Below are 72089 nucleotides of genomic sequence, written 5' to 3'. Positions count from 1 at the left end.
AAGACCAACAAAAAAAGGGATAATATTCTCTGAGGTCATCATAGAGTACATTTAAGCCAAATATCCTGGCCTACATCATATCCTAAGTAGATGGTGCTGAGAGATAGGTGTCATGTTATGAATTTGCTTTCAACATCTTTGTTTTCAGATTAAAATATAACTCATCAATGAAAGGAGAAGAAAGATAAATTTAATATGAGATAAATATATCCAAAGGTAATTAGATATAAGACAATTCAAAACATAATTAGCCACTGTGAGCTTTTTAGGATACAATGCATATTTATTTACTCTAGAGAAGTGTCACGTGACTTATTTTTTTTTTAGATTTATTTATTTATTTTGAAAGGCAGAGTTACAGAGAGGCAGAGGCAGAGGGAAAGAGGGAGATATAGAGAGAGAGAGGTCTTCCATCCACTGGTTCACTCCCCAAATGGCCACATAGCCGGAGTAGGGTCCATCTGAAGCCAAGAGCCAGTAGCTTCTTCTGGTCTCCCATGTGGGTGCAGGGCCCCAAAGACTTGAGCCATCTTCTACTGCTTTCCCAGGCCATAGCAGAGCTCTGGATTGGAAGTGGAGCAGCCAGGACTCAAACCAGTGCCCATATGGGATGCCAGCACTGCAGGTGGCAGCTTTACCAGCTATGCCACAGCACCACCATGTCTTATTCTTTATTGTGATTTGATTTGATCTGAGTATCTACTAGACAGCATTAGACTTTTTAAAATCTTGGAGGAGCACAACCATGTATTATCAACTCAGTCAAAGGTTTGAGAAACTGATAATTAATGCAAAAATATTAGACAAAATCTCATCTCATGTAATAATCCAGAGAAAAACAATGTAACTTGGAGCTGCACCAGGAAGAAACACAAATCAATTTATAGAATGATATATATTCAAATAATTGAAATAAAATTAACTTCAGAGTCAGAGTTGAGAACTGATAGAAGCACATGCAATGTGGTAAATGCTCATAATATCTGCAAATTTAAGGAAAGATTTCTCCTAGGAGCTCCTCTCTGCAGCCCTCCTTATAGTATTCAACATGAATGTGTGAGTGAGCACCCAGGCCACATGTGTATTTCTCTGTGTACCCAAATTTGTAGAATATTGTTCAACTTCTAGGTGTCAAAAACAATTAAAATATAAGTAATTATTCTTTTTCATACAAATATTATTCCTCAGAAAATATCTAGAATAAAGACAGAAATGATAATGATAATAGAGTTGATAGTTGATGTTCAGTGCAAAAATGTTTCAAAGGAAGTGAGTCCTAATTTGAATCAACATCTAATTAGTTCACTTAATTACTCTGTGCCAAGAGTCATTGATTTTAGACCTAGAAACAGAAATACATCTACAATGGGGAAATAAAAGTAATTTGGCTCTTTAAATTGGAAGCTTTAGGAGTTGCTTTTAAAAGATAGCATAAAGGGTGGGTGCGTGGAACAGCAATTAAAATGCCACTTGGCCACCAGATCAGAATGCCTGGGTTCCAATCTGGGCTCTAATTCCAGCTTCCTAGTAATGTGACCCTGGGAGGCCGTGTGTTTTGGCTCAACTACTTGGGTCATTGTCACCCACATTGGAGGCCCAGATTAAGATCCATGCTCCTTCCTTTGGCCTGGGCCAACTCCAGGTGTTGTGGCATTTGGAAAGTCAACAAACAGATGGATTATCTCTCCTTGTCTGTTTCTGTTTCAAATAAATAAGAATATATACTTTTTTTTTTTTTTTGGACAGGCAGAGTTAGACAGTGAGAGAGAGAGAGAGACGGAGAGAAAGGTCTTCCTTTTCCGTTGGTTCACCCCCCAAATGGCTGCTACGGCCAGCGTGCAGTGGCCAGCACGCTGCGCTGATCTAAATCTAGGAGCCAGGTGCTTCTTCCTGGTCTCCCATGCAGGTGCAGGGCCCAAGCATTTGGGCCATCCTCCACTGCGTTCCCTGGCCACATCAGAGAGCTGGACTGGAAGAGGAGCAACCAGGACAGAATCCGGTGCCCTAACTGGGGCTAGAACCCCGGGATGCCAGTGCTGCAGGCAGAGGATTAGCCTAGTGAGCCACGGTGCTGGCCAAGAATATATAATTTTAAAAGGTAGCATTAATAGGGTTTATCTCTTATTAAACCATTATATCATTATCTCCAGCCATAATTATTGAGACATTGAACTTCAGTCTGTTATCATCCTTGATTAGAAATCTCATGTATCACTAACATAATATTTTACATAATCAGTACCAAAAATATCATGTGATTAAAATAATTATGGATTTAGGTCCTTTGTTGGAAATTTTTCCATGATGTCTAAGTGTAGGTATTATTTTTACAAAACACATGATGCAAAATTTTCCTTCCATATAGGCAAGAATTATTTTTATTATACTGCTTCAGCTTTGAATCTGCAATAAGGAGAAAAATCCTCCCTGAACCTGGTCTTAGTTGTCCACAGACAGCACTAAAGTGTCTGTTCAGCTGGAGAATTATTGTTCCCCAGGCTGCTCCTGCCCTTAGAGTGCCTGACATTAGAATGGCACTTCAAAAGCCATGAGAGAGTTTGTTGGGGCGATTTCCTCAGAAACTATCAGAACTGGAGGCTCACTCTGTTTTGTGAAGCTTTTTGACAGGGCAAAAATTAATCTAATCAGCCCGGTCATTAACCTCCCCTCTTCTAATGTATAGTCAAATGCTAACAGCTCAAAATGTGGAAGCAGGTTTTCTGTCACCAGAACCCATCGTGACACAAGTGTGTGTCTCTGGGCAGGGTACATGACATCTATGTATCTAAACCCCCTCATCTTTATAGCAGATGCATTTACTCCATGAGAGTGTTATGAACATTAGGTGAATTTATGCAGGTAAGTATACATGTGCAATTCAGTGTCAGGTTTGTAGTATGTTTAATAAAATCTTTACTACCATTTTCAATTTTGCTTTCCCTTCTGTTTCAGTCAGTTTTTTATTACTTAAATAAAATTGAGAGGAGTAATTTAGGAAGGGAGAAGGCTTATTCTGGCTTGCAGTTTTGGGGTTCTAGTCTAAGACTGGATGGCATCAGTTTGAAGTTGGCAACTCAGAGCTTGTGTAAGGGAGCAATAACACGGTGAGCCAGGAAGCAGAGACCCAGGAAGCAGTCTTTGCTTATATATTCACCCCTCTGGAGAGAGAACTACCTTCTCAGAGCTGGATCTCAATGACCAAAGACCTCCCACCAGGCTCACTTCCCAGATGACATAATTAGATAAATGTCCTATCTTAGTTCACTAACATTAATAAGACTTTGGAGTTTAGATATCTGCATGAGTTTGGGAAGTAAATTCTGTTTAAACCATAACACTAACCAAATCACTACACCAGTAATCATTCTCCATTGTCATTAATAGCATTTTGCTATAATGTAATCTCGATTTCAGGAATCCTACTCTCCTACAATCGCAAACTTCCTTTCACATGTATTGCCTCTACTATCAGCCCCTGGATTCTCTGATCTTGCTGTCATGTAGGAGGGCATTTTCTGAGACAAAAATGGAATTAAATGATAAGTGTACTTTGCACAGGAGAGGAGGTATTGTGGTTTCACAGATTAAGCCTCCTGGTGCATGGCTGGCATTTGATATTGCAGGGAATGGCCAAGTCCCTGCTACATGGTTTCTGATCCAGCTTTCTCTTAATGCTTTGGGGAAGAAAGCTCAAGTACGTGGGTCCCTGCCATCCACGTGTAAGACCAGGGTGGAGTTACTGGCTCTTGGCTTCAACCTGGCCTAGACCTGGCTTTTGCCACCATCTGGAGAGTGAACCAGCAGACAGAAGATCTCTCTCTCTCTCTCTTTCTCTCTCTCCCTCTCTCTGCCTCTTGCTCTGTTGCTCTGCTTTTCAAAAATGAATAAATGAATATATTTTTAAAGATAAATGTATTTACTGGAAAACATTGAAATTCATACATCTTTTCATGATATATTTTCATGAGCTTTTTGAAGACTGATCTTGTAAATCTTTAGTTCCACTGTATCACTTTGTGGTTCAGCCCTTCCTGTGACTTAATGTCTCAACCTACTTATTTTAATTCCCAGGGTCCAGCATTATAACCACTGTAGTATTTGTTCTCTGTACTTCTATACCTGTTTCAAGTCTTCATACTCACACAGTGGAATTTTAACTTTAAGAAATGAAACTCTCATTTAATTCTCACCTGTATGCAGGTGAATTCAAGAGAGAAAACGCACCACCATATGATTAATCTCATGCCAATTTTATGAGCACTAACCCAGTAATGTTCTTCCTTAATTTACAAAATCTCACCTAATTTCTTAATCCATTACTCTCCTGAAATTGGAGGTGACCCCCTAAAATTTATATAAAAATGTGGCCCCTTAAAGTTCCCCAGAAGCACTATCTGGTGTGCTACATATGCCACCGGAATTTGGGGTGCCATACGCTTATTACCATATGCTTATTACTAAATCCCCAATATTAATAAGCCCAGGAGGGTTTTTGCCTAATATTTAGAGAAAAATTCTAAATACCGGCACAGATAAACGAAGCAGCACGGTACGTTTTAAGCCTTTATTTAGTGCGAAAGATGCATAGGAGAGTGAGCGCTTTATTAAGAAAGAGAGGTAAATCTGGGTTCATACCAAGCACCAGAAACCAGCCACGTGGAGGAGCCAGGAAGCCTAGGGCAGGTGACCTGAAGGCGTCGTCTTCCAGCTCACAGACCTAATCACTGTTAACTTACATGCCTGCCTACTTTAATCCCCCCTCATATAGGATTAAGGGGATGGAGTCTGAGGGAGAAATGAAGTAGGCAGGCATATAGGTTAAAATCGATTAGGTTTGTGAGCTGGAAGACCACACCTTTGCCACGCCCCTGTGTGACCTCACACCCTACCTGATACCTTCACCACACCCCTGTGTGACCTCATCCCCCTACCTGGCCACACCTGGGTGACCACCAACCAATCAGGTTAATTAACCACTCCCCTTTGAGAGTGAATTAAAAGCCTGGGACATTGTGTGTCCCATCCTTCTCTTATTCCCTGGCCTCTTGCCAGGAGGGGGCTTGCTGTAGCCCTGCGCCTCCAGGGCCACCCGCACTAGGCTTCCTGGCCTAGATGCTCCTCCATGTGGCTGGTTCCTGGGCTCGGTATGAACCCATATTTACCTATGTCTCTTAAATAAAGCTCTCATTCTCCTATGCAACTTTCGCACTAAATAAAAGCCTAAAATATACCATGCTGCCTCATTTATCTGCGTTGGTATTTAGAATTCTTCTCCTTTCTCAAAAATAGATAAATCTTTAAAAAAGAAAATGAAAAACCAAGGTATAATAAAAACAGATAGCCAAGAAAGTATGAAATCAAAAGGTAGAGTGCTAATTAGTAAATATATTAATATATTAATATTAATAGTAAATATATTAATTAATCAGAAAGAAGAGCAGAATGCAAATTAAGTAGATCAGCAACAATTATTCCCAGAGTTGTACCATATTACAAATTAAATTAGTCTTTAACCTTAGGCAAATCATTTATTGCCCTGGGTTCTATTTTCTCATCTGCACAATATGAGTAATAAACTTAAATAACTAATCACATAGTACTATATGGAAATACAAGGGAGAGTAAAAGTTTTTCTTCAATTGAAAAATACAGCGATGGTTGATGGTACTATCCTTTGCATCAGGACTTTGGAAACAAAAATTGAGAGTAACAGCCACAGTGGTTCATGATTTTACAAAGTAATGATTTGATGAGCTTGGTTTTGTTAATAGGGTGAATTTGCATAGAATCATTCTTTTCCTTTTTTATTATCACTTGTACAACTTAGTAATAGCATACTTCATAATATCCCATTAAAATAATTCTCAGTTGAGATGCTTAATTTATATTATATCTATAGATGCACTCTTGCCAACTCTAAAACAAATTTCCCTTGAAAGTACCAAAAGTTGTGAAATAAAGGACTCTCGTAATTGGCCTTATTATACATTCATATAATCTCAACAGTACATAAGTAGCAATAAAATTTGCAATAGCCCTTAGGACACACACACGACAAGCAGCCTGTGGTAAGTAATAAAGATTCAAGGATAACAATATGAATCAGCTTTCTAAGTATATTGCTCACAGTGAGAAAGCAACAGAATATAACATATTTTTATTTGTACATGCAAAAATAGCTCCTGATAATAAAAATGTCACCATATGATATTACAAGGGATACTTCAACCTACTGGTCCTAGAGGAATTTGTAACCATCTAACTAGCAGTTTTCATTCTCTGTGGATTTAAAAATGCAAATTGATTTATTCATTTTCCTAGTTTAGAGAAACATAATATGTCCCTACTACCCCATGAGATTCTTCAGATTTCCATGACTGAAGGCAAAGTACTTATTAAAGCTTTTGAGTAAACACCCCCAGGGTCATGCTAACAGCATGAAAGCTCACTAGGATCCATTGAATAATTTTAAAAACGCTTAATATTTCAAATAATCAAGAATAAATACTTTAAGACATATTTTATATTTTAAAACAACGTATTTGTCATATTCTAAGACTATTTATCCACGGTTCATAAAATCCAACTAGAGTTGTATCATAAACCATTTATTTAAAAGTAATTGCACTAAAATTATTCCCTCTAGTGAATAGTATTAAAATATAGTACTTAAGATATAGGTAGAAATATTTTATAGGTGGAAGAATTTATTGAAAACTATTTTTCTCACAAGCAAGCAGCAGACCTCTCTACTGAAAAGATACTTCTTAACAAATATTTATTAGGCACAGACTACAGATCATACAACAGACAGGGCTGGTGTAAATAATGGGTTGTAACATACACTAATTCTCACATAGATTGGAGCTTTAGAAGGGGATATTACAATGAAATGAATGAAACATAGTAAGCTCTGCAAGGTTCATAAGCACAGTCTTGCTGAGGGAATGAATGCAATACCTGAAGATAGTTCAGGGAGATTTAGGTATGGGTAGATATTCAAAGTACTTCTGTGGGGAAACACTTTTTCTCCACTAGGCATTTTACAAGGAATTTTTCACGAGACATACATGAAGGAAAGTACGAGAGAGTGAATGCATGGTGCTGAGCAAACTACAGACAGGGAAGTGTGGCTTTTGTTTAAAGATTAATGATAAGAAAGTCAGGTGAAATCAGAGCATGACTCTTGTAACATAACAAGCAGTTAGAGATTTTTCTCTCTATACCTGATGCAATGCCATTGTAATAGTTAAGTGTAACTTTAAGACAGTTTCTTGGAGAAATTATCCTTTTAGCTGTGATACTGAAAGGACAGAAAAAGAAGTCAAAAGAGGAGGGAAAGCTGTTTGTAAAACATGGAGATGAGGGGACTCAGACAGAAATACTTCCAGTGCAAAATGGACACTTATGATTCATCTGACGTGACAATAAAAACATGGAGAAATCGATGTGAACACTGCAGTTTCAGACTGGTAGCTGAGTGGCTCCTTGTGAAAAATCACAAGTGTAGGAGCAAAGGAAAGATATGTCTTTTTGGAAATAGGTTCACTCAATGTCTTGAGATACATTGAAATTAAGGCATTGGCAGGAAATTAAAGAGTTTGATGTCCTTTCAAGTCCTTGAATAATCATAAATTGCAGTCATGGTGAAGATTTTCAGGATTATATCAGATCATGGGAACACAAGGCAGTTGAAGTAGTGATTGGTACATAGTAGAAATGATCACCAATGTTATCTAGTGTTGGTTAAATTACACAGCTCCAGTCGTGGAAATACAGGAGCTAGCAATTGCTATGAGGTCTGTGAAACTGTACTATCACACATTTGAAGACAAACCTAGTTACACATTTACTTGGCCAATAGAAGAAAAAAAAATACCGAGACAGCCAGATAGTTGACTCCTAAAAATATCTGATCATCTCCTCTATAATAATACATATTTTAGTTGACTGTTTGATCATGTAGAAAAACAAAATTTCCCAGGCTCCTACACAGATGGAATGTGAGCAAAAGTGATATACACACTTTCCAGGTCATGCCAGATATAAAATGGACTTGAAAGTTGGAGTCACTAAGTATAAACATAAGATGAAAACAAAACAATCAAATAAACAGAACACTAGGTCTCAACAATGTGTAGATATCAATCACAAATTGCTAATTACTTGTGTTTTACATATGAATATAAATAAAATGCACTTGTACTTTAATTAAAACATTTTTGTTTTGTTTGTTATTTCAACATTTACATAACAAAAATTCAGGTTCAATCTAAGTATTTTTAGATACTAAATCTACTTATTGTTATTATCCACTAAGAAACTGAAGAAAACTAAATATGAGAAAGTAGAGTCCCAGAAAGTTTAAACTGGGGCCACAGGTGTGGCTCAGTAGTTTGGGCCTCCACCGACATTGCAGGCATTCCATATGTGGGGCCACTTGGAGTCTTGGCTGCTCTGTTTCCAATATATCTCCTTGCTAATGTACTAAGGAAAATCCTTGGGACCCTGCACCCACATGGGAGATCCAGATGGAGTTCCAGGCTCATGGCTTCAAATGGTTCCAGCCCTGGCTATTACAACCACTTGGGAAGTGAACTAGTGTATGGAAGATGCCTCTCTCTCCTCTTCTCTTCTCTCTCTCTGTCTTTCTCTCTCTCTCTCTCACTCTGTGTGTGTATGTGTGTGTGTGTGAGTCCCTCTCTCTGTAACTCTGCCTTTCAAATAAATGAATCTTAAAAAAAAAAAAAAAAGAAAGAAAAGTTAGACTGCATGGTAAGTATCATCTAGGTTATTTAACTTCATTGTGTAATTCTGTTATTATTGGGTTGTTCTTTCTATTCACATTGTCTATTATATGTTCATCATTGATTACATATCAGAAACTGTGCTATTTTATGTATTTCAACTTATCTAATACCCTCCTTTTTGACAGAAGAAAAACTGATTTTCAGTGCATGATGAGGCTACTGTTTCAGGTGTAATAAAATCTTTATTTGAATCCAGGTCTGTCTAAAATGAAACATCATACCTTTTACCACTAATCTATATAATTTACATATTTGCTTATGAGCAAAAGTTTAATAAAATGATGCACTTAAGCTTAATCTCTGATCAACCATGTTATATAGTGTCATATCTACAGCAATTAGCTACTGAGTATTAATTAGTAAAATGATCAAGGGAAACCTCATTCATTAAGGAAAATCTAGGCTGGATAATTAAAGTGTGCTTTGGGATAGTCAATAATAAGAGAGTTGTCTGAATGCTCCACAAAGATTAGGTATTTATAGAAGTTGATAGGACTAAATTTATTCCCTCACCTTGGAAATAATCTCCCTCTGCAGCTCTAATGGCAAATAAAAGTGCAAATTTAATCTGTTGACATGAGATGATGGAAGTTCCCTCCTGTTATTGAAATATTCTCTGAAGAATATAATCCAATACAATAATTTTAGACATGGAAGAAAAGCTTTTCCCTAATTAATATGAGATATTTTTATTTGAATTTTCTTTATTTCCTAGAATAATCCTTACCATATGGACTGCAGTAATGAGTCATAGGTTGTGTGATGATGACAAGTGAGGTTCTTATAGATGGGCCTGTTGTCAATCATTTCCAAGGTGATGAGACAAAGGGAGAGACAGAAAGAGAGAGATGGGGTTGCCAACCACTGGGTCATTCCTCAAATTCCTGAAGCCAGGACTACATTTGGCCAGTGGTGGAAGCAAGGAATACAAACTAGTCTATTACATGTGTGGCAGGAGTCTGATTACTTGAGTCATCACCATTTTTTTTTTTTATCTGCACTAGTTGGATGCTTGAGGTAAGAGCCAGATCTAGTTATCAAACTTAGGTACTCAGACATGGGACATAGGCAGTTTAACCAGTGTCTTAATCATTTTGTGAATGCTCATCTAGTTCCATGATTTCTTAGAAAGTTTAAGTTTATGTGCCCCAGTTTCTTTGATGCATAAGCTACCCCAATGTATTCATTACGGATATGACTAGCTGAAATATTTTATTTTTACCAACATTAATCTCCACACACTTTTTTTTCTTTATGCTACACATAAGTTATTATGTATATCCTACATGATTATGTAAATTCCATGAACTTCACAAAAGAGGGGGAAATTAAGTATAACATGAATTTTCCTGATCTTTTAAAAAAAATGTATTTATTTATTTGAAAGGCAGAGTTGCAGAGAGGAGAGGCAGAGACAGAGGTCTTCCATTTGCTGGTTCACTCACCAAATGACCTGAATGACTCGAGCTGGGCCAATCCAAAGACAGGAGCCAGGAACTTCTTCTGGGTCTCCCACACAGGTGCAAGGGCCCAAGGACTTGAGTCATCTTCTACTGCTTTCCCAGGCCACATCAGAGAGCTGGATCAGAAGTGGAACCGCTACTGCTGCCCATATGTGATGCCAGCACTGCAGGTGGCAGCTTTCGCTGGTTCCTTCCTTGATCATTTAAAACTACATCATTTTTCAATTTTTAGGTAGTTTTTAATAGTCATTATAGTTTGTAGATACAATTCTAAGAATGTAATGATATACACTTCCTCCCTTCCCACTTCCTTACTTCTCTTTCTTGCTTCCTTCCTTCCTCTTTCTCTATCTTCTTTTATCTTCCTTCCTTCCTTCTTTCCCTCTCTCTCTCCTTCCTTCCTTCCTTCCTTCCTTCCTTCCTTCCTTCCTTCCTTCCTTCCTTCCTTCCTTCCTTCCTTCTCTCTCCCTCCCTCCTTCCTTCCTGCTTTCCTTCCTTCCTTTTGTTCTTCCTTTCTTTCTTTCTTTTCCTTAATTCCTTCTCTTTTTTCTCTCTCTCTCCCCCCCAACTCTCTTTCTTTCATTTTTGAGATAACATATTTTAAATTTACTTTACAGTAAAGGTCTTACGTTTCACTAAATATGTTCAACAGTTAAAAAAAAAAAAAAACAAAAGACCCCAGTTTCACAGTAGTATAAGCATGGGTTATAAATAATAATTAAATGGAAAATGAACATTTCATCCCATACAGTAAATTGTAAACACAGATCATTAAAATTATAGTAGTATAACATTTTTGAATACATATACATATATATGCATTTAAGCATATTCTTTTGACTAGAACCGCATGTTTGTTTAACATGTTAGAGCCATATTATACACACTCTTCTTGTGGTCATAGAAGTTAAAATCCATGGGCCAGCGCTGTGGCACACTGGGTTAAAGCGCATCCCATATGGGCGCCGGTTCTAGTCCAGATGTTCCACTTCTGATCAAGCCTCTGCTGTGGCCTGGGAAAGCAGTAGAAGGTGACCCAAGTCCTTGGGCCCCTGCACCTACATGGGAGACCCAGGAGAGGCTCCTGGCTCCTGGCTCCTGGCTCCTGGCTTCGGATCGGTGCAGCTCTGGCCATTGTGGCCATCTGCGGAGTGAACCAGCGGATGGAAGACCTCTCTCTCTCTCTCTGCCTGTCCTTCTCTCTGTGTGTAACTCTGACTTTCAAATAAATAAATAAATCTTTAAAAAAAGAAAGAAATTAAAGTTCATGAGCATTTTCTCACAAGAAATAATCATCTCAATATTGTTTCATTTGTGCCCAGTTTCTGTCGCTCTTGATTTCACCTGTGTGTCAGCAAAATTACAAGAGGCAATGACAAAAATGCATAGTCAATCCACTATGGTACGTTTTTTGGTTCAAAATATATAACAAATACATAACAGGTCAGAACATCTAAATGTCAATTTCAAGATAAATATTCTCATAAAGTTGTCAGAGTTTCAACTACATACTTTGTTCTACTCCTGCTAAGGGCTATGTCATATATTTAGTTACAAAAGTAGCCTGAGAACTGAAATAGCTGCAAATCATAGAATCTGTGTTTTCAAAAGTCTAGATTATATTTTCACTCATTCCCAAAGCCATTCCTTGGACTTGTAGTGCCTAGCTTTACTTATTATTAAAAATCCATTTGTTTTTTCTTGCAAATAACTACCTAGAGCCTTTAAGATTACTATTAAAACATTGTGAGATTCAAAGAGATAAAACTGCAAAATTATATTCTGTATGAAATTAATGTGATGCTTTTAATGTTAACTATGGAACAAGTGTAATATTAGGAGTCAAAGAGTGGAAAACTAACTAAAGCTCATTTTCTTGGCTCATTGATTTATCAGTGTAGTTGTACTTGGATTTTTCTTAAGATGCTTAAGAGCAACAGATACTCCTTCAAAACCACAGGGCAGGGATTGTGCATCTTTCATATGTTCTATCTAGAAAAGAGATGGTACAGTTATATTAAATATATTTCAAATAGCTTTCTCACCTTTACTAGACCTATGGAACTGAGAACAAAATAAAAGCTTTGATACATTTATATATATATATATATGTGTGTGTGTGTGTGTGTGTATGTGTGTTAGCATCAGTAGGTAAAGAGGAAATTTAAGATTATTAAGTTTCCAAATATGGATGTTATATGGTAACAATGAGGAGAATAAAGCATACTCTACTTAGGAATAGCCTAATGTGATATGGAAAATCTCAAAATACAAATGCATATAAGAATGAAAGTAATATGGACATATAAATGGACCCACATTCAGGACACATTGTAATGAAAATATGTACTTCAGATTAAGAAATCTAAGAAACTATATTTTATTCCTCCCATAGTTAAAATGTGCATTTAAACAACCGTATTATATTCTTTCATTGGGTCAATTATGATGGCAATCTTTGACAGTAAAAAAAGGCTGACACCATGTAAGAGAGAAAAAGAGATCTCACAACAGATCCAAGAAGGCAGAGATGTGTTTGGAGGCCTGATTCCTTTTGGTGACTTCCATCCTTGAAAGACTGGACATCACTGTTGAGTTGCATATCTTGGAGGCTTATCAGAGTGAGTCTGATTATGAAAAGTTCAAGCCAAGATTCATCCATAAAAATAGACACAAATGCAAATGAAATAGAGCCCTCATTCATTGAGCTATAGTATAAGCAGGTACAGTAGGTACAGCTTGGTAATTAAACCAAGAAGAAGACTACTAAGTTAGACAAAGTGAATGTTACCAAGAGCCCTCTCTCTGATCCTCTGAAATCCTAAAAGTTGTCTTCAACATTAAAGAAGTAGAATTAGAAGAATAAAGGAAAAGGAATTTTAAAATCTGTCAGTTAATGCCAGATCTCTCTCTTAATGTGGAAGAAGATCATATGCAACTTGTAAGCATATGGGTACAGAATTTAAATGTGAGCTAATGTACAGATTGATTATTATTACTGCAAGTGGGCATATAGGAATAGATGAAGACTTACATCACCTGTATCCATCTGCATTCTTTTTTGTAAAGATTTATTTATTTATTTGAAAGGCAGAGTTCCAGAGAAGCAGAAGGAGAGGGAGGGAGGGAGGGAGAGAGAGAGAAAATCTTTTTCCACTGGTTCACTCTAATCCAAAGCCAGGAGCCAGGAGCTTCTTCTGGGTCTCCCACATGGGTGCAGGGGCCCAAGGAATTGGGCAAACTTCTCTTGATTTCCCAGGCCATAGCAGAGAGCTGGGTCAGAAGTGGAGAAGCCAGGACTAGAACTGGCACCCATTTGGGTTGCCAGCACTGCAGGAAATGGCTTTACCTACTACATCTCATCACCAGCCCCCCATCAGCAGCCTTGAGTTTGAGACAGAGAAGAGCAGTGGGCATAGATTGGAGAGAAGCCCAAATTAAATTGAGCAAGCTGTGTTTCCTATCACACCTCCTTGAAATCACTTTAGTTATGCAGTAGGAATATCAAGCCTTTTCTGTTTGAAATTTACCTGGAAGACTTCTGGTCTTCCTTTATATCTTGTCATCTTGCTAGTTGTTTAACCAAGAGGCTCTGTATCATTGATAATTATTTGACCAAACTCTTTTGGTTGTTAAAGAATTTATCTGTGTCATTTGACACACCATAATTAATCTACTAATTAGTGTGTGTATATGTGAGGGTTCACTCACCTTTCACTTACCTTTGGCTTCATGGTTTATTTTAATGGTTCATTTGGCAGTCAGAATGTCTACTACCCTCTGTTACACTTTTCATTTAACACCACGTATCATCCTCAACTAGACTGCAAGCCCTTTTCAGAGTTTAGGAGGTCACCAAACTTCATTGTGAAGATACTGACTTATATTGTTCAGCTCAAATAGGAAATCTATAGACAAAATTTTGACTGACATAAATGTTGAGTTCAATTTCTCAGAAACCTTATACAACTATATTCAAGCTGTGATCTTTCTGGTCTTCCCAAAAATAAATAGAACTGATCATATAATATGACATCCATTTAGATTTATGTTACATTAGCTTATAAACTCCATTCCAATAACTGTTTTGAAAGTTATTCACTGCATAGTATCATTATCTAAATTTATAGTGTCATCCTCTTATCTGATTAGGATGGTATTTAATACACTTTTGAATATATAGTACTTCAACATATTATCAAAATCTGTTTTATGTAATGTATTTATAATGTACAATGATGTAATTCTAGAGTATTTCATTTATCCATTTCATGGTGCAGAGATCAAAACACATGCTCTACTTCAATAAGACAGCCTTGTGATATTAACCACACGACTTGATCAGAGATTTAAATGTGTAGTAACTCAAACTGGCAAGATTAATTCCAAAGGCATGTGGCTTTTCTAATTAGTCATAAGCTTCACTTAAATAAGCTAGTGAAGCATATTGTATAAGAAAGGAAGTAGTTAATGACAAGAAATAGAGCTTATTACTTTGATTTACTCAAAAAGTATGGTATGCAGTCATGAGAACAATATAAAATGAGAAAATACGTAGAAATGGTGTTTTATGAACCCTTGGCTGATACATGTTAGAAGAGATATATAAAACCAAAAAGTGTATATATTCTTGCAGATTATTTTAACCTATGCATCATTGTTTAGCCACAAATGGATTTCCAAAAGTATTTTTTTAATAATCATCAGGATCGTTAATCCAATAGCTCTTATCTAATAACACAGTGCCTGGAATGGAAGAAATATCTTTATGGAATTTATAATAAAATATTAAATATCATTTATCAAAGATTAGTAAATGAACACCACGAAGTACAAATCTAAAGTGGTCATCTAATGGTAATTCATATTCCAGTAAAAGCCATCATTCTTATAGGAAAAAAACTTGTTCAGCACATATGCGACCACAATGCCAATACATGCTAAGGATTATCTGGGATGATCCTAATTATTTCTGAGACTTTCACATCAGTCTGCATTTCAGGTTTCTGGACATAATGCGAGCGGACGGAGGAGTGAGTGAGTGAATGAATGCCCTGATGATCTAGAAATGGATCTCTTACCCTTCAGGCTGATTCAACATTAGCTTTTGCTTGTGCTGATAAATGTGCATGTGTGTGTGTCCGTGTGTATGTATTGTGTTTATTATTTGTGTTTTCCTGAGAATAAGTCCCTATCTGTGTGAAGACACGTGGACTTCTTAAGCTTGTGATTTCTCTTTATCCGCATTCCCAATACCATTATATTGCTTAATTCAACTGAAGGACAAAGTGGTTTGAGCAGATTTGGTTTGGTATAAATAATGAGCTTCACTTGTAGTCAAGAGCACTGAGCTGGTGGCAGCTGGACTTCACTACATTCTCTGCATTACCTCGGTGATTTAGGCCACATCATCAAGAGAGCAGCATCAGTCCTCAGACACTCTGCCAGCTTACACTCCGGATGCCTCTGAACATAAGATTTCCCTCTGATGCACTTCAGGCACGGATCACAGCTGGAGAGTTAGCTTTCTGTTTATTCCCAGGTGCTTTAAGAATTTACTATTCCAATATCCCACCATAATCTATTCTTATGAGTCACTTGTTCCCTGTACCAGAGGTCCTACATAATATTCCAAACATGCTACACTGATATTCGTCCATATTTTAACGTTTTTCTCATAGTCATCATCCACCTTCGAGATCATCTCAAGTATTGGGTTGTTTTCCTAGAATCTATACCTATGCACAGGGTTTCTGGAAGCAGCCTAGCTATTTATCTTTTTTTTTTTTTTTTTTTTTTGACAAGGCAGAGTGGACAGTGAGAGAGAGAGAGACAGAGAGAAAGGTCTTCCTTTTTGCCGTTGGTTCACCCTCCAATGGACACCGCGGCTGGCGCACTGCGCTGATCTGAAGCCAGAAGCCAGGTGCTTCTCCTGGTCTCCCATGCGGGTGCAGGGCCCAAGGACTTGGGCCATCCTCCACTGCACTCCCGGGCCGTAGCAGAGAGCTGGACTGAAAGTGGGACAACCGGGACAGAACCCGGCGCTGCGACCAGGACTAGAACCCGGGGTGCCAGCGCCACAGGTGGAGGATTAGCCTATTGAGCCGCTGTGCTGGCTGCTATTTATCTTGTATCTTTTCTTTTTTCATTTCCCATTTCTCTTCAACAGATGACTGTAGAATAGCACTCAAACATCCCAATGACTTGTTGCCTAATAACATCCCTTCATCTGACACACACAGAGCCTAAAGTGTGTGTGTGTGTGTGTGTGTGTGGTGTATATGTATAGAAATTTCTACAGCAAAGTCTCATTTCCCTTCTAATTGATTCCACTGTGAGGTACAGAATATGTTTTAGTACAACGGTAGTACACAATAAAGTATTTACTGAGATGATAAATGTACGATTTTTATCATGTAAATTGTGTGATTTGATTTGATTCTTGTGTTTGATTTCATTTCTTCTGTTTATTTCTTTCTTTATTAGCAGTATAAGTTGTTGGAGTGAAAACTCAGTAATCACTTAAAAATCACCATTTTATAAGGGAGAGGTGGCAAAAACAGAGCTTTTGAATGCAATGAAATCTCTCCTATGTGAAATCACTACATCTGCTTTGCTGTAATACTTCCTTAGTAATGTGAGTTTGTTGCACAACAACTGATACCTTAGGAAACAATGCTGGGCACATCTGAATTTCCAGTTTGCTTATATGCAGTTTTGTCTAGGAAACATCAGGTGAGCAGAGAAAATTACATCAACTTGAACAGAGCTGTGTAAAAACATAAACATAGTGCATTAATTCGAACAGCTCAAATTCACTGCATGTGTAATAAGCTTGCCTATAGATATCTGGTGTTACTAATTCCAGTCAAAATCATGTAATTCATTTTCCATAACTTCTCACTAACTCACAAGTAGCAATCCTTCTTATGCACATTACCATAGGCCAATTTCAAATCTTTCTCAAGTTTAAGCCACATTTATTGTAATATATGTATATCTTAACCATGTAATCATTTCCTATTTTATTTTGATCACTTATTTCATGTACCATCAAGGAATTTTTTGTGGTTATTTTCATAAACTCTGTTTTTATTGTAAAATGTGATAAAATTTTTAAAAATAATTATTATTTCTTGCTATGACAATAAGATGTATTGGGATTAACAATGGGAAATGAAACTGGGAAACGAAAGGAATAAGGGAAGATTAACTTGAACAAGAACCATGATTAAGTAATGGGAAAGGGATCTACTAGATATATACATGCATCAGGTACCCATGGATATCACAATGATTATCAGTAATTATAGAAAGAAAGGAAAAATATGTGAGCTCACAGAAAATTATGCGATGCAATATTACAAAAAATATTTTGGAAATTTTTCATTGCTTTGATATTCTGTGATAAAAGGAAAAGGAAACAAAATGAAAAGCAGTGAAGTAAAGGTTGGAAGGTTAAGAAAAAGAAGAGATTTGAATTAGTCATTTATAAAACTGGGAGAGTGGGGCTGGCACCCTGGCTCACTTGGTTAATCCTCCTCCTGCAGTGCTGGCATCCCATATGGGCGCTGGTTCTAGTCCCGGTTGCTCCTCTTCCAGTCCAGCTCTCTGCTGTGGCCTGCGAGGGCAATGGAGGATGGCCCAAGTGCTTGGGCCCTGTACCTGCATAGGAGACCAGGAGGAAGCACCTGGCTCCTGGCTTCAAATTGGTGCAGTTCTGGCCATAGCGGCCATTTGGTGGGTGAAACCAATGGAAGGAAGACCTTTCTCTCTGTCTCTGTCTCTGTCTCTGTCTCTGTCTCTCTCTCTCACTGTCTATAACTCTACCTGTCAAATGAATTAATAAAAAAAGGAAATAAAAGAAAAATGCAGAAGATCCACCTGCCCTTTTAAAAAAAACTGTGAGTGAAATCGGAGATGGCCCCCTAAAATTCATACAAAAATGTGGCCCTTTAATGTTCCCCAGAAGTGCTATCTGGGGTGCCACATATGCTACTGGAATTTGGGTGCCATACGATATCACCATATGATTATTAATAAATCCCCAATATTAATAAGCCCAAGAGGGTTCTTGCCTAATATTTAGAGAAAGAGGAGAGAGAGAGAGAGAGACTTTCTGTGTACCACCCCACCCCAATGGCCAGGCCTGGGTCAGACCGAAGCCAGGACCCAGAACCTTCATTTAAGTCTCATGGATGGCAGGAGCTCCAATTACTCAGGCCATCTTCTGCTGCTTTCCTGGTTGCATTAACAGGGAGCTGGTTCATAACTGGAGCAGCTGAGACTCAAGCCGGCAAGTATATGGGGTGTTGGCATTGCAGGCTTCAGTGTTACACACTGTGCCAAAATGCTGGCCCCTGACTTTTCCTTTTCAATTTGCTTATTTCTATTGAATGAACTCATGTTTAGTCACTCCTGTGGTGGAACTCTTTAAAACTTTACTTGCAACCTAAATGACCTAAAACATCCTTGTTACTTATGAACAATGTTTCCGTCTAACATCAACACTTGTTCATTTCTGTGTATTAAATAATTGAGTGCTCATCCAATGCCCTACATACATGTAATTATAGGTTAGTAAATTATTCTCTCTGATCAATATTAAAATTTCTCCCACCTTGACTACTGTGATTCCTTGATTCTTACTGCTTTGATAATGATTGTTCCTTCTATATGGATTTTATTTTTTACTTCTTTGTCCCATTCTTATATGTGATTACCAAGATACGTTTATCTCCTGTTTCCTTGCACAGATTATATTTTCTCTGTCATGCCAATTATAATAAAATCCAGGATTGATATAATTTATGAATGATCCAAATTTATAATTACATTGCAGAAAGATGTTCACTGTCATATTAGCACATTTAAGTCATTTAATTCAGACAGGAGCTAAAACTAGATAACAGATTTCTGTGCATTTTCTGCTGCTGTTCTTTCTTGGTGTAACCTCTCTCCTTTAATGTAGCATACGTTGCTTTATAGGCAGTCATGTAATAGTACAAATAGTTCCTAAGACTCCTTGTTCCCCAACCTCCAACATTCAGCTGCTAATGAATACTCACTGTTACTTTCTATACCTTCCCTTTCTTTACCATAAACTGCAATACTGAATTATTTAGCATAATCTAGTTGTGTCTTGCAACTTGAATTTCTGTTCCCTTCCTAATGTATGAGATATTTTATTTGTACATAAACCTTATATTTCCATATATAATTACTTACACTATCATTTTTGTGTACATATGTATTTAATATTTTTGTGTAACAATTTTTGATGTCATTGAAGAAGTCTAGTGGTGTTTTTGTCTGATTCCTCTTTAGAGAGCATCACCTGCAGAGTGTTAAATGGCTCTAGTCTACAGTTTAAAGTAAGTTCTCTTTTAAGGATATCGTCAAACAAATGAAAGTTATCCGTAAGGCCTTGAGGAAAGAACAATCAAGGTATACTATTATTCTTATTTGAGGACAAGTCTGTCTATTCAGTGGTGAAAAGATATTGGGATTCTGAGTGTAAGGTAGACAACAAAAAGACATCTTTCAGCCATTAGACTAGGAACCAAGTGGTACCTTATGATGTATGGACTAGATAGTGTAGAGATTTGTTAAAATAGGAAGAAGCGAGATGAAAGCCTCACTTATAGTCCTATGGTTCTGACCCACTCTATATCCCTCATTTAATTTTAAAACTGAGAGGAAAGGGGTATTGCAAGGGGAATGACATTGAATGAGGACTCTGTGGGTGAGAAACTTATCAAAGGTTAGAGTCCCCACTTGGCTACTGCTTTTAAGAGCTTTGGTGCTGGTAGGAAACATGGCTTTGTCCTTTAAGAGGACCATGATGGGGGCAGAATGTGCAGCCTTTCTGATTATGCCCCATTTTCAAACTTGAAGATATCCCCTATTTTGTATTTCAACAAGGACATCATCCCAATTGATCTTGACTCGATATTCATCAGCATTGTAATAAAATACCTAGATACAGGGATGATTAAGCGGACAGATGTACCCAGAGCTGATAATAAAATCCTCTCAAGCAAGTGAGTTGGACACTCTGGAATCAACAAAAACTAGCATGAGAGTGGACATCTACCTGGCAAATCAGAGGCAGAGTAAATTATTGGAAGTGGAGATCCCCACCAACTCCTGTGATAACATGATTCTGCATGGGAATTCAGAACAGAGTAAGTGACTCCTGTATTAATCAGAAAGTCAACATCTTTATCTATGACATCCAAAATCACCTGTGGCTCCAGGAGAATAGTAGTCATTTTGGTTGTGGGAGCCACCTAAGTTCCTGGGCCTCTCGAATCCTTGGATAAGGAAGCTGGAATTTCACTCTCTACAGACTCTGGGACTTTCCTTGAGGGACATGGAGTATAGGGTTGTTCATTGGTGCATGATGAGAGTAGGTATGTAAGTTGTGATGATTTAATTAAAGATCTTTTACTGAGCTGAAGGTCATTGTGGGGATGCATCTAGCAGCGATTTTGGTTAATTTTGGCAAGCACTGGTCCTGTGTGGTAGTAACATGGAAGCTGTAGTTTTCCACTGCACAGGAAGAGTTGGGGTTGAACAGTGCCAGGAAGGCTGCAGCACAGGTGGGGCTGCAGGAAGGGGCTGGTGACCTCAGTTCTTCTTGCCAGCAGCTCCTTGTCTACATCAAATATGGAGCCAATGAAAGAAACCTGAGTCACCCTTGTACTTTCTGGAAAATTTGAAATTGTTTGCAATATTAAATAGCAATAACTTATTCTGTGTATATATATTAATATTTCAATATTATCTTTATGGGTATTCTGTTAAATAATTATACACAGTTGTCAACTGATGCTACCATGACCATTGAATTTCTCATAATCTCAGTTCATCCACTCTATTGTCTATTTCATAAGAATTCTTTGAGTTCCACCATGAACTTCTTATTTTCTTTGGCTACTCTGTTTCATTGTTCTCTACAGAATAAAACTTGAATATGTTGTTTCTCTTTAGTCTTGTGTTCAGTCAGCATTGAGCCACACGAATAATCACTGTACTAAAAGTAACCTAAGAATATCTTCTTGTTCACTTATTTATAGGTACCACTTTGAATATTTATCTGTGGTAGACATTCAAGTAGTAGTACTTATTGAGTGAAGGATGAATATGAAATATTTCACCTTTTCTCCAATGGCTTTATTATACGTATCTTTTTTTTTTTCTCAAAACACTCTTACCAACCTACATTCTACATTTTTTTTGATTTTTTTTAACTTTTATTTAATGAATATAAATTTCCAAAGTACGATTTATGGATTACAATGGCTTCCCCCCCATACCGTCCCTCCCACCCACAACCCTCCCCTTTCCCACTCCCTCTCCCCTTCCATTCACATCAAGATTCATTTTCGATTATCTTAATATACAGAAGATCAGCTTAGTATACATTAAGTAAGGATTTCAACAGTTTGCTCCCACACAGAAACATAAAGTGAAAAATAATAGATGATTTTTTTAAATGATGATGAAATCAGATCAGACCTATTGTCATGTTTAATCCCAGTGAGAGTCAAGTTGGGAGTTGATAATTTCTTTCTTTCTTTTTTTTTTTTTTTTTTTTTTTTTTTTTTTTTTTTTTTTTTTTTTACAGAGGATCAGTTTAGTATACATTAAGTAAAGATTTCAACAGTTTGCACCCCCATAGAAACACAAAGTGAAATATATTGTTTGAGTACTCGTTATAGCATTAAATCTCAATGCACAGCACATTAAGGACAGAGATCCTACATGAGGAGTAAGTGCACAGTGACTCCTGTTGTTGACTTTACCAATTGACACTCCTGTCTATGGCATCAGTAATCTCCCCATGCTCCAGTCATAAGTTTCCAAGGCTATGGAAGCCCTCTGAGTTCTCCGACTCTTATCTTGTTTAGACAAGGTCATAGTCAAAGTGGAGGTTCTCTCCTCCCTTCAGAGAAAGGTACCTCCTTCTTTGAAGACCTGTTCTTTCCACTGGGATCTCACTCACAGAGATCTTTTGCCAGAGTGTCTTGGCTTTCCATGCCTGAAATACTCTCATGGGCTTTTCAGCCAGATCCGAATGTCTTTAGGGCTGATTCTGAGGCCAGAGTGCTATTTAGGACATCTGCCATTCTATGAGTCTGCTGAGTATCTCACTTCCCATGTTGGATCACTCTCCCCTTTATTTATTCTATCGGTTAGTGTTAGCAGGTACTAGACTTGTTTATGTGCTCCCTTTGACTCGTAGTCCTTTCATTATGATCAATTGTGAACTGAAATTGATCACTTGGAATAGTGAGATGGCATTGGTACATGCCACCTTGATGGGATTAAATTGGAGTCCCCTGGTATGTTTCTAACTCTACCATTTGGGGCAAGTCAGCTTGACCATGTCCCAAATTATACATCTCTTCCCTCTCTTATTCCCACTCTTATGTTTAACAGGGATCACATTTCAGTTAGTTTTCAATACTTAAGAATAACTGTGTATTAATTACAGAATTAAACCAGTCATATTAAGTAGAACAGACAAAAAAAACTACTAAGAGGGATAATGTATTAAGTTGTTCATTAACAGTCAGGGCCATGCTGATCAAGTCACCGTTTCCCATAGTGTCCATTTCACTTCAGGAGGTTTCCTTTTTGGTGTTCAGTCAGTTGTCACCGATCAGGGAGAACATATGGTATTTGTCCCTTTGGGACTGGCTTATTTCACTCAGCATGATGTGTTCCAGGTTCCTCCATTTTGTTGCAAATGACTGGATTTCGTTGTTTCTTACTGCGGTATTGTATTCTAAAGAGTACATATCCCATAATTTCTTTATCCAGTCTACTCTTGATGGGCATTTGGGTTGGTTCCAGGTCTTAGCTATTGTGAATTGAGCTGCAATAAACATTAGGTTGCAGACCGCTTTTTTGTTTGCCAATTTAAATTCCTTTGGGTAAATTCCAAGGAGTGGGATGGCTGGGTTGAATGGTAGGGTTATATTCAGGTTTCTGAGGAATCTCCAGACTGACTTCCATAGTGGCTTGACCAGTTTGCATTCCCACCAACAGTGGGTTAGTGTCCCTTTTTCCCCACATCCTCGCCAGCATCTGTTGTTGGTAGATTTCTGCATGTGAGCCATTCTAACCGGGGTGAGGTGAAACCTCATTGTGGTTTTGATTTGCATTTCCCTGATTGCTAATGACCTTGAACATTTTTTCATGTGCCTGTTGGCCATTTGGATTTCCTCTTTTGAAAAATGTCTATTGAGGTCCTTGGCCCATCTCTTAAGTGGGTTGTTGGTTTTGTTTTTGTGGAGTTTCTTGATCTCTTTGTAGATTCTGGTTATTAACCCTTTATCTGTTGCATAGTTTGCAAATATTTTTTCCCATTCTGTCGGTTGTCTCTTCACTCTCCTGACTGTTTCTTTTGCAGTACAGAAACTTCTCAATTTGATGTAATCCCAATAGTTGATTTTGGCTTTGACTGCCTGTGCCTCCCAGGTCTTTTCCAGAAATTCTTTGCCTGTGCCAATATCTTGAAGGGTTTCTCCAATGTTCTCTAATAACTTGATGGTGTCAGGTCATTCTACATTTTTTTAAATGACATCTGCTACCTAAACTTAACTCTCTGGCACAGTGAAACCTAAGTGGACTTAATCATCATCATCAAGATAGTAGAAGAAAGCTAATTTGAAAATTTAATAGGCTAATATTTATGTATAATTTTGTATGTGTACATGTTTATGTTTATATAGTGAATGTAACATAACTGCATTATTCTTGGCAACATGCAGGACTGTCTGTGTTTTACAATGAGAAACAGGACAGTGACACTAGATTTAAATTGCATTTTCTTCTCTGTAATAGAAATAGATACATAGAATATTGTGCTTCTATTTTTATAGAAAATAATATAGTCAGTAAGTTTTGTCATTCGATGCTAATTGAGGAGAAAAGGTTTTCTTTCAAAGTATGTTCCTTTTTAGAATTCTCTTTGCTGTGTATGTAATTTATCATTTTCCATCTGGTATATAACACTGTGTTGTCATTCATACTGTCGTCTAAATTGTTTATGTGAAGAAACAGTAGGAAAATATCCTTGTTTGATCATGTAGAGTTTTGTTAAAATAAAGCAAATAAACCTTCACAGGTAACTCATCAAGGTGAAAATTAAACTGTCTTTCTGTACTACAAGTTGAAGAATGATAAAACAAAATGAAAATAAGAAAATGATCACATCTGTGTATAAAAGAGAAACATGAGTCAATCAGGAATATGCTAACTATAGTATATAAGTGTAATAAATGAATATTTGAAATACTAAGATGAGCACTTGTCTCTTATTCATCATAAAGCTTCCTTCCATCTATATCAAAACATGCTATGAAAGATTTGCCAGAGACTTAGAACATAAATGAAATCCATACTCTGCAACATACAAATAAGATTTTTTTAAAAGATGAAAAATTATCCCACTTGTGATGAGCTAAATAATTTTAAAATAAAAAAAAGATTTCATAAGTATTCTTACCCTCATAAATGATCTTTTTATTCAATGTTCCAGAGTAGAAACGTATGCTTAGCATTAATATATGAACACAAGTCCATTTATATGTTTTAAAAATCATGTATACTGGTTAGGATCAAAATAATTATCTGATGAGGAACACAGGCAGCCTAACCTGTATCTTATCCAGCTGGTGAAACATGCACCCTAAATAAGCATGGTTTGTTTTTAAAAATTTATGTTTGTATTTATTTGAAAGGCAGGGAAGAGAGACATCTTCAGTCCACTGATCACTCCCCAAATGGCCATAGCAATCAGGGCTGGACCAGGCTAAAGCCAGCATCCAGAAACACCATCCAGGTCTTCTACGTGGGTAGTAGATTCTCAAGTACTTGGGCCATCTTCTACTTTCTCAAGCACATTAGCAGAAAGCTGGATAGGAAGCAGAGTATATGGGACTTGAATTGGCTCCTGAATATGGGATGTTGATATTACAAATGAATTAACCTGCTGGTCTAAAAAACCCAATGAGAAATTTTTAAAGGATTTATTATTTATTTATTTGATAGTCGGAGTCACACAGAGAGAGAAGGAGAGGCAGAGAGAGAGGACTTCCATCTGCTGGTTCACTCCCCAAATGGCCTCAATGGCCGGAGCTGTGCTGATCCAAAGACAGGAGCCAGGAGCTTCCTCCAGGTCTCCCACATGGGTGCAGGAGCCCAAGGACTTGGGCCATCTTCTACTGCTTTCTCAGGCAATAACACAGAGCTAGATTGGAAGTTGATCAGCTGGAATGCGAACCGGCGCCCATATGGGATGCTTTCACTGCGGGCGGTGGCTTTACAGGCTATGCCACAAAGCCAGGCCCCAACTAAGCAATTTTTAAAGAATACCAAAAAATTAATTTTAAACATTAATGCATGATAAACTCTATTTTTGTTTGTAATTTATCTTAAATTGTCAATATTTTTCTAATTTTCAGTTGTCATTATCATATTTTTATTCTGAAATATATTGAATCTACGCTTCTTAATAAGTGGTAAGTAAACACATTCTCTTACTTTACAAATGATTATTTATGACATTCTGTATGATTGCTATTAGTAAGTACTTAGAATATATGATAAGAGTAGCAGATGGAGCCATATATTTTAGTAGTTTACAGTCTCATGGAAAAGCTTAGAAAAATATAGTGAAGGACAACAGGCATGGTTGCATTTTAAAGATTTAAGTAAGGGAAGGGTCATATTGAGTAGAACTGGGGGGGTGCTTTTCTGAGTGTGTTTAGATATTTATTAAAGACCCATCTGCATTTAGTGGAAAGATATTGGAAGTTTAGATGTGAAGTTCAGAGAAGGGAATTAGTTTAAAGACAGAACCTTGGAAGTCATCAGGATATTGATATTAAAAGCTGTGGAACTGCAAAAAAGAAATCACATATTGAGTTTTCATCCAGACTTAAAAACAAAAAAGAGTTCAAGCTATGTGACATTTACAGCCATGTCCAAAGATTAACCAAGCCAAAAACAGCAAAAGGAATTGACTCAAGAGACAGGTGGAAAACAAAGCAAGTGGCTGTCATGGAAACTAAGTGAAGAGAATTTGTCTGACAGAAGGATGTGTGGTCATCTTTTTTAAACACTGCTGTTGATGGGTACGTTGAAACCCAGGAAATGGCTAGTAGAGTTAGCATAGCAGGAGTACGGGTGGACATTGCTAGACTAGTTGCCAGGAAATGAAAGGACACTGCCTGATTGAAATGGGTTCAGGAGGGCATAGAATAAAGCACTCAACTCTTTCAAAGTGTTTCACAGTTGAGAAGATTTATGTAACGAGCTGTACCTAACAAATATATCAAGGTTTGTTTCAATCTTGCTTAAGAATAGAAAAGTAAGGAGACCTGTCATGGTGATGATAATGACTAAAAAAACCTGGAAAAATGCTACAATAAGAAAGAGGGCAAGTACTCAGCAAATTACCATGTTCTAGCCAGCGGGAAAAAGGCACATTGTAAAAGAGGAAGAAATGGCTTTCATTTGAATCTTTGTGACTGACAGTTGATATGTTATGACACAGATACTGGGATTAGATGGAAAGAATTGCCAAATATGACACACTATTGGTTTGTATATCAGAATAAAACCATACCCTTCAGAGAAGTGTGAAAATCTGGAAGTGGATACGTCTTGTTATGAATGGAATAAGTGTGATCTGTCTTGGAGAGCTGAAATGGCTATTTCTCAGTTACTTGGATGGAGTGGATCTGAGAAGCAAATGTGTTGCTTATCTGTAAATGGTCATTAAAGATAGTACATCAGCTGTCTCCCCTTAAGAAAAGTATGAAATAATTGATAAGAGGGCTTAACTATAAACCTGTCTGCATTCAGGCATTATACATATCCTGCTTTGGAAATTTGTCTAACACATGTCACAATGAATTATAGTATTTTTTATCAGACAGTGCAATATTTAGGTTTATTTCATGATCACTGTTTTATATTAATTTTAAAATTTCCATAGCAATCTTCCTAGGCTGACAGTATAGTTTTTTAGGGAACATATTTTCTCAAAATAATGTTAATTAATGTCTCAATATTTACCTATAACTTGCCTGAAACAGATTTTTTAACTAAACTATTACAAAAATAAGGTTTCAATGTATATTGTTAGTTATTAATTCACTCTGCAGATTCTTTCCTCTCCTTTCAAACTCATCTTATATTTTTGCCAAATCTGTTATATGAAACATGTCCTTTGGTTGCCCTCCATGTATAGAACAGTTTAGTCTTGGCCACTTTCTTCTCCCTCTAATTGCCATCCGTAGCTACACTACATCACTGCAGTTGTTGCTATTGTAAAAGATTAACCTTTTTATGTTGGTTTTAGAAGATGTAATTTTCCAATACAAAGGTATATGCTGCCTTAATTTAGAGAAGACAAATATTATCTAAAACGGAGGAGAAAAAGTTTTCTGTAAGAACATATCCTTTAATATTATCCCATGTGGAATTTCCCCCAAATTTCATTGCCTTTCAAAACTTATAAGATAATTTTACTGAATAAAATAAAGCATGGAGGAATTTCTAAAGGATGTGTCCTTTGGCTGTAATATATAGTAATGCATTAGATCTTAGCTGTAAGTCTTTTAAGAACATATTAGTTTGAAATTCTATTCCCTCTTTGAGAAATGCAAGATATTAAAAATGTATTCTGAAATTGTTCTTTCATACACGGCCTTCTATCCAGAGGAAACAATCCTTCCGGGAAGTTTCTACCTCACATTGGCATGCGTTGAAAAAGAGCACTTTCAGAAAATGTTACAAGGTAAATAGGGAAAACTTTGTATATGCTGCTAAGCAAAAGTATATTCAGGTCAGGGATGCTCACTGGCCCAAGTGTGCTATTGTTTTTACTCACTTTGTTCTCAATATAACATGCTTAAGTCTAATTAAAATGTTTAGATTTATGTAAAATATATGTGCATATATGTGATTAATTTTATTGGGCAATTAATTTTAAGTGCATTTCATATCTTAATAAATACATGGAGAGAGAAAAAGAGAAATCTTACATTGAACTCTTTCATCCTAATTTTCAAAATTATCTTTGAAGACACATAGATTGTGAAGGTGAGTACAGTAACTGCTATTGAGACTCCATATTTTACAGACCAATATCCTAAGACACTGATTATTTCAAAATATTAGTTCAAGTTCACTGGCCATGAAACTTATTTTCACAAATGTAATATTATTGTATAGACCAGGTTGAGGCTTTACGATCTGTGACAGAGACTCTGCAGTTTAAACCACTGGTTGGGATGCCCACATTCCATATTCCAGTGCTGGTTTGAGAGTGAGCTATTTAGCTTCCGACTCAGCTCCCTGCTAATATGCCTGGGAAGCACTAGATGAAGGCCCAAGTACTTGTGGCACTGTCATCCATATGAGACACCGGAACAATTCCTGGTTCCTGGTTTTGGTCTGATGCAGTCCCAGCTGTTGCTGCTATTTGAGAAGTAGATACATAGAAGGAAGATCTCTTTCTGTGTCTCTTTGTCTCTCTCTCCCTTTATACTTCTCAAGTAAATATGTAAAAAAAAAAAAAAAAACCTTAAAAAAAAACAAAGGCTATGGAAACTTTTTTTCAGAACTCTGTGTTAGCCTTGAGAAGATTATGCTCCACGCAGCCATGTTCCTTTAGCCTGGGAACGAGAATGAATCCATGTGGAGTAGACATGGATGTAACCATCCCCAGCATTCAGCCTACCTAGAAGAACCTGATCATGATCAGATAAAATCAAGATAGAACAAGGTTACCTGAAAACCTGAGTACAAATAAATCTGGACACCTAGAATTTGAGATTTTTATCAAGCAGCACTTTCAGGAGGCATACACACATAAACACAGGACCTGACTAACTTCAAGGATTATTTCACAGTCTCTTGGGAATGTGGTGAAAGAGTGGGTGGTAGGTCTACATCAGAGCTGCACAAAGCAATTGATGATAGCCATCGGTTTGGCAATCATCTAACTGTTTAAGAATAAACTTCAGGCTGGCGCTGTGGCCCAGCGGGTTAACGCCCTGGCCTGAAGCGCCAGCATCCACATGGGCACCGGTTCTAGTCCCAGCTGTTCCTCTTCTGATCCAGCTCTCTGCTGTGCCCTGGGAAGGCAGTGGAAGATGGCCCAGGTTCTTAGGCCCCTGCACCCTTGTGGGAGACCAGGAGTAAGTTCCTGGCTCCTGGCTCCTGGCTCCTGGATTCGGATACACGCAGCTCTGGCCATTGTGGCCATCAGGGGAGTGAGCCAGCGAATAGAAGACCTCTCTCTCTCTACCTCTCTATGTAACTCTTTAAAATAAATAATAAAATAAAAAAAGAATAAACTTAATCATAGATCAGGACTGCATATTCCTACTAAAATTAATACTCATTTCAATAAATGAATTTTATTCTATAATCTCATTTCTTCCTGAGTGTGCAACAGTAACTTATCTGCCATTTTATGAATAAATCTGGTGGAACATTTGTTTTATTGGTTTAGAATTAGTCATTGTTTAGGAATTAAGTTTTGTAGCTTGGTGGGCAGAATTTGGTTATGAGCATATTCTTTTACAGCTTCAGTCACCAGCATCTTGGAGGAGACTCACAATTTCTTTGTACTGAAAAGTTTGGACCTATTTTTTGGACAAATCATGATTAAAGTTTCTCAATATTCCAAGTGTTGTGATTATATTTCTGCAAGTTATGACCTTTTTATTAACTTTCTGATACTAGATGGATTGTATTTCCTCAGTATTTTGTATATTTTCATATATTATTTTTTAAACTGAAGGACTCGGAATACTGTTAATTAAAAAAAGTAACAGTGCTGATTTCATTTAAGAGACTAATTGTGTGGTGAATTCTATAACCAGTGCTTCTATTTCACTGCAGGTTGAATCCCTGCGTAAAAAGGATACAAAGTGTTTTCAGTGTAGGTTGACCATAAATCTGAATACTGGAAAGCAGATAATACTTCTATTTTTCATATCCAGGAAACACTTTTAAGCTCTCAAAATGTTTCTATTCACAAAGGCAGATCTCTCTTTCTCTAGCTAAACTCCACAGAACTACACAATTTACAGTGAAATTAGAAAGTGTTTGCCAATTACTTTAAAGTTAGAGAAATATTAAATGCATTTTGTATTTGGTATTTTTATTGTGATAAATATCTGTAATAATTGTGATAAGTATCTGTAATTCACTGAACCTCAATAAATGGCTATGCTTAAATAGAATTATAAAATTCTGTTACTTTTTTGATTTTAATTATGGTAGACAAACATTAAGACAACTGATTTTGCATGTTTTTACACATTTGAGATGTTACCTCTCTCAATATTACAGACTTATTATAATTCAAATAAAATGTTTGAAAGCAGATGAATAAAATATTTGACATTCTAATACTACCTATATATAACAACCTTAATGACAGTGAAATTGCATGAATTTTACCATGTTTTCTTTAAATTATTCAAATAATAAAATGCATTACTTATATAACAGGCATTCTGGGGACATGAAAATAAAATTATTTCTTATTACCTGAGAAGAATAATTCTAGAAGTCCAGTCTAGCTTCTATTTAATCACATTGGATTGTGGTTGGAGGAGACTGACTCCTGTTTACCTGTATTGCAGGAGAAGGGATTCAGATTCCTTAAGCACATTGCTGCAGACTTTATCCCAGAAATTCAAGCTCTGCTACTAACGAAAAAAAATGGAACACAGCCATTGATTTGTGAGCAATTAACAATGTCTGAAGCATTACTTGATAGGCATAAACGTATTTTAAACATGTAAACTTAATTGAAAGATTAAATTGTACTCCTATTACTAGAATTATGCTGTTTCTTAATGAGTATTCTACTAAGGTTGATTTAACAATATCTGTGGTGTTTACTCCCTTAAAGAATATATTATACATCTATAAATTTTTAATAGATTAAAACTCTATAATGCTTATAAACTTGTCATTATCAATGACAAAGTACAGGTATTTCTCTTCTAAAAAATCATTTGTAGTGTCTAGTCAATTGTAGAGAATAAAATGGAATGTTATAAAAGCATGTGCAGTTCAATTGATAACTGAAACTATGAAGACTTTTATCAACAATTATTCTTAATGTAATTATATAGGGAATAATAATTTGGCTTCAGAGTGAAAAGTTCAGTGTGACCGCATTAAAAGACAATCATACAAATTGTTTTCAAATTATCTACTTTATACTCTGAAACTAATCATCTACCGTCAACCTTGACACTGTCTGTAAGGACACAGGGTTAGTACACTGAAATTTACTCTTCCTGGGTAAAAATCAGCAATTCCCTTAAAAGCATAAAGCAGGTAAGTTAAGTGGAAAACAAAACAAAACATATAAATGCTAAATGGAAATTTGGAATCACATTTGGAAGATAACTAAGTACTACTAATTTTGAATTATGTAGGTGTGATTTTTAAAAAAAGATTTATTTATTTATTTGAAAAGGAAAGAGAGAGGGAGTGAGAGGGAGAAGGAGAGGGAGAGAGAGAGAGAGAGAGAGAGAGCTAGAGCGAGAGCGAGAGCCAGAAAGAGAGAGAAGCACTTCCACCCTGTGGTTTCTGCTACCATTTGACTGCAATAACCATTTCTGGGCCAGGCTGAAGCCCGGATCCATGAATGCCATCTGGGTCCTCAAGTTCTTGAGCCATCATTTGCTGCCTTCCATGCACACAAGTAGGAAGCTGAACAGGAAGTGGAGCAGCTGGAATAGCAGTCACTACTCTGATTTGAGATGCCGGCATCCCAAGAGAGGCTCAACCAACCGCACCACAACAGTAGCTCCTGCAGGTATTATTTTATAAATCTGTCTTAGTGATTACTCTGATTTTTTTTCTTTACTTTGTGATCATTGGCTGCTGTATAATATTGTCAGTAAATAAAATAATGATTATCTTTTACAACTTGCAACACAGCAAAAGAGATTTTCTTTTGCTCATTAACTTGTAGACTGGAATTGATTTGTTTACTTTCAGTGTGTAATTAAATTATATATACATAGGTACACACATAATTGACATACATTCATTCTGTAGTATTGATTATTTTAAAATTCATTTCCTTAGTGATATTTACTTTTATAAGTAATATGTTTTGACTCTGTAAAGTGCATCAGGCTAGAGATTATGTTGTGTTCATAAGTAAAGTGTATATACAGGACACTGACTGATGATAGATTAAAGAGAAAAGGGAGACATAAATAAGTAGCCAGACAATTATAGGATGCCATTTAGAATATTGTATATGGGTAATACAGGGTCCCACTCGAGTGCACAATGTTTAGAAGGCTTTCCCGATGAATCTGAGGTTAGGATAATAAGAGAGTGGCAGCGATTTGTGGTAGTGCAAAGGGGATAAAAGAGAATAATATATGAATGAAAGAGTATGTGCAAAAACCACTTGGCAGTACTGAACCTGTTGCGCTTCAACGTAAGAGATGTTCTTTATAGGTTGAATATGTGACATAAGTGAGAATGTGGCCAGATATGTGTGCATAGATGTTAAAAAATTCAAGTATTTTAATAATTCTTTCATGAAGCGCACACTAAATTTAAGAGGATGGAGGCATTATAAATGAATCTTATAAAAACCACTCTTACTGCAGGAAAACATTTATGGATGGACACAAAGGAAAGGAAAACTCTTCAAGAGTATATATGAATTATGCAAATAATTATGGCTTGAAATGTGGCAGTGGCAATGAGGTTGTGGTAATATACTCAGCAGAGATGTGGGGGTAAATTATTACAACTCAGAATCAATTGAATATTTAGTGTACGAGGTCATGGAGGAAGGAAGAATATACTTAAAGTTTCTGACGAGGCATCTACATGAATGGAAAATAATACTATGAGATAAGAAACATAGTAGCACATGCATGCTTGTGGCAGAAAGAATATGGATTCAGTTTTGTGTTTGCTGATTTCAGTAGAACTGACTTCAGGCAGGCAAAAATTATACCAAGTGTTTAATCTATTTATAGACACTGAGAAGTGATATTGTGCATAAAATTTATAAAGATGATACAGAACTGTAACTTTTAGATAAAAAGAGTACAGTCAAAAATTGTGGAGCTTGATGAATACACACACCATGCAGGCTCATGAATGTGTTTGTATCCAAGAGGATGTAACTAACTTTACAAAATTCAGAATGAAGAAAATGAGCGGCTCTAAAGAACTTTTTGTGCAGGATCTGGGACTTAGCCACAGATGATGTGTATATAATGCTACACATATAAAGAATGAAAAGAAAGAAGGGCCTGGAAATTGCCATTATGAAGATATCCCAGTTAATACCTCCATATCTTTTACTTATAGTACTACCTGTTAATTTTCTTTTTACAAATGATTCTGTGCCAACACAATCTAATGCATTTTTCATCATCTCTTTTTTTGTGAATTCAGAATAAAACAAGTATGTGAGTTATGTAACATGAGGATGAGATGTAAGTTTATTGTTGGGAGCTATATTTAATCATTTTATCTTTAATAGTCTAGTTCAGATTCTTAAATAGTGATTGTAATTGTTTATATTCCTATTGCCTTCCTTCAGTTTCACTAATTTTTTATTTATCTTATTATTAAATAATCATTCTAATATGTTAAATGTTGAAAATCTTAGCTATTTTGCTCCAATCTACAAAAGTCTAGGTAGAAATTACAACCTTTACTTTTTTGAGATCCTGAAATAGATCTTTCCTGGCACAGGAAGTTAAAATCGTTATTGTAGCATTCATAGGCTTAGTACAACAAAGTAAATTATGATAAACATTTTATTTGAATAGATTGTGCTTTGGCATTTTACTGGTAGTATTACCAGTAAATATTAAAAATTAATAGTAGTATTACATGAGTAAAGTTGTTTTATTCATGATATCAAAATCAAATGACTGGAAAAACAACAAATGAAATCACCTTGGCAGGGCTGGCTTTGAAGTGTAACAGGTAAAGCCTTGGCTTGAGATGCCAATGTCACATATGGGCACCAGTTTATGTCCTAGGTGCTCCACTTCCAATCAAGCACAGTGCTAATGGCCTGGGAAAAGCAGCAGAAGATGACCAAACTATTTGGGATCCTGTCACCAATGTGGGAGACCTGGATGAAACTCCTGGTTCCTGAATTTGGATGGCCTTGTCTAGCCCTAGCCATGGTGGTCATTTGGGAAGTGAACTAGAGGATGGAAGATCTCTCTCTCTCTCTCTCTTCTCACCCTCTCTATTTCTTTTTCTTTCTGTAACTATGACTTTCAAATAAATAAATAAATAAATAATCACTGGTGGTCAAGTTCATTCTAATGAAAAATTTGTTTTAAAATTAACAAGATGAATTTAGAAGTTATATAGAGAGTATATATTTATTAATAGTAATTCTAATGAAATATAAACCAATAAATATTAAGAGTATATTCAAATGTAATTCAATGCTATCCAATAATGTTAATTTCATCATAATAACTAAATAACTACTTTCTGTGTAACAAAAGATTTTTCTCACCACTTTAAAAAGTTTCCCAGGTAATTAACAATTATACATGATAAATAAATTCACTTTATTTTAAAATATTTATTTTTGTTAAAACTCAGCGTTGCATTTTATTTTGTAAATATCCATCTACATACATGTTTGTGAAAATCACATTAAATATAGAAATTCTATTTGCTTTTTACAGCATTTTCTACTTAATAGATGAAATTGAAAAAATCACTTTCCAAATGTTTTGCAATTATCCACAAGAAAATACCCATGTGAAGACCGACTTGTCTCAAGTTAACAAATATATTAAATAGCATTCTATCTTTTCCCTCCTTCTCATCATTAAGCTAAACCAAGCAAATAAATAAATAATATGTAATTTATTACAAAATTAATTAGAGTAAAAGAAAGCTGGTATATAAGTGGACATATGGAATAATTGAATACTCTAAAATTCCATTCAAATTTAAATGCTTATGGTTTGCATTACTTATTGTGTTCTCAGTTTTCACTATGGAATCATCAAATATAAAAAAAAACTGAACCCACAAATATATTAGACTGTGGTTTTATCTTAAAATCTCTTTCCTCCCAATTTGAGTACTACATTATATATGATTCAATGCCTTGCATGTGCTGAAATTTACCTATATTTCACTTGCATTAAGTCAAAAATATCTGAACTTATAGAGCCAATTTTCTGCTAAAATACAAAGAACAATTTTTTAAGAATAGAATTTAAAAGGATAATATTTGGGGCCGGTCCTGTGGCTCACTTGGTTAATCCTCTACCTGAGGCGCCGGCATCCCATATGGGCGCTGGTTCTAGTCCCAGCTGCTCCTCTTCCAGTCCAGCTCTCTGCTGCGGCCTGGGAGGGCAGTGGAGGATGGCACTTGGCCCCTGCATCCACATGGGAGACCAGGAAGAAGTACCTGGCTCCTGGCTTCAGATGGGTGCAGCGCTGGCCATGGCAGTCATTTGGTGGGTGAAACCAACGGAAGGAAGACCTTTCTCTCTGTCTCTCTCTCTCTCACTGTCTGACTCTATCTGTCAAAAAAAGGATAATATTTAACATGAAAAGGAAATATTTATAATTTATAGAAGCACAAGTTACTTTGGATAGTATTAAATACACAATCAGGATGATTCTTCAAGAGTCAGCAGCATGATACAAAGTTCTGAGGCAGCATGGTACAAAGATCCCATATGTCCTGGCTACATTTGATCTATCTCCCTGCTAATGCACCTGGGAAAGCAGCAGATGATGACCCAAGTGCTTGGGCTCCTGTATCCACATGGGAAACCTGGAAGAAGCTTCTGCTCCTGGCTTTGGCTTGGCCCAGACCGGGCAGTTGCAACATGTTGGGGAGTGGACCAGCAGAAGGAAGATCTCTCTGTCTCTTGCTGTTTGTCTCCCTCTCCTTCTCTCTCTCTCTGTAAATCTGCCTTCCAAATAAATGAATAAAATCTTTTAAATACAATAAATATTATTTATATATCAAGGTAAAAGAAAAAATAAAGTTACTATATTATATATTCAATAAATCAGGTACCTGGAAACACCTTGTAAAATATTTTGTAAAATTCAAAGTGTCTAAATAATTGAAAGATGAATTCATAGCATCTTAGAGAAATTTGCTAAATTATGAAGTAATTTCAGACACTGTGGCATTAGACAACAAACTAGAGAGTCTAGCCATTTATGACTTTACAGGTTTAGAAAATGAACCCATTGATGAACATACTATTGATTTCTGTAAAAATATAAATAAATACTTATAATAAATATGATATTCACATTGCAAATGTATTTTGCCTATTATAAGTACCTTCCACAAGGAGTGAGATTTGTCCCTTGAATATTACAGTACTTTTATTTTAAACTATAACTTTATTATGAGCACTACAATTTTTTTCATACTCTACAGAAGCTTTCTAAAGATTGAAGAATAAAAGCAAGTTAGACAGAAGCAACAAGATTCAGCTATTTCAACACAAACAGCTGGAAGTAAAGAAAGCAGTACTAAAGGCAGGGAAAAGGGGTGATTGATAGCCTTGTTGGAAAGATAGATGAGATCCATCTGACAGTTTCTGTTTAAATTTCTTGCTGTTCAAACAACTTAATTTGTGTTGTGTTTTTGTTTCTTAACATGTTTCTACTTTCCATATTCCAAATGGTGACTTGATGCATCTAAGTTTGTAATTAAAATACACAAGTTCAGGCCAGCGCCGCGGTTTAATAGGCTAATCCTCTGCCTTGCGGCACCGGCACACCGGGTTCTAGTCTCATTTGGGGCGCTGGATTCTGTCCTGGTTGCCCCTCTTCCAGGCCAGCTCTCTGCTGTGGCCAGGGAGTGCAGTGGAGGATGGCCCAAGTGCTTGGGCCCTGCACCCCATGGGAGACCAGGAGAAGTACCTGGCTCCTGCCTTCGGATCAGCACGGTGCACCAGACGCAGCGCGCCAGCCACGGCGGCCATTGGAGGGTGAACCAACGGAAAAAGGAAGACCTTTCTCTCTGTCTCTCTCTCTCACTGTCCACTCTGCCTGTCAAAAAAAAATACACAAGTTCAATGAAATTTCTCTTTTCATTTTTGTGTGCTTCTTTGTGCTCCTGGTTGGAAGTTGGTATGCTTTATAGTCTTCTCTTGGTGTCAATATGTCTAGTACAGCTCTAGGTTTAAAAATACACACATATGTGTGTGTCTCAGGAGTTGTCATTTGTCTTTCTTGCTGATGCTTGTAAACAGGTTATCTCCTGAGAACAGTAAGTGATGTAATAATAGATCAGCAGGGAATGGAAGCTCCATGTTCTATGCATTAATGCATCAAATATGCCAACATTAAAATGAAGTATAATTTCCTGGTATGACGATTACAATGTATTTTCAAACAGGAGCTGTTTTTGAGTGAATTAAGTTTCTTCCTTAGAGACTAAATGCAAACATTAAATTGTATTGTTAAAGTACTTTCCATAGGGACATAAATATATTCTGTTTTCATAGCATAGTACTATAGATTGCTAATGAGGTCTTCTATGTTTAGCTTTTCCTATCCAGAGGGATATCTTAAGTTGAAAATTACATGCTGATCACTAAAGAAACCAAAGGTAAGAGTTAAAGAATGCTCATAGGACCTAAATAATTAAATGATCACAGAACAAGAGTTAAAAATTAGAATAAATATTGATGCCATTTTGTTGTGATGCAAAACTTGGCATAATGAAGGTAAAGGCAATATGACACATTTAATTTCTGTGGACACTGAATATTGGTCATATAAATAGAATATATTGAGCATCACCATAAAATATTTGTGTATTTTTGAGAGGTTTCCAAAATTATATTTGTTAATTAAGCAAAGGTTAATTGAATGCCAAACATGCTGGGCTCTCATTATAATCAGATATACAAATAGTCAAGATCAGTACCTGCAAGAGACATTGAAAACTGTGGGGTAGGGAAGGTTAGAGACAATAAAAATTTTAGAAAAACATAATCATAATCAAGCAAGATTTGTTGACATGCTAAATATGGGGATTGAAATGAGAAAGCATTATTCCTAGTTATGCTTCCTGTATATCTACCAGGGCAGTACACTGTTTTCTGAGATTAGGAACATTAGGGAAAAATAGCTATGGAGAATTGGAATAAAATTTCTGTTCATAGAAGGCTAAGTTCCCCATGTCTGTAAGATCCCAAAGGTGAACCTCTGGCCCCTAAAGGAAATTGGCCATGGTTAACACTATAATGTTTCAGAGACACAACATTCTAAATGAGCCAGTGTGTCCAGAATTGGGACTATTTAATAGGATCCCTTCCCTTAGGGGTGCGCACATCCCTTGTCTGTCATAAATGTTGAGTAACAAGGTCTTCATATTTGCTCCTTCTTTGGAAAATTCCCTTCACTAGTTCCCATCTTTAGGAAAGAATGACTCTATGCTGCAGAAATTCAAGGCTGCTGATCGGCAGGGGCATGAGGTATATACCAAATCCCTGGTTTATGTTTGAACAACCTTCATGGTAGAAATCATGCTCCAAAGAAACCTGTAACACAAAGCTAGATACAGACTGTAGCACAGAAAACATATTTGCTTCATCTTTTATCCTGTTCATTCCAACTTTTCTTAATCCCCCTATTTTGAGGCACTTCTGTAAGACTCTCACAGAAATTGCTAGCTCAGGAACTTCTAAGAAAACTCATTTAAAACATTAGTGAAACACTCAACTGCTGGTAAAGAACCAAGCTCTTGGGCTCCCAAGGCTGACTTGTATCTGCAGTTGTAACTCAGCTTACAAATAATACTCTAGTTTTCCAGAGACCTTCTTGAGAAGGTCGTTATTTTTCCAAGAGGTTTGGCTGCATAGACAATCTTGTTTCCTTTAATTTCCTGCCCTTCAATAATTATTTGTTATCTATGATTCTCTGAACATATCAATGTCACTTGCACCAAAAAAGAGGATAAGGAATAGAGTATGCAATTAAAAAAGACACAGAATTGTCATTTCCTATTCATGTAAATAGTACCATAAAAATAAGTTAAACTGCTATTTTTGGAATTTTTAGAATAAAATTTAATTGTATCTTTGTTCTATAATTTGTATTTGGAGAGATAAATATAAAACCCAAGAGAAAAAATTGATGGCTGTTGAAAATTGAGTTTTTGAATTTTATACATTTCCTGGCCCTGAATTTTATAGTAATTATAGGGTTGTCATCATTTGGAATATTTGTCATAGTTTTTTTATAAAATGTGACAGAAGATTAAATATTTGGTTTTCCAGCATTCTTTCCCCAGCTTCTATATTAGCTCCCATAGTCATTGGAGGGAGGATGAGAAATGTAACCCCTTCTATAACCACAACTTCACACTATGGCACTGTGCCTTTTTGCCTTTTTTTTAAAGTTCTCAATTAAATTGAGAAATTATAAAGCAGCAAAATGTTGTAGCTAATCCACTAGGAAAAAATTATATGCATATAAAGTAAAATATACTGCCTCTTTCATGAACAGTGTGTGAGCTATTTGAAAATTTTATGCCATTAGCACTTTCAATATGTCATTAACCTAGAAAATAAGAGGGAGTAATGAAAGTCATTAAAAGCAGTTGAGTGTTCTGCTGTAGCCTGGCCAATAAGGGCATAAAGAATGAGAAACAGAGCAAGACATCCTATTACATTACAATCTGGCATGGTTATATCTTCAAGGGAGATGTGTGTGTGTGTGTGTGTGTGTGTGTCTCTATTCTCTGAATTTTGTATATATAGGACAAAAGGTGTTACATTTTAGATAGCGTTACCGTGTGCTAGACATAAAAACATCAACTATGTCTAATTTTCAAACACTGAGAACATCACAAGTGCTGTACATCCTCCTGAAACTTGATCCTATATAACCTTCTAGACTGCTGTGTTCAGGTAAAATTTAACATCAAAACATCAGGCTTTTGAATATATACTTTTTCAAAAGTCATGAACAAAGTTGCTGAGAGGGAAAAGTACCATATTATTATGTTTGTTCTGCTATAAAGTTTAGGCACTGCTTATTGTATTAGTAACCACAATACATTGTTTCTTTCCTATACCACCCATTTCTTACAGAGAGCATGTGTGTGTGTGTGTGTGTGTGTGTGTCCTCAGCATACATAGTACAGAAAATAAAAGAATTATTTTAAACTGGCTTTAATATAACCAGTTGTGATTTTGTGCTGTGCCCAAGAATGTATCAGTATTATTATTTCTATTACTCTAAGTTGCTAAATTAACCAGGATGAATTAATAGAAGCTAATGCTCTCTGTGGTAATACAGGAATGGCTAAACATGGGACACTTTTTACCATATTGTAAACTAAATTACACTACATGCTATGATTAAAAGAGAAAAGCTATGATAACAAATGATGGCTCTAAATCAGGGAATAAGAATATATAAAGAAAATTGATTCCTATGTGATTCTGTGTAAGATAGCCGTAAGAAATAATAAGGAAAATTGATAAGTAGATCTGCTAGTTCTCCTACTAAAAAGGGAAAAATACTACAATGCTTATAGAATATTGGTCTAAAAAAGTACAAAATATCAAAAATCACCTTCAGTTTACTGTGCAAAATAATAAAAGAGAATGAAGACTTCAGAAAGTCATAACACAGAAATGGAAAATGGCAGAATCAATGAATTTGTTAAGTCCAGCCACCATTTTTGTATAATAAAAACATTAAGGGAAAAACTCTGTGTTTTTTGTGTGTTTCAGTGTAATAAGCAAATGATATAATGATAAGTGTATTATATTCACAACCCAAGCCCTTTCAGACAAGTTTTCCTCACCACTGAATAAAAGGCTAAAATGAACAAGTTTCTTCTGCACCAGTACACTAGACTTTCTCTACTTCACAAGTAATTACAAAGATAACTCCACTTGCTATACAGAGAAGATTTTCTATTTAAATTGGCTGAATGTTTCAAAGAAGCAAACTAGCATAAAAGTTCTTAGACAAGGAGGAAAGATGAGAAACTGAAATATATATTATCATTTTGTGCTTTCCATGATAGCTAAATGAAGCATAATTATTAGACACATTAAAACTGTTGACTGGTCATTCAAAACTTCAGGTTACAAACCTAGATATTCAACCAAACTTGGATGTAAAATATTAAGAAAATATTACAGCTGTACTGAATGTATATAGATTTATTCTTGTCATTATTCCCTAAGCAATAATTATAGCAACATTTGCATATCTTTATGTCACACTAGGTATCATAAGTAATCTAGAGGTGATTTAAATTATATGGGAGGACATGAACAAGTTGTATACAGATTGCTTGCTATTTTAAATAAGAAATTTGAATATCCATGGATTTGTGTATTTTAAGGGGATCCTTGGTCCAATACACTGTGGATTTGAAGAGACAATTATATACATACATCCATCAATTTACACATATTAAAAACATACACAAATAGTTTTCAAACATGAACTTAAGGTACATAATTTATTGACAAATATATTACTTCACTCACACATAAATTTATACATATTTATTCAATATGATGGGATTTTTAATGAATACAGAGTACATGTGGTATATGCATGTTTAGGTTTGATTATGGGTTTCAGTGTATGAATTAAGAATCAATAAAGGAATATATACATTATTTGTAACACATTCTAGTTATAGTGATAGTGTTTCTGGATATAACTTCTGCAATAATAGAATAGAGCTGTTCCACAGAAAAGGAAGTAAATTCTTTGGGCTTATTTCCAGCAATCTTCAGGTTATATGGAACAAATTTTAGAGGTTAAATACAAACTACATATTGATTAATGCATGCAACTAAATGTGTGAGGTTGTTTGCCAGGGAATCTGAATTTTTGTGAAATCCTCTTTGGTTTCTATATCAATTTATATATAAATCAATAATATACTGTTTAAAACAAAATATCAGTAACAGCACAATTCTACAAATTTACTGTATCTTTTAGGAACTGGGAGAATTTGTTTCATGGATCAGTTTCCATAAGACATAACACTTAGTTTTTGTTTAAATACTAGTTTAAGTGTTGCCATAAAGGTTTCAATTAATTTAACCAATAGACATTGAGTCAAACAGATTATTCCCCTTCTCAATAATGTCAGTTGGCCTTAACTGTTCTCCTGAAGACTTTAGTAGAAAAGATCATGGTCCCTTGAAAAGAAAATAATTAGTTCTCCATAAGATCTTTGTAGTTAAGATTTCAACATCAAATTTTGTCATAGCTTTCAGTTTGCCAGAATTTTCACTGCAAATTTCAGATTTGCCAACCCTCATAATAGTGTGACTGAATTCCTTAACATCTTTCTCTTTCTGTTTCTCTCTTTATTTCTATCTCTCTATCAGTCTTTCTCTCTCTCCATATATATGAATGTACTATAAGAGATTTGTGGGAAATGTAATTAAGAAATAAGTACAGAGACATGCCTTTGGTCTGGTAGTTAATATTCACTTAGGGATACTGCAACCCACATTCAAGTGATTGGGTGTGCATCCCAGTTACAGCCCCTGAGTCCAGTTTCCTGCCAATAGGAACCTCAGAAAACAGTGGTGATCTATCAATAAACTTGTTTCCTGGGGTCAATGCCATGGCATTGTGGGCAAAGTCACAACCTGCGTTGCCAGTATCCCGTATGGGTATCAGTTCATGCCCTGGCTGCTCCGCTTCCAAAGCAGCTCCCTGCTAATGGCCTGGGAAAAGTAACAGAAGATGGTCTAGATTTTTGGACCCCTGCTACTCATGTGACTGGCCTAGGTGAAACTCCTGGCTACTGGCTTTCACCTGGCTCATTGCTGGCCATTCTGGCCTTCTAGGGAGTAAATCAATGAATTGAAGAGTCTCTCTCTCTCTCTCTCTCTCTCTTTCTCTCTCTCTCTCTGTCTCTTTATCTCGAGGTAACCCTGACTTTCAAAATAAATAAATAAAGCTATATATAACAAAAAGTTAGTGAGTTCTTGCCACCCATATGGAAGACCTACTTTGAGTGTCCAGCTCCTTCTTTGGCACTGGCCCAAGCACAGACCATGTGGGAATTTTTGGAGTGAATCAGCAGGTGAAATATTGGCAAGGCTAGCACCTTCTTTTTTTTCTTATTTTATTTAGTAAATATAAATTTCCAAAGTACACTTTATGGATTACATTGGCTTCCCACCCCCATAATTTCCCTCCCACTTGCACCCCTCCCATCTCCTGCTCTCTTTCCCATTCCATTCAGATAGAGATTCATTTTCAATTATCTTTATATACAGAAGATAGATTCAGTATATATTAAGTACAGATTTCATCAGTTTGCACCTACACAGAAACACAAAGTGTAAAAATACTGTTTCAGTACCAGTTATAGAATTACTTCCCCTTGAACAACACATTAAGGACAGATCCTACATGAAAAGTAAGTGCACAGTGACTCCTGTTGTTGACTTAACAATTTGGCACTCTTGTTTATGGCGTCAGTAATCTCCCTAGGCTCTAGTCAGGAGTTGCCAAGGCTATGGAAGCCTTTTGGGTTCACCGACTTCAATCTTATTCCAACAGGGTCATAGTCAAAGTGGAAGTTCTCTCCTCCCTTGAGAAAGGTACCTCCTTTTTTGATGGCCCCATTCTTTCCACTGGGATCTCCCTCACAGAGTTCTTTCATTCTTTCATTTAGTTTTTTTTTTTTTTTCCCCCAGAGTGTCTTGGCTTTCCATGTCTAAAATACTCTCATGGGCTCTTCAGCCAGATCTGAGTGCCTTAAGGGCTGATTCTGAGGCCAGAGTGCTATTTAGGACATCTGCCATTCTATAAGTCTGCTGTGTATCCCACTTCCCATGTTGGATCGGTCTCTCCCTTTTTGATTCTATCAGATGGTATTAGCAGACACTAGTCTTGTTTGTGTGATCCCTTTGACTCTTAGACCTATCAGTGTGATCAATTGTGAACTGAAGTTGATCACTTGGACTAGTGAGATGGCATTGGTACATGCCACTTTGATGGGATTTTATTGGAATGCCCTGGCACATTTCTAACTCCACCATTTGGGGCAAGTCCGATTGAGCATATCCCAAGTTGTACATCTCCTCCCTCTCTTATTCCCACTCTTATATTTAACAGGGATCACTTTTCAGTTAAAATTTAAACACCTAAGAATAGTTGTGTGTTAATTACAGAGTTCAACCAGTAGTACTAGAACAAAGAAAATACTAAAAGGGCTAAAGTATTACATTGTACATCAACAGTCAGGACAAGAGCTGATCAAGTCACTGTTTCTCATAGTGTCCATTTCACTTCAACAGGTTTCCCCTTTGGTGCTCAGTTAGTTGTCGCTGGCACCTTCTTATCCTAAGATGCCACCCTGCTCCACCCTACAAGATATGTTTAGATATCTCCAAGGTAAGTTTCAATTTCTCAGAGTCAGTTCTGGTTTTACCAGAAATCAGATTTCCAGGTGTCTCAACTGCAAGCGTCAACTCCACTGCCTACCCTAACAGGATTCACTGCTCCACTCCATTATCTCTGCAAGGCTATAATAAACCCTGTTTTTGCCAGCACAAGCTTCTGCTCTCTCTGGCACGGAAGCCTGTCAGCTCTCAACAATAAAATATTTCCTTTAATCCAGTGTTTGGTGTGTTTTTTGGCGGTCTTTCATGAAAGCACACACTCTCTTTCTCTTTCTGTCTCTTCGCTTCTCCATTTCTCAGGTAAATATGTAAATAATTTAACAGACTAAGTTTATTTTTGTGTAAAAATATTTTTCATATGCATTTATTTTTATAATATAAGTTTTCTATAAACTTTTAAAAGACCCCTCGTATGTACAATGTTTTGTTTCTATTTCTCTGGAGAAGGCCAAGTCAAGAGTTAAAGTGTTTTGATGGATCTACTTATAAGACAAAGGAAACAAAGGTAAGCAAGAGAAAGACATTTAAATGCTGAAGATTCAAGAACAGACGTGAGCTTAATGTCAGAGAAATGCATCACAGACTGTAAGAAATAGCAACCTGGTGGAAAAGGCCATGGAAAAAATACTGCTGGGCCTGAGACCCAGGGTGACTACACAAAATTTCCTTCTTTTTAGTTTCCTATATTATAATTTGCCACTATATTAGGTACTGTTTTTTCTTGATGAGAAACTTCAGATTTATATGGAGAAATTTATCCATATAAAAAGATGGTTTTGCATATTGGTTGCTTATTCAATAATTTTATGAAGCAATGGTACTTGTAAGCTTTCTAGAGAACTTGTTTTATGGTTTTGCTCTAAAAAAGTTTTCCTTGAAACAGAAATTGGATTATTATGCTTTCAGAAGTGACAATGCCTTGTTAATATTAGACAAAACACTTACCAACTCAGTCAATATGACAGTTTCTAGTTGGACAATATCCTGTGAAAAATATTTGAATGATAAGCTAGAAATTTGAAAAACTCCAAAAATATGGTTATCTTTCTCTTTTTTGTGTGTGTATGTGAATACATAAAATGCTAAAAATATAGCATCTCTACATCTACTCATTCTGTGACTTAGGCAAGCATCTTCAATGTATTTTCAAACAATATTTTTTAGCTCAGATTGCAACCTTTCTAAGTATATATCAAAGCTTCCAACAGAGGTCAAACATTTGGGGTAGTGGTTAAGTAGTTGCTTGGGATGTCCATGTCCTGTTTGTAAGTGTCTGAATTTGAGTTCTTACTTTGCCTCCAATTCCAGCTTTTGATAATGCACATGGTGGGAGGTGTCAAGTGATGGCTCAAGTACTTGGGTCCCTGCCACTCAAGTGGGAAACCCAGATTGAGTTCCTGGTACATGGCTTTGCCTGGGCCACTCCCAGTTCTTATAGACATTTGGGGGTGAACTGGAAGAGAGGAGACCTTTCTGTCTGTAACTCTCTTTTTCAAATAAATAAAGATAAATAAGCATAATTTATTTTTATTTAAAAAGCCCTAGTTAGAGGATTATACTCATCACGGCCTCAGGGAGAAAAAATTTATCATGAGGGATTCTTGATTTTTCATTCAAACATCTGACATCACTACTTTTCAAATGAAGATCACTTCATATACATTTTCACCACCCAATCCCTCCTCCAAGTATCAACTCATTTTCTCTTCCTTTGACAAGTCAGTACACATTTGCTAAATGGATTTTATTAGCCAATTACACTGACTTTCTGTTTCATGTTTATTGCTTAGTGTCAATTATTGTTTAATTGATATATTTTACTATTTTGAATATCCCTTGAGGATCTAATGTTGTCATTGAACATGGTTTTTTTGTTAATATATTTATGTCTTTTGAATTAGTTTGTAGAATTCATGTGAATTAATATATATCTTTTTTGGGGTTATAGAAAATAGTTTTTTTCATCATTTAGTTGTCTCTTTTCTTTATTTGAAAGTCAGAATCACAGAGAGAGAGGGAAAGGGACATCTTCCGTTTGATGGTTAACTCCCCAAATGGCTGCAACAGCCAGGGCTGGACCAGGCGAAAGCCAGGATCCAGAAGCTTCATCTGCATCTTCCATGTGTGTACAGGGGCCCAAAACTTGAACCATTTTCTGCTGCTTTCCCAAGCATTTTAGCAAGGATCCGGATTAGCAATGGAGGAGCCAGGACCCGAACTTGTGCCTATATGGGATGCCAGCACTGCAGAAAACTGATTTACTTGATGCTCCATAGCTCAGGCCCTTATCATTTAATTTTTCTCACAGCAATAAGATAAACATGTTTTACTGCAGGTGTTATTCAGGATTCTACAGAAAAACAGAACCAATAGGATATGTCTGGGTATATACACATTTAAAGATGTACACAAACAGATGTTATTGGATAAAGGGATGTATCATGTTAGTTATTGGAGTCATAAAGCTTGACCAGTCCGAAGATGTGGAGGATCAGAAAAGCTGATGGCATAGCCCCTACCTGAGTTTGATGAGGGAAAGTGATTGCACAGATATAGTCCAAGGTCTAGCAGCTCCTGAACCCAGAAGAGTGTTTCATTCCAACTCCAAGGGCAGTGGAAAAGAAATTAGACATCAGCCTAAAGACTGTCAGACTTGGGGCCAGCACCATGGCATAATGGGTAAAGCTACCGCCTGTAATGCCAGCATCCCTTATGAGCACAGGTTTGAGTCCTAGCTGCTGTACTTCTGATCCAAATCTCTGCTGTGTTCTGAGAAAGCAGTAGAAGATGGCCCAGGTCCCTGGACCCCTGCAGCTGTGGGGAGACCTAGAAGAAGGTCCAGGATCCTGGCTTTGGATTGGCTCTGCTCCGGGCATTGTGGCCATCTGGGAGTGAACCAACAGATGAAAGATTTTTCCCCCTCTCTCTCTTTCTGCCTCTACCTCTCTGTAACTTTGCCTTTCAAATAAATAAAATAAATCTTTAAAAAACAAAGGCTGTCAGACTGGAAGAATTAAACTTCATAATAGACTGAGGAAAATCAAACTTTGTTTTATTCAGGCCTTCAAGTAATTTTATGACTTCCATTGATACTAGGTAGGATAATCTACGTTATTAATTCTCCAGGTTTAACTGCTAATTTAATCCAAATATTACCTTACAGAAACCCAGAATAATATATGACCAAATGTCTGGGCAGCCTACGGCCCAGTCAGATTGACACATAAAATTGACCATCATAATTCCACTCCATTACAACTTGATACACATATGTATCTATTTAAATCACACTAAATCTTCAAATAAAGAAAAAAAACAAGGTTATTATTATTTATAACATGACACAGTCAATCTGTATACAACTGAAAAGGCACGAATACTTTCCCAGGAATATAGGTTAAAGTTGTTAAATTATTTTTCTTAGAATTCCCATAATTTAAATATTATGATGCAGGGCAGATGTTGGGTTACAGTGATTAACTTTTTGCTTTGGACACCAGATCCCATTATGAACAAAGTGACAACTGAGTTCTATCTCTCCTCCTTCTGATCTAGCTTCCTGATAACACATCCTGCAAGTTAGCAGATAATGACCCAAGAACTTCTGCCCCCTGTCAAGCACATGGGAAACCCAGGTGCGGTTCAAGGATCCTGGCTTCAACCTGGCTCATCCCTGGCTATAACCTGGATGATGTGGACATTTTACAGAGTAAACCAGTAGGCATTTTGGAGGGTAAACTCTCTTACTGTCTCTCTCTATCTTTCAAGTAGAATAAAACAAATAACTATTAAAAATAAATAAATATTGTGGTGTAAAGTTATCAATACTTAAATAGTATGATAAAATCCAATACAACTTGTGATGGGCATTTGGCATAGCTCTACCATCACAGCTGGGATTTATTTTAAAAAATGCTTTAATCTGACCATGCATGGAAAACTATCACTTCTTGTATTCAACATTTTGCTCTCTTGAATGAAGAAAAATCACTTAGAAATACAGTAATGGGCATTTATTGCAGCAATTAAGGTGTAACTTGGGAGGCCAGATTCCATATTGGAGGGTTTGGGTTTGAGTCAAAGCTCTACTTCCAATTCATCTTCCCTGCTAATACACAATGAGATGATGTTTGAGTACTTGGGTTGCAGCTACTTAAGTGAATGACCTGGATAGTAGTTCCAGGTTGCGGGTTTCAGCCTGACCCAACACCATTTGTTGTGAGCATTTCTGGAATGAACCAGTAGATGAAATATATTTCTGTTTTCTCTCTCTTGAATAAGATGAAAATAAATTATTTTTAAAGAAATTGAATACCAATGATTTCATATCATAAGGGCATAACATAGGGAAGACAACAAAGATATTTGCTATTTACCCCCCACACACACACACACGCACACAAACACACACTCATATATCCCCCACAAAAAATTCATGACAATGTAACAATTAGGTACAGATTAAAATATAGTTTTTATTATTTCAACTAGACATGTGGTCACACCTGGTCTTTATAACTACTTTCTTTCAATATCTAATCTGTATCCCCATTGCCTTCAGGAAACACCTCAGCTGGTTGTAATTCTTTACCTTGATGAGGTAATCCAAACCTCATTTCACAAAGTCTGCATCATTCATAGCCTTGCATGAATTATCATTTTCCTCTGACTGTAGTCAAACAGCCTGATAGTACCAAGAGAAGCCAAGAATCCCCTGTTTTAGAAATATTCCTGTTATCTCCAATGTGGATTGGTAGTATAGGATCCCTTTGGGAGTTGATATCAACCAACTTTCCCATATCTGTTGATTCAGAGATAGGAAGAGCCCAAAAAGCGAAAGGGTGGTGGGGTTAGCTGACGGTTCAATTGAATCATAGCTGTACCTCCAGGTGAAGCATTCTTTCCTATGAAATTAAGACCTTTCAGTCAAGAGGACATAATAAATTGGAAACAAGAAGCAAATTTAGCTAGCAAGTCACAAGCGGTGCCACACTGATTCCTGCCCCATGATTCCATGATTCTAGCCATGAATGCTGGCTTTGGGAAAAACAATACCATATATTGGGTAATGGTTTATAGCAAATGCAGCTGTGTGGAGAACCTTGCTTATGCCCTGCATAGTATTTCCACTAGGTAATGCTGTACCTGCTTTCAGAAAAGGTGATTCTGCCATTCTGTCATGATAGCTACTTCTATAAAGTGAGGAACATTGTAAGATCAATTCATTCCATAATAATAGACATACCGCTTCCCTTCTTTTGTTGTGTAGTGAGTTCCTGGATCATTAGTAACACTGTATGAATAAAACGTTGGCGGAATATAATAGTAAAGACTTTCTGTAAATTCATGGATAGTAGATGCAGAATTATTTTGAACATGTTATGAAAAACTGTGCCCATAGTAAATGTTTATTGTGTTAAGGGTAAAACATTATTCATTCCATGATGGAAGTGATACAGTGAGATCAATCTGCCATCAATTATCTGACTAATTACCTCAGAGAACAGTGCCTCACTGGAGTCTTCCCATTGGTCTGTGATACTAGCAGGATAGCCACTGGGCAGTGATCAGAGCTGAGTGATTATGTGTAAGTCAATGAGTCCACACATCACCAACATCCCCATCACTATAGTCACTTTGTCCATCAATCTGTTGAGTAATGACAAGCATGGACAAGAGGTCACTATCATCCAAAGAATGGTGCATTACATAATTTATTGAGAACCTCCTCTTATGGGGTCATCCTTGTGTGAGTATCTACCTGGAACACAAATATCTTTATTGTCTTTCCCCTGCAGAGAGGGTTATCCAACACTTCTTTCACACATATGCTTATACTGATTTTCTAAAATATCTTCCTTTCAAGTCTCTGACCATCCAACCATACCAGTGGCCACATAGCTCATGAATTGGTGTATAATCACATATCAGGTCATTTATCCTAAGTTCCACCAGGAATTCCCTTTACCGCTGTCCTGTAGGGCTACCCCAGATAGGGATTGTAAGGCTTCAGCTGCCTATCTTTCTTTGATGCCTATATATCATCATTCAGAACCCTCTGTAAACCAGACTCTAAACTTACCTTTGAATTCCGTTTTCTCTGAACTATTTGAACTCCTAGTGTGTGTTTCTGTGTATCACTGTATTTTGTTTCTTTAAGTGGCTTCTTATCAATAAAATATACTGAAACTTAGATAAAGACAAAAATTATAAATAGTGACATCTAAACATATTTTGGTCTTCTCAGATTTTTGTTCTATTTATTTACTGCACAGTACCTTTGTATAAATTACAAACATGATAATGAGGATAGATGTTAAGTTATACTCTTAATATATACAGAGAAAAAATACCTATAAAATTTCAAAATGACACAAGCAGAGTAATCAGTATACAAAAGCATGCTTAAGAAATGATATGAGTGTTTTGAGTAGTGCCTTAATCTGGTGTACTACAACACATGCCTCAGAGAACTTGCATTTAAATGTGATCTAGTGTTAGCAAAAGTGTGGCTTTACAATTCTGTGCTTCTTATTATATGAAGGATATTCTCACACTTAATGTGTAAAAACACATACATGTTATTCATTTTAAATAGTGTATTTCAACAAAAGAAGATGTTATGCATAATTGATATTTGTTAACTTTTCTCACCTGAATTTACTGTGTTAAGTCTTTATTTCCACGACCAGCTTGTTCAGCCTGATTTTCAGAGTTCCTCCAGAATGTGGAACTGCTATTCATTGGAGGCTTGCTAATGAGAGAGCCAATGAAAATAAATAAATAAATAAAAGGTTAAAAGAAGAGAATCCCAGGCTGGTGATTTTTGTATCAGAAATTTGCTATCACTGAAAAATGTAGAGCAAATTCATGCACTCTGGCAAGCTCCTACCGGCACTGAACTATTAATCTTAAATCTTCTTGAGCCAAACTTTTACCTAAAGCTTTATCTATTTCCTGAGATAATAGGGATTGACAAAAAGGGTGCGTTTTTAAGTAATTAAAATAGATGCGATTCCTTTTTTTTCTGTCTGATCATAATTACTTTGAGATTACTTAATGTACAAATAGAGCAAGTGTTTTTGCTTAATAGATTGATGCTCACTGTTATGACCTTTTGATTTCTGTGTTGGCATGCTGATACTTACAGAATAAGTCTCTATTATGATTTTTTTCATCTGGCACATTCTATTATGAGTGTTTACATGGCAAACATCATGAAGCTGCACTTTTTTATAAACAGATAAATCCTGATTTGATCAGGAAAAAAGAGACTCAAAATACTTGAAAAAATGTCAGTGTATAGGTGCATGAATGATTGTATGTATGTGTAAAAGTACCTTTAAATACTGTTTTATCACTGTTCTGATACCATTTTAAGTGTCCTATATTCTGAGTAGTCACAGAACAGCAGCCAAGTGGAAATGACAGTGACTGACAATTACAGAAAAACATAAAATGGCTTCCAGAAGCTCACAGAGACCCGTGGACCTCAATCAACTGAACTAGAAATCCATTACACAACTTAATTTTGTGTATCCAACTGTGAGATATATTTACCACTCTACTGACAAGAACTATAGATAATAAATGCAGCCTGTAATACAGCTCACCATGTGGTAAGTGAATTCTCTATGCTGAATAATCTGGTAATTCCTGATACTGTTCATAGGCAAAAACTGGTAAAGAGTCACAGAGATTAAATGAAAAAAAAATGACTACTGAAGTAAACTGCTAATATCATCATTTGTTTCAAAAGAAGGCAAATTTCAAGTAGAGAAATGATAATCACCAAATTCCAAGCTTCTAATTAGTGTACTGTGAAGCGACGTGTTGAATTTTAAAATTGACAGAATAACAAAAAAGTAAATGATCATCATTAATTTTAGGGAACATTTGTTCAAATGTTATGTGTTGGGAATATAAAAATGGTAATTTTTTCATAGGATATTTCATTAAAGGGGTAATAATATATACTACAATTTATAACAAAAACTTCCAGTTCATAATTTTGTTTTTTTTTAAAGCACATTACATACAAAATGAATTTGCTTATCATTCAAAAGATTATATCACAATGAAAACCATTCATTCACTCAATCATTTATTCCGTGGACAATATTTATTGAACCATAACTGTGTGCCAAGAATTTATGTTTGATGGAAACAATTATTACCAAATATTTTTTCAAGGAAGTATTATTAAAATGGCAATTAAAGCTAATTCATTAAATAGATTTTTAAAAAGTTTATGCAAAGAAAATTTGTACTTTAACCATTTTTTCTACAGTTATATTCAAGAAATAAATATAAATAGAAGAAAATTTCTCTGGTTTTCATCAGTAATTCTTCATTAACAATTTTCTGTGAAGAATACATCTTAGTGTTAGGCTAATTTATTTGACCATTCTCCCCATACACATGTTCTAGAATTTCAACAATTATCATCAGTTTCTAACCTCAAACCTGTATAAAAATAATTTAATTTACTTTGGCATTGTAATTGCTGACTGGGAAGCAAAATAAACAAACTGCAGGTAATTCATGCCTCTTACACATAGGGAAGGAACATGATGATTAATTATTATAAAATATTACAACAAAATGAACTGTAACTAAATTGATCGAGAAAATTGATTAGCTGAAAGACTGATAGACAATCTAAAGTTAGCATATTTTCTTAATTGGAGTACTAATAGAAAAGTGTCTAATTTGGAACAAGAAAAAAATAAATAAGTATATATTTGTAAAATAGTGTGTTAAGTACTTTTTTAAGTTATCAACCTGGTGTTTTCCATATATTTATAAAAATATGTGCATTATGTATAGTTGTATACACATGATGTCTATTTGCATAATAATATTATGTATAAAATTATTAAAATATATAATATATTTATATATAAATAAATATATAATATATCTATATAATATATAAAATAATATTATGTATAAAATAATGTATATTTGCATAATAATTTCTGTTGTGATACTTTTGTCTGATGACATTTAGGGGGAGGTAGGGCTTCATTCTTTTTCTTCAGAAACCTTTTATTTAAGGAATAAAAAATTCACATACTTCATAATTACAATTTTTGGAACATGATAATTCTTCCCACCATAACTGCCCTCCTGCCTACTCTCCCAACCCCCCATCCACTCTCCCACCCCTATTCCTCCTCTCTCTCCTATTCCAATTCTTAATTTTTACTAAGATCTAGTTAATTAACTCTATACATATATGGTTAACTCTATGTTAAGAAAAGAATTCAACAAATAGTATATATAAAAAAAAAAAACTGTTTCTCAACAGTTGAGACAAAGGCTGTTCAAAGTCATTGCTTCTCAAAGTGGCAATTTCATTTCTACAGATTGCCTTTTATTGCTCTATTAAGTATATTAGTTATCACAGGTCAGGGAGAACATATGGTATTTGTCATTTTGGGACTGACGTATTTCACTAAGATTGATGTTTTCCAGTTTCATCCACTTTGTTGCAAGTGATTTGTGTCTCTCTCTCTCTCTCTCTGTGTATGTGTTTACCACTGTGTAGTAATCTATGATGTACATATCCCACAATTTCTTTATCCAGTCATCAGTTGATGCGCATTTAGGTTGATTCCATATCTTAGCTATTATGAATTGAGCTGAAATAAACATTGTGGTACAGAAAATTCTTTCATATGATAATTTCCATTGGGTAAATTTCTAAGAGTAGGATGGCTGAGTCATATGGTTAAGTCTGTATTTAGTTATCTGAGATATCTCCATACTGTCTTTCATAATTGCTTTACCAGTTTACATTCTCACCAACAGTTTATTATGGTACCATTTTCCCTACATCCTTGCCAGCTTTTGTTGTTTGTTGATTTTTGTATGAAAGTCACTCTAACAGGAGTAGAGTGAGGAGAAACCTCGTTGTGGTTTTGATTTGCATTTCCCTGACAGCTAGTGATCCTGAGCATATTTTCAAGTGTTGTTGGGCATTTGATTTTCCTCTTTCAAAAAACGCCTTTTTGAGTCCTTTGCCCATTTCTTACCAGGCTTGTTTGTTTTGTTGTTGTTGAGTTTCTTGATCACTTTATATATTATGTTTATTTGCATAGTTTGAAAATAATTTTTCCAGTTCTGTTGGTTGCCTTTTCACTTTGCTGAGTATTCATTTGCAATACTTTTCAATTTCAGATAATCCCATTTGTCAATTTTGGCTTTGATTGCCTATGCCTCTGGGGTCTTTTCCAAGAATTCTTCACCTATGCCAATGTTTTGTAGGAGTTCCCCAATGTTCTCTAATAATTTTATGGCATTGGGTCTAAATTTAGGGCTTTAATCCATTTTAAGTGGGTTTATGTGAAAGTGTAAGGTAGGGGTCTTGTTTCATACTTCCACATGTGGAGATCCAGTTTTCCCAGCATTATTTGTTGAAGAGACTGTCCTGGCTTCATGGATTGATTTTAACATCTTTGTCAAATATAAATTGCTTGTAGATTCATGGATTGACTTCTGGCATTTCTATTCTGTTCCATTGGTCTATCCATCTGTTTTTACACCAGTACCAGGCTCTTTGGTTATAACCTCCCTGTAGTATGTCTTGAAAACTGGTACTGTGATGATTCCAGCTTTGTTTTTATTGTATAAGATTGCTTTAGTTATTTGGGATCCCCTGTGTTTCTATATGAATTTTAGTATTGTTTTTTTTTTCTATATCTGAGAAGAATGCCCTTGGTATTTTGATTGGTATCATACTAAAACTGTAAATTGCTTTTGGTAGTAAAGACATTTTGATGATATTGACTCTTCCAATACATGAACATAGGAGATTTGTCCATGTTTTTGTATCTTCTTCTATTTCTTTCTTTAATGTTTTATAATTCTGATTGTAGAGACCTTTTACATCATTGGTTAAGTTTATTCCAAGGTATTTGATATTTTGTAGCTATTATGAGTTGGCTTTATCTTAGGAGTTATTTCTCAATCATGGCATTGTCTGTGTCTGCAAAGGTTGTTGATTTTTTTTGTGCTGATTTATATTTGCCAAACTTTTCTGTGAGTTCCCATAGTCTCTTAGTGGAGTCTTTTGGATCTCCTATATATGAAATCATGCCATCTACAAATAGGAATAATTTGACTTCCTCCTTCCCAATTTGTATCCTTTGATTTCTTTTTCTAGCCTAATGGCTAAAATTTCCAGGACTATAATGAATTGCAGTGGTGAGAGTGAGCATCCTTGTCTGGTTCCAGATCTCAGTGAGAATGCTTCCAACGTTTCCCCATTCAATAGAATTCTGGCCATAGGTTTGTCATAAATTGCCTTGATTATGTTGAGAAATGTTCCTTCCATAACCAAATTGCTTAGAGTTTTCATCATGAAAAGATGTTTATTTTATCTAATGCTTTCTTTGCATCTATTGAGATAAATGTATGGCTTTTGTTTCTCAATTTGTTAATGTGATGAGTCACATTGATTGATTTGCGCATGTTGAACCATTATCCCTCCATACCTGGGATAAGTCCCACTTGGTCTGGGTGAATGATCTTTCGAACGTGTTGTTGGATTTGATTGGCTACTATTTTGTCGGGGATTTTTGCATCTAAGTTCATCAGTGAAATTGGTCTGTAGTTATTTCTCATTGTATCTTTTTCAGGTTTAGGAATTAAGGTGATGCTGGTTTCATAGAAGGAATTTGGGAAGATTCATTTCTTTTCAACTATTTTGAATAGCTTGAGAAGAATTGGTGTTAGTTTTTTTTTTTTAAATGCCTGGTAGAATTCAGCAGTGATGCCATATGGTCCTGGGCTTTTCTTTTTTGTGTGGGTCCTCATTAATGATTCAATTTCCATCTTGGTTATTGGTCTGTTTAGGTTTTTTATGTTTTCATGGTTCAATTTAGGTAGGTTGTATGTGTCCAGGATTCTATTTATGTCTTCTCATGTCTTCTAGGTTTCCCGCTTTTTGGGCATACAGCTGTTGTAGTAATTTCTGATGATTTTTTTCATTTCTGTGGTGTCTGTTGTCACATTTCTTTCTTAACCCCTAATTTTATTGATTTGGGTCTTTCTCTCTCTCTCACATACACGTTCTCTCTCTTTTTGATTAGTTGGGCCAATGGGGTGTCAATTTTGTTTATTTTTTCAAAAAAATAGCTCTTCATTTTGCTGATCTTTTGTATTATTTTAGGTTTCTATTTTGCTTTTTTCTTCTTTAATTTTAATTATTTTCTCCTACTAGATTCATATACATTTATAATGGTTACATCTTCCTCTTGAATTGATCCTTAATCATTACATAATGCCCTTCTTTATCTCATTTAAAGGTTTTTGTCTTAAAGTCTATTTTGTTTGATGTTAGGATGGCCACACCAGCTCATTTCTGGTTTCTGCTAGCATGAAATATCTTTTACCATCCTTTCACTGTCAATTTGTGTGCATCTTTGTTGATGAGATGTGCATCTTTGTTTCTAGGCTGAAAATGGATGGGTTTTGTTTTTTAATCCATTCAGCCAGTATGTGTCTTTTAACTGGAGAGTTGAGGCCATTTACATTCAAGGTGACTATTCATAAGTAAAAAATTTGGCCCTGCCATTTTTCCATAAATATTCCTATTGTATCCTTTAAATTTCCTTTTTTCTTTCACTGGGAGATTTTCTGTCTTCACCTTCTTTCATAGTGATGGTTGTATTTTTGTGTCTCTATATGCAGCACATCCCTAAGCAACTTTAGTAAGGCTGGATGGGTAGTGACAAATTATTTCAACTTCATTTTGTTATGGAAGCTCTTTATTTTCCCTTCATTAATAAATGAGAGCTTTGCAGGGTACAATATTCTGGGTTGACTGTAATTTTCTCTTAAGACTTGGAATATATCTCGCCATTCTCTCGTAGCATGTATGTTTCTGGTAGAAGTCAGCTGTGAGTCTAATTGGAGATCTTCTGAAAGTAATATGATGTTTCTCTCATGCAGATTTTAGAATCTTTTCTTTATGTTTTGCTGTGGAGAGTTTGACTGCAATGTGTCATGGTGAAGATCTTTTCTGGTCAAATCTTTTGGGAGTTCTATGTGCTTCCTGTACTTGAACATCCCTTTCTTTCTCTAAATTAGGGAAGTTTTCTGTAATTATTTCATTAAAAAGGACTTTTATTACATTCTCCCTTCCCATACTTCAGGAACTCCTAAGACTAATATGTTGGGTACTTTGATGGTATTCTTTAGATTTTCAATACTGTTTTTTTAGTTTTCTAATTTCTTCTTTTCTTTGGTCTGACTGTAAAATTTACAGCAATTTGTCTTCTAACTTGGATATTCTTTCTTCTGCTTCACCAATTCTGGTGTTAAGGCTTTCCACTGCATTTTTTATTTGATCTATTAATTTGTTTCTAAGATTTCATTTGATTACCCTTTAAGGTCACAATTTCATGGGAGATATTTTATTTCACGTCATGTATGAATTTCATTAGTTCATGGTTTTGCTTCTGATTAATACTAAGTAACCCTATAATCAATTTTTTGAATTACATTTCTGGCATTTTTTCAATGTCTTCATCTTCACATTCTTGTATTGAAATGTTTTTTTTTTTTTTTTTGAGGTCACCATGTTGTCTTCCTTATTCTAGCTTCTTGAATTGCCTCATTTATGATTCATCATTTGTAAAGATACTTGTTGGTTTCTTTGTTTGTTTTGTTTTGTTTATTTTTCCCTGTAGTGGATTTTAACTTTGGACTATTCCTCTGTGGCTTGGTGGAGTATCCACTTTTTCAGTGAATACCCAGCGGTGTATGCTGGGTTTGGCCAGGGAGCTCTGTTCAGTGCTCTGTTGTTGAAAGGAGTATCTAAGGTGTGACACTCAGGCTGGACATGGTATTTTTTTTTTTTTAATCAGAGGTGAGGTTTGCTCTGCTCTATTGATGTAGCCTCATGGATACCTCCTCTCCTCTAAAGAGACCAGTGCCCGAGCACTATCCCCACTGGGTACGACATTCCTCAGTGCTGCAGCAAGAACAACACAAAGGATCTGTGCAGTCCTTGGTGTAAGCATGGGTCTCACAACAATCACCCTTGCCAGGGAGTCAGGGAGCCTTGAGCATGTGGAGCTGCCCACAGTGACTGCCCAAAGTCCCAGCCACACTCTGCACTCTCCCATGCAGTCACAGTGTTTTTACCATCACAGCCCTCAAGGTTCTCACAGTAACAAGCATCCAGCCCTTTGTCAATTTTTCTAGCCAGGCTCAGGCATCTTCACTCGGCTGATTGTTGGGCATGCAAAAATGAGCTGGCACAGCTGCTATGTATGTCCAAAATGGTGCCTGACCTCTTGCTGTTTACAGGATGCCAGCACCAGGTGTAGGGAAAGAGAAATGTGCTGCCTTTTTTTCCCCTCTAGTTTGGCAGGTACACTGCCCCCTACAGGGCTCCAAGCTGAGCCCACGCCATCTCTTCCTGCAGCTATGGCTAGGAGGATGGCCTGCTACAGACTGGTGTCACCTGAGTTTCTCAGTTCCTGGGGTTCTCAGTTGTGCACATCCACAACCTCCACATAGGTCCACAGTGTCTCTAATTTGTGTGAAGTTTCTTCTGACATTTTCTCCCTAATTCTTCCCTGAGACTGCAGTCTTTCCACTTTTTTAAACTGTCTCCCCCTGGACTAGAGCAGTAAGCTCTCTCCCTATTCTGCCATCTTGGGTCTCTCCAGGGCAGGGCTTTCCTGATGACATTATAAAAGTATGTTTTTCTTACGAATCTTGCATATCCTCCTATAGAGTGGTGCTTTAAGACAGTAAGTGAATATTTATGCAAATTTTACATTTTATATACATTCACATTTCTGTGCTATTCTCTAAGCATATTCCTGATGTTTTTTATGTTTAAGTGACATTAGGAATATAAGGCTCAAAATATTATTACATAAACTATTATGTAAAATATTGTTTAATAATTAAATTGAAAGTCAAACATGTATACACATATTGCTTTAGGGTGAAAAACAAAAATAGAACCCTAAGAAAGAAGAAGCCAAGTTTATTAAGCAACTAGCATGATTTCAAGATATTACAAATGTCCATTCAAAAATGTTTTTTAAGCAATGCAATAATGTTACAATTAAAAAACTGAATTTCAGGAAAATTACATCACTTCTTATGGCTAATGTGGCTATGAAGCAATATAACAAAGAAAAGAGATATAAAGGAAATTTAGTCCAGGGAATCTGTATTTAAGCTTTTTGAGGCATGGCTGTTTTGACCATAAGGCCTTTCTCAAAATTCTGTCTTTATTTCCCTTGTTAGGTTCTACAATCTGCTGTACTTCCCTGGGATGCAGCATAATTAAATGGCTGGGGTCATGGACCTTCTCAGGATTCATGTTTTGATACTTCATAAAGAAAGAAGCTCATTGATGTAACTGTGTTGCACTGTGTTAATGAGATCCAGAAAATAGGCTATTAATTGTCTCATCTAATCAATGTTTTCTTGCTATACCCTTTCTTTATCTAAATTATGCCTTTCAATGACTTTTTATTATATTGCCAACAATATCCTGTTATCAGCAATATGCTATACTTGTTAAACCTAATTTTATAAAAAAGGCCAAGCTAACAATGACTGTGTCTTTAAACTTCATTCATTTATAGAAAATAATTTTTCCCTTTGTTTCCAAATTCATTTTAAGAGTTTTTGCTCATGATACTTAAATAAGGTATTATTTGTCATTGAAGACTTTTATTTGTTATCTTAGTTTATAGCCTTACCTTTTATAATTGAAATTTAAGGATCTATAGAACTGAGCATAATTCTAAGAATTAGTATATTATCTAAATAATAAATAACTTAGTGTACTGTATTGATCTATTAATTCATTCAATAATCCATACATATATATGCACAGATATTTTGTACCAAATGTTTGATATACACTTATTAGTAATTTAATAAGATAAAACCTTGTGTAAAATATTAATAATATAGGGGTGGGTGTTGTGCCATAAGAGATCAGCTATTGCTGCAGATTAAATCCTGCCTCCATTTCTGATCCTGCATCGTACTAATGTTTGTCCTGGGAGGGGCACTGGGTCATAGCTCAAATACCTGGGTTGCTTCCAACCATGTGGGAGAATAAGATGAAGCTCTGCACTACTGGCTTTGGCCTGGCTCAGCCTTTGTAGTTGTGGGAATCTTAGGAGTGAAGCAGAAGAAAGTAGATATCTACCTCTGTCTCTGTCCATTGCTCTCTCAAATAAATTAACAAATTAACTAAAAATTAATAATCATAATAAAAATAATGCAAATAAAATTGAGTTCATTTAAATTATACAGAAATCATAATTATCTTTGGCCAGTTAGTGTTTCCCTTATAATTGGATGCCAAGAGGACCGTACAGTGGAAATGTTAACCTCAAAAGGGAATCTTTATTTTCAGTGAGGTTAAGCTTTCCTGATATAGACATCATATTGCTTCTCAGGATCTAGTTGGTTGGGGAAATACATGATTAATCAGAATTTTGCTTTCTGAATGAATGTCAGGAAGTTGCTGCATTCTAGAAATACAGAGCCTAAGTAATAACTCCAGCAGACCCTTTCCATCTTGTAGTTCATATGCACAAATACAACATCCATATAACAATATTGCATACCTTGTGTAATCCTAGAGGAACATCTGTGTGTGTGGTTCAATGAAACATCTTCTTTCTGTCATTAGGCTTTCATATTTTGATACAATTATATATTGCTTTATTGGATTTTAATTTAACTTACGGTTTGTCTATAATATATGGCAGTACAGATAAATCTCAGCAAATGTCACAGACAGCACCTATGAATGGGCTCTATAGATAAGTAATACTAGTCAAGATGCTTTTATGTCTATTTCAAGGTAGATCAATGTGATGTTGCCCTTGTGTCTAAAGTTACCTTATTCTAGGAACTATTTCTAAAACTATAAACTCTGCAACAATGTATGTTTCACCAATTTGCTTCAGTGATTGAAATTTTTGCATAGGGGCGTTTAAAGTTCTGTTTAAATTTTTCAGTGTATGTGGCAATGACAAGGAAGCATCATAACCTGTGAACTGAAGGTGATAAAGAATATATTTTATTATTTCTGTCATTTAGGAAGTGAAACACCACTGTGACGTACAGTAAACTTACTGTAAGTACTGAAAGTGATTTGCTTCTACATGTATACTATATTAGAGAACATTTTATTCTTGGCTAATAGAAATAAGGCAAAGTATTGGTCCCCAAAAGTTGTTTCAGATTTGATAAATAGCTGTTGAATTAAAATTCAACTCTACCTGTCTATACATCAATCTTACTGAACAACAAACTGATATTATTATAAACTTTTTTTCTTCTTCTCTAGCAATATCTCCTCCAGGCCACACCAGGATCTTGTCTCGAGCACAAGCAGAGTGTGTATTTGCCTCTAAAAAGCACAAACCCTCACTGGTATCTTGTCTGAAGTTTTTCATCACCATCATTAGTCCTTATTATTTCCAGATTTAAAAATAGATTAGAGGCAAGTTTAGTAAAATAGAAAACAGGAAAATAGAAAATGCACAAACTGAAACAAATAAACCCGAGCCATGAAGATTATGAGAAGACTGAAAGACATGCAACTAAGTAAAAAATGTTACTATATGTAATTTAAGTTCTAGAAGATGAGACAGAAAATCAGATAGATGCAGCATTTCAATGGGCAATAACTGACATAAAGAAATCAACCCAAGTATTCAAAAAATTCTAAAAGGGTCAGATAAGATTTATAGACAGCAAAACACACCTGGGTACATCATAATAAAGCAGCCAAAAACCACATCAGAGAGAAATATTAAAAAAATTGTCAGAAGAGATAGCAATTAGACCTATTATTTTGCTGTCTTCAAAATAACAATAGTAAGCCTGAAAGCCTGCTTTTGAATGAGGAATGGAATATTAGGTAATAACAATCACAAAGGGCTGAAAATAATGTCAACAAGGAAATATACTTCCAATTCTCTCTTTAAAAAATCTTTTGAAAATAAAAGGAAAATGAAAACTTTCCAGATAAAGGAAAAAATGAACACTACTTATCAGTGCACCCAAAAAATAATGTGTCATTTTCCTGGCAGGAATAAACATACGAGAGAGAAATATGAACTTGAATAAAATAAGAAAAAGTGATACAAATATATACATGAATAGAAACGAATATTTATTTTTATAAAAATGTAAAATAATGCAGAATTAAAGTACATAACAAAATAATACTAAAGGAAAATCATGGAATAAATAAAATTTAAGTGACCTAAGACTCTAGTGTTCTGAAAAATAAAATAAATAAAATAATTTCTTTTGGAAAGTAATGTTATTTTTTGTTTGTAATCTCTAAGTATCCCCTATAATTATAAACCAATAACAGATTACAATGCAATGTAAAATAAGATGTTTACAAAAGTGTAATAAATTGAAATAAACAGAATATTCAATACTTACATAAGATCACTTTCAACTATGAAACAATATTAATAATAAATATAAAGTGAGATATGCCAGTAATTACATAAGATTCTAATGAGTAAATATTTCTTTAAAAGGGTAAAATGATCAACACACTGACTACCAGAAAAAAATTCTTTTACTCGTGGGAAAGAAGCAATTCCAAAGTAAAATTCATACACTTAATTTTTTATCTTTATTTTTTAACATTTTATTTCAGAATAGTTTCAAGTTTACAAAACTGAAATTGTAACATAGTGATATAAAAAGTTCCACATTCCCCTCACCTTATTCTTCCTTCGTTAACATCTGATATTAGTATATTTTTCGCAATTAATGAACCATACCCCTGCCCCTATTTTCTTGTGGTCAACCTCTTTTTGTCCCTTCCAGTTCTCCTGGCATCTAGAATTCAACATTCTGTGTTCAGATTACATTTTTCCCCTTGAATCTGAGCTCCCACATGTCAGGGACAACATATATCTTTCTGTGACTGGCTCAGTTCATTCCACATGATGTTCCATACATTTTGCTGCAAATGCAATGATTCCATGTAGCCCTCACTTCAGCCACATGAAGAAGCGGAGTAGTAACTACCATTTTGTCTCCTAAAACTTAACATTTTAATCTGTTTCTGTGAGTGGATTAAAATAGACCCCAAAATAATGCTATACTGATTATGAGCGGTGCCAGTTCTTCACACCCACATGGCAGATGCAGAAGATGCTCCTGGCTCCCGGCTTCATCCTGAGCCAGTCCCAGCTGTTGTGCCATGTGGGAAGTGAATCAGCAAATGGAAGATTTCTCTCTCTCTCTCTCTCTCTCTCTCTCTCTCTCGTCTGTTTCTCCCTCTGTAATTCTGACTTTCAAATAAATAAACAAATCTTCAAAAAATTGGGAAATGCCTCAATTCAGAGATCTGGAATAATGTTATTTTGTCTCCTTTTTCACTCTAATCAATAATATCTGAATACACTGCCATTAAAATAGATATCAGAAATATCATTTGGTGTAATGATTATACTTAATAGAAAATTACTCCCTCAATTCTCTAAAATCCAATTTTTGACAAGACCCACTGACAGTGTCTTTTCCATCTAGTTGACCACATTTTCTTATGAGGTATCTACAAAATGTTTCATGGAGAATGTGCATTATGAAAAAAATAATATGGATTTAAAAAATCTTTGCATCAAAATATACTTACCTCTTAGTTGCATTGCTCATAAACTTTTTGAAGTGCCCTCATATCAATAGCTCCAAAAACACTGTTAAAATTTTCCTTTTTAAAATTTTTTCATATCATATCCATATCAACTTAATGAATTTTATTCATGTTTCTTTTCTCTCAGTATAGTAAATAGAACATGATGTATAATAAATAGTAAAATTATTCTATGGCTTATTTTTACATAAAATGATTTTTAGATAATATATAAAATAAAAGTGAAATCAACTGAGTTGATTTTTTATGTATGCATATAAAATAATTTATCAATGACATTTAGAAAAAATGAATATTGAACATTTGAATCATTTTTCTCCAGAAATTGGTTATTAGTGTAATAGCATTAATAGACAATCAAATGTAAAATCAAATAGATATACATCTATAGGCACAAATACATTACTAGTCATCATTTATTAACTACTATATGTATAGCTAATTAGTATGTATGTATCTATTAGTTTTACACATACACATGACACATTCAAGCACTCTGTATATTTGAGATAGTTCCAGATATCGTTAGGATATTTTGCTTCTGTCCCAATTTCTTTCCTTTCTTAAAGGGATCATCTCTAGCATTGAGTATTACTAAATGCATAGTAATTTTTAAACTGCCATATGAAGGCAGTTCTTTTACAAATTTATAGCTGTGTTGAGAAATTCCCCTTTTCTCTGAGAATTCCAAAAGTTATTGAGATGCCACGTGAATAGCCATTTTCATAATTGATGAGTTTTATTTTATTACTCTATCAAATTTAAATTGTGTGCAAATGGGTATAAAATAGACTTCAGCATATATTTTTGAAATGGAAAAATGGGGAGTTTTGACAATTTTCATAAACCAGTGAGACTGTGTTTAAATAATCACTAAAATCCTGTGTCTTTAATAGGTGGTTAGTCAATTTTGTAAATAAAATTTTTCATTTGGATTCAATTCATTGGCCTTTCCTTCAAAAGCCCACATTTCAGAAATTCAGATGAATTTGTCATATCGAGGAATGTACTAAATATCTACTACATTTCACTGATTATTTAGTGTGCACAATTTTAAACATATGCATGTGCCTTTCAGGGAATATAATTAGATTATGAATATTTTTACTTAAAAACGTAATTCCTTATCAATGCTCCAAGAATATATTGTTTTGAACAGCCAAAAATAATTTCCCTGTAGTTAGTTAAATCAAAAATGATGAAATACAGTCCCTTCAAACTTTTTGAATTACTTCATTCTAAGTTAAGAGCCAGAATGATGAAGTTTAGCCCCAAAGGTATTCAGTGAAAAAGCTATAAGCCATGGAAAATGGAGCTTAAATTCAAAATGCCATCTCAGAAAGCATAATAAAAATAGATTTTCAGTCTGACCCAAACACAAATAGTAATGCTATAAAATATGAAATATTGGGATATAGTATTGCCATCTTTAATTTTTATCGTGGAGTTTTTCTAGGATCTTCCTCTATGCAAGAAAATAGCATATATCACATGAAAGGCATCCATTTATTTAAACAGATCTAGAAGCTTGGATGAAGTCTAAAAATATTTTAATGTCAACTTGCAATGTTCAATATTAGAATACAGTGTTGCAAATCATATTGACTTGCAAAATAAATTTTAAATGGCTTAAATTAATGAAAATCACCACTTGAAATGGTATTTCACTTAAATACTTCAATCTACATATGATCAACAATGACAGAATTGGAGTGACTCAAATTGATAGACTTTGGCATGGATTTTTTAAACTTTATTTAATAAATATAAATTTCCGAAATATAGTTTATGGCATGGATTTTTAAACAGTTGCTGCCAGAGATGATTTCCTGAAAAATCAGAATTTTCCAAATGTATGGTCGCTGTGCTTATCTGTGTGCTTGTATGTGTGTGATTGTGTGTCCATGCCCTTTTAGGCTATTATCCCATTATTCCTCTTGTGCTACCACATATTCTACTCTATGTTACCCATCTACAGGTCATGCTATGTAATATGAAGCCAATTTATACTTGCTACCAATGAGTTCTCTATAAAATTCACATATGTTACTTTATTGTATATGTGATAGTTATTTTTATAATATGTAATACAATAATGTGCCATTTATGGATTAATAAACATCTATAATGCATGACCAAACAATATTGCAAGGTTTCCAATGTTTTATTATGTTATAATTGCAAATGCCAATAGCAGAAGTTCTTACACTGAATAAAATAAAAGTTTTGTTATTCTGTATAAAATAAGTACAGTCAAATGGTAGGTAGATGTCTATGAATCACTAGAAAAAGAGTATGTTTTATATTCCCAGCATGGAGTCTAGTAATAATATTTCAAATATAGTCCTTTATGAAATGGATGATCTTGTGAACTCCAACACTCCAACAAAATGATCCCAATGAATTACAGTAGAAATGATCCCCATGTTACATGTATGACTATGGGAGTTCCTCAATAGCTCCTTATTAATGCCATATAAATTTTTAATTTATAATATATTTTTGATAAGATCTAGCTGAATCTCTTAGGTGTTTTATAAACTACTGCTGTTTATAAAAGTGTTTTTTCTGGTCATAGATTTGTTTCAAACATACAGATAATAAATGCCAAGTAGTGCATGTTGTACCACATAGAGCAAAGGTTCTGACTACCCAAAACCAGCAGCAGGCTGCTGTGCTGTGCCTTGGGTCCACTCTCCTTGAAAACTCCAAGGTTTTGGAGTCAATGTTGTGATGTAGAGAGTCTGTGAAGCTGGCATCGCATTTGGGCACCAGTTCAAGTCCCGGCTAATCCACTTCTGAATCGGCTCCCTGCTAATGAGCATGGGAAAACAGCAGAAGATGGCCCAAGTGCTTGAGCCCCTGCACTCAGGTGCGAAATACAGATGAAGTTCATGGCCCCTGGCTTCTGACTGGCCAGCCACAGCATTTAATGTCACTTGGAGTATGAACCAGGGGATAGAAGATCTCGCACTCTCTCTTTTTGTCTCTACCTTTCTCTCTCTGTAAACTTTGTCTTTCAAATAAATAAATACTTTTTTAAAAAGAAACCGAGGGTTTCCTAGGGGGTTGCTATCACACCCAGCATTTCAAATGCTTTGTACTATTTATAAACTGTGTGTATCTTCAGTCATATTATCTTGTCTTTGGAATTCCAGTGGCAAAATATTTGAAGTGATCTTTTAGAGTTATAGAGAATTTCTATTTTAATAAAAGGGCTTCATTTATTTATCACTTCATTTAAAAATCTTTCTTAAATTCCTTCTATATGCCAATATTCAACCTCTGAGGTTGTAACTCAGCGAAACTATGAAATCTCCTGTTTTCAGAAATTGTGCTCCAGAGAGCAAGGTGGATAACAAGGATATAAATAAGTAAAATATATTGCATTTTAATATTGATATATTCAAGGGAAAAATAAGTTTAAAATTAATGGGAATTCAAGTGGTATAATTTTAGACAGACTGAACAGATATTTTTAAATTTTTTAAATATTTATTTACTTATTTGAAAAGCAGAATTACAGAGAAGCAGAGGCAGAGGCAGAGGCAAGCAGAAAGAGAGAGAGAGATGTCTTCATCCACTGATTCACTCACCAGATGGCTGCAATGGCCGGAGCTGCGTCAATCTGAAGCCAGGAGCCAGGAACTTCTTCCAGGTCTCCCACATGGGTGCAGGGGCCCAAGGACTTGGACCATCTTTCACTGCTTTCCCAGGTCATAGCAGAGAGCTAGATTGGAAGTGGAGCAGCTGGGACTTGAACCGGCATCCATATGGGATCCCAGCATTACAAGCAGCGGCTTTACCCTCTAATGCTGCAGCGCTGGCCATGATTTTTTTTTTTTAACTTAAGTAAATATTTATAAAGGAAATGGTGAAACATGCAGTGAAAGAAATGCACATAACAGTATAAGTGAGATATCATTATACAGGTTGATATATTTCCACAAAGATGGTGACAATTTTACAAAGTCATAATTCTTGGTTTTGCCAGGGCTTTGGGTAAAACATATTCCTGTTAAAAGTATGCATGTATATATATATATATTCAAAAGGCCGAGGGTGAGGAAAGAGAGGGGAGAGAGAGAGAATAAGAGAAAAAGTAAAGTGAGAACGAGAGCGAGAGCGAGAGCGAGAGAGATGTCTGTTATCTGCTAGTTCGCTCATTAAGTGACCATAATAGCTAGGATGGGTAAAGGCCAAAGCCAGAAGCCAAGTTCCAGGACCATCTTCTATTGCTTTCCTAGGAACACTATTCAGGGAGGGAAACTGGAAGCACAGCAGCCAGGACTTGTATTGGCACCTTAAATATGTGATGCTGGCATCCCAAGCACCAACTTAACTCACTGTACCACAACACCTGCCCCAAAAGCACAAATGTAAATATAGTTAAATGTATTACTCTTCAAATTGGCACTCGTTTTTAAAATTTCCTACAACATAATTATATGAATATAAATATATTTATCCATGAGAAAAATTATTTAATTGTGATTATTGTGGTTCAGAGAAACAATAAAGCAGAATTATAGTGATTGACTACTTGTATCAATTAAGGATCAATGAGTAAAATATGTTACTTTTCATGAGATATCATTTAGTCGTAGTTATGAATTAGTGCTACAGCAGTTGGATTTGAGTCACCTTGGAGCTGTGCTTTGAGTTATTCAAGCTGAAATAAGATTAAATATTTTATTACCTAGTATTGTGGAGCACTGATTTTTAGGTAGTATCTTACAGTTGCACCCTGTGAAATTTCTAGTTCTTTAGAATCATAGCTCAAAGATTAGGCACCTGAATCAAAATGGGGCAAAAGTGAGAAGGGTAAGTCAATTTATCAAGCCAATATGCGTGATGACATTGTGTGGCATGAATCAAGGGCTAGAAAAATAGGGCTTAAGACATATGATAGTCAGGGTGTCAGCATTGTGGTGAAGTCACTATGTCTACTTCCTGAGACACTTTAATCCCATCACCTACTCACGGGCTGGGAAAAGCAGCAGAAGGGTATTCCTGCCACCATGTGGAAAACTGGATGAAACTATTAGCTCCTGCTTTCAGCCTGGACCGGCACTAGTTCTTGCAGCCATCTGGGGAATGAACCAGCAGATGGAAGATCTCTCTTTTTGTATCTGTCTCTCTGTAACTCTGACTTTCAAAATAAATACTTTTTTTTAAAAGAAATGTGATGATCAGGGATATGCATCTGTAAAAACTCATCAATATGTACACATTGTGTATAATTTTTGTGTATCAATTATGTTTCATTAACATTGAAAAAGATAATTTAAAAGTTTCTGTGAGCAATTTCAGATTACTTACTAATTAATGATGTAATGTTATTGTGAATGATTAAGGTTATTTCTTTTAATTGGATTCCCAAATCATATTGTTGAGAATGACAATATTTCAACATTAATGGCTATGTTGTATTCCATATATATATATATATATATATATATATATGTGTGTGTGTGTGTGTATGCATATATTCATTGCAGTTTTTTGACCCAATCATCCATTAACAGACCCTTATATTGTTTTGATTTCTTAACTATTGAGAATAAAGCTGCAAAAAGCCATTGGAATGCAATGTTTCTATTAAAAGCTGATTTCATTTCCCTTGTATATGTACCCAATAGGGAGATTTCTGAATCACATGGCAGTTCCATATTTTTAGATTTTTGAGGAACCTCTGTACTGTTTTCTATACCAGTTGTATTTATTTTTACATCAATAGTGTGCAAAGATTAACTATCCTGGACATCTTCACAAGCATTTGTCATCTATTGCCTTTTTAATAGCAGCCAATGTAACTTGAGTGCAATGATATTTCAATGTGGTTTTCATTTGTGTGTCCCTGGTGATTAGTAATATTGAGCATTTTTTCAATACCTGTCATCCATTTGTATGTTTTCCTTTGAGAAATGGCTGCTTAGTTATACTGTCTGGGGGCTGGTGCTTCAGTACAGCTGGTTATAGCCCTGGCTTGCGGGGTCAGCTTTCCATATGGGCACCGGTTCTAGTCCTGGCTGCTCCTCTTCTGATCCAGCTCCCTGTTTTAGTGCCTGGAAAAGTAGCAGAAGATGGCCCAAGGTTTTGGACACCAGCACCCATGTGGGAGACCTGGAAGAAGTTCCTGGCTTTGAATCAGCTCAGGTTCAGCTCCTGCCATTGCAGCTATCTGGGCAGTGAACTAGCTGATGGAAGATCTCTCTCTGTGTCTCTACCTCTCTCTGTAATTCTTTCAAATAAATAAAATAAATCTTGAAAAAAAAATCTTTCACTTACAAAAAGATATATTGTATGATTTTAAATAGATTACTTGTTTGTGTGTGTGTGTGTTCTAACTATTTCCCTTCCCAACAAACTCTGGATACCACTGATAATTTTACTGCCTCCATGGTTTTATCTTTTCTATAATGCTGCTTAGTTTGAAACATGCAGAGCATAGAATTTCCACTGACCTTCTATCACTGAGTATTAAACATTTAAAGTTTTCTATGTCTTTTCATGACTTGATAGTTCATTTCATCTCAGTTCTGAGTAACATTTCACTGATTAAACCAATACATCATTTATTTATCCATTCAAAAGCTGAATGATTTATAGGTTGTGTACAAGTTTTGGCACTTATGAATACAATGGAACTAAACATGTATGTACAGGTTTGGTGTGGATATAAGTTTTCAAATCATTTGGGTAAAAATACTGAGAACATGCTTTAGTTTTGTAAAGCTGACAAAGTCTTCCAAAGTCCCTATACCATTTAATACTCCCAATAGTAATAAACAAAAGTTTCCATGTCTCACACCTGGGAAACATTTGGTGCTGTCAGTGTTCATTTATTTCTCACAATTAAGTTTCAAGAATTTGCATTCTTTGGACAAGAGTTTTATAGCAAATATGTCTTTTGCAAATATTTTCTCTGAGTGTGTGGCTGGTCTTCTCCAGCTTATTAATTTCTTTCATGTATTATGTCTGTGGTTCTGTAATTAAAAGTCGTCATCATGTCCAAGTTCATTTTGATTTTCTCTTATGCTATGATCATGGGATTTATAGTTTAGCATTTTAGGTTTCTGATCCATTTTGAGTTAATTTTTTGTGATGACTAAAAGATCTGTGTCTATATTTACTTATTTTTCCATGTGGATATCCAGTTGTTCAGGTACCATTTATCAATAAGGGTATCTTTTCTCTATTGTATTCCTCCATTCTTTTGTCAAAGATCAATTGTCTATATTTACAGGAAGCCAGTTCTAGCCTCCCTATCATATTCCACTGAACTGGTCGCCTATTCTTTTGCCAACACAGAAACATCTTAATTACTGTAGATTTTAGTCAGTCTTGAATTGGGTAGTCAATCCTCTGACTTCATTTTGTCCTTTCAGCATTGTGTTTACTGTTTTGAGTCTTTTTGCATCACCACATAAATAGCAGAATAATTGTTCTTTCTTTACTCTTTTGTTGTTTACTAAATGCCATGGAAAAAATAACAGCCCTTCAAACTTATTCATATTCTAATCCCCAAAACTGACATATATGTTGTTATATATGACTAAATGGACTTGGTATATGTGTTTAAGTATACTGAAATGGGGAGATTACCTGTAATGTCAATGTGTGTTCAATGTACTCACAAGAGAGGCACGTGGGT

General features: G+C 35.6%; 1 long non-coding RNA gene across 5 annotated transcripts; it reads left to right on the top strand.

Moving 5' to 3' along the window:
• Positions 1-37624: 37624 nt before the first annotated feature.
• Positions 37625-60325, top strand: LOC103349595 (uncharacterized). 5 transcript variants are annotated; one of them, XR_011382108.1, is made up of 6 exons: positions 37625-37697; positions 37891-37940; positions 44638-44734; positions 48298-48377; positions 52143-52361; positions 60022-60325. It is a non-coding gene; the product is annotated as an uncharacterized lncRNA (long non-coding RNA). The 5 variants fall into 5 exon arrangements; XR_011382107.1 differs by having other exon boundaries at positions 48298-48459; positions 52190-52361; XR_011382106.1 differs by having other exon boundaries at positions 48298-48459.
• Positions 60326-72089: the final 11764 nt, after the last annotated feature.

The sequence above is a fragment of the Oryctolagus cuniculus genome, chromosome 14 (genome assembly GCF_964237555.1).
Source record: "Oryctolagus cuniculus chromosome 14, mOryCun1.1, whole genome shotgun sequence".
Classification (NCBI taxonomy): Eukaryota; Metazoa; Chordata; class Mammalia; order Lagomorpha; family Leporidae; genus Oryctolagus; species Oryctolagus cuniculus.
This window is presented reverse-complemented; position numbering and strand designations above follow the sequence as displayed.